Source organism: Blennius ocellaris (genome assembly GCF_963422515.1).
Source record: "Blennius ocellaris genome assembly, chromosome: 19".
Lineage (NCBI taxonomy): Eukaryota > Metazoa > Chordata > Actinopteri > Blenniiformes > Blenniidae > Blennius > Blennius ocellaris.
The window spans coordinates 20,047,201-20,119,289 of record NC_137668.1 but is presented as its reverse complement, the minus strand read 5'-3'; the positions used below and the strand labels follow the sequence as shown (position 1 = coordinate 20,119,289).

The following is a 72,089-nucleotide window of genomic DNA, read 5'->3' as shown; positions in this document are numbered from 1 at the left end:
CAACTACTCGCTATCAAGAATGGCTAAACAGCCAATCACGTTGCAGAAATCCAATGTATTTAATGGAGTACACATGGTGAAGATGAGCTGCTGAAGTGCAAAACTGAAAGGTGATTTAATTGACTTTGAATGTGGCCTGGTTGTTTGTACCAGCTGGGAATGTTTTAGAAACTGCTGATCGGTGAGGATTTTCACACATAAACACTTCTAGGATTTACAGAGAGAAAAAGAGAAAATATCCAGTGAGTGGAAGTTTTCTGGAAAGAGTGCTTTGCTGATGGCAAGAGTTGAGAGTGATCAGATTGATAGAAAGACAACAACATAGCTAACAACACTTTCAAACCTTGAAGACGATGGGCTGCAAGCGGGAGAAGACCACACCAGGTTATTGCTGTCAGCGAGGAATATGAAACTGAAGCTTCAGTTCACAGACTTGCAAAAACTGTACAACAAAATATTGGAAAAATGTTGCCTGGTGACAAGACATTCAGATGGCATGGCCTCCACAGTCAGCAGATCTCAAACTAATAGAGTATATTTGTGATATATGTCAATATGGACTAAAAACCTCTGAGGAATGTTTCCAGCACCTTCTTGAATATAAGAATCATTAATTCGCCTCTGAGGGCAAAATCGGGGCTAAATCTCCCACTCACAGTGAGTGTTTGGTTATATAAACAGTGCCTGTGTGTTTGAAACTTATTTCAGTTCTTAACAGACTCAAATATGAATTAGAAAATTATTGAATACACCATACAATTGAATACACTACTCATTTGTATATTTATTAAATGTAAACATTTCAGCAGAAAAGTGTCATTTTAGCTTCTACCATGTCATGCAGTGCCTCTCTGTTTGCTCTGACATGGCGACTGCGGCGTTTCCCGGCCTTCGACAGCCATGGGCTGGGATTGGTTCTGGCCGCCCGCTGGTTGTGGAGCAGCGCTGAAGAGATCAGCCTGTTGAGCAGCACAGAGGCCTGCAATTAACCCGATGACCATCACCTGTGTGCCGACAGCTGCAGAAAACGAGAATCAGTGAGGCGGTGCAGCACACGTGGATCAAATTCCCAAAACGTGTGGATTATTTGTTTAAAGGAGCCCCCCCCCTAAAAAAAACATAGTCAACCTAATTGTATGAGGGAACTTTCTTCCGCTGGGTAATGAATTCTCCACCAGGTAAGACGCTTCTTTATGCCGTCACTTGAGGGACATTTCTTGGGTACTTCTGAACGTACCGGAGCTTTAAAACACAGACACTGTAGCTTCAGTTCCTCCAGTCGGTCTAAACAGCCGCCATCTTCTCTGGCTTCTGGCGCGTTCATGAGTGACTCGAGAGTTCTGGCTTTAATTAGGAAAAATCCATTCGAGTGCTGTCAAACTCAGGAAGTACCAGCGTGAAGTCAGGAGTCTTGGATGTTGCCTTAATAGTTGATTTTCCATAAATTTAACCCGGTCTGCATAAACTTGCTGGATTTTTCTTTTTTTTTTTCTTCTTTATTTTTTTTTTTACAGTTATTTGATGTCTGATTGAAAATAGACATCCTGTCTTTTGCAGCAGGTTTACTGTTTGCATTGTTTACATGTCAACGGTTAGAAATGAGGATTTTCTCTACAGTGTGTGAGGACTGACTTGTTTGTTATTGATGTCTTTTGGCACTTGCCAAGATAAAAAATTGTATTTTTGTTTAAAAAGTTGTTTACTTGATTTTACAGCAAAATCTAGATTAAAATCATGATGAAAATGTACTTGCAGTAAGGACAGATCATTTCTCTAGTTTTAAGTAATTTCCTTCTCAGACTTAAGTGTTTATAACTTATATTTGTGCTGCCCCTTTCTGCAGTGAACCTTGCGACGAGCACAGTGAGTTTCGATTAGTAAATATTCCACTGATTCCAGTATTGTGTACTATTTTGCAGATCTGTTTGCATTTCTTAGTTGACGTTTGTAAATTAAGATTAAAAAAAACACCCCTTTTTAGTTATCTGCAAACTGAACCATGAATCATTAAAAACTTGTGTATTTTGTTTTAAAAGTGTGTTAAAACCCATTCTGCAGTGAATTGTGGCTTTGAAAGTTGTTCATAATGACCAGAAAGGGTTGAGTTTGATCACAGTTGTGACGTTTCTTCACCGACGAGTTTGTCGAATTCCAGTGGGGGGGGGGGGGGGGGGCAGCTCTGAGGTTTTCCTTCCTTCATCAGCTGCAAACCGCCACACTCCTCTTCTCTAATGGAAGCCGTGTCTCTTCCTCCTCGGGGATCAAACCTGCGACCTTTCCATTATAGAAAAGACAGGCCAGCACCCTCACTCACCATACTACGTAACAACCCCCCCTCCTCCTATCTCCCTCACTGTCTCACTCACTCACTCACTCACTCACTGCTTCCTTAAATTGATTGGAGCTGCAGAGCATTGTGGGCTGATTGCTCCTTGTGATCCCTGGACAGCTCCCCGACGCTCGCGCTGCACTCCTCCGCTACAGGAGTAAGCACTCTGTCACCTTCACTGATGATGCATGGGACACACACACACACACACACACACACACACACACACACACACACACACACACACACACACACACACACAAACAAAGCATTTACAAAGTGAGCTTTTGGAGCCGCCTTGCTTGTTTGATCTCATGTTTCATATTCCATTATTTTCCTTTGCTAATTCCATATTCAAGCTCTGTGTAGAAACACGTGAAGATTTTTAGGTTTATTTTTTTGGTGGTGGAAAAACAATCAAAAGTGATGATCATCTTTACCAACATCTTTCACAGATCAGTGATGAAGCTCTGGTGATTGCAGTTCAGTGAATCAGAATTCAGTGGCGAGTGCATGAAGCATCAACGGACACAACATAAAGCCCCACTTACACTTTTTTGTGTGTTTTTATTCACTTAACATCTTTAAGCTCTATCTATTGCATATTTACCGTAAGAAACTGATATTACCCGGATAATAATAATGGACGCTTAAACCTGTTAACACTAAGTTACGCTTTCCCTTAACTCTCGTTGCTGTTTGAGGGTCTGTTAACACGACAACGGTGCACAGAACCTCTGAACAACTTTTTCAGCTCCGCTCCCAAGGAGGAACTTTTAGGAAACACTGACTCCGTCTCCATAGAAATGGGGGTAGCGCTTTTCTGAAATGGTGCGACTGAACAAATGAACTAGCAATGATGAGATTTCACTTGGGTCTGGACTCCTAAAGTTAACCAATTTGACTCCTGTTGAATAGCAAATCCAATAAGAGAAATGGCTGAAAGAAAAGTAAATGCTATATATTCTTGGTGATCTTAAACTGAAGAACAACTGAAATGTCATTTAATGTTCCAAAGTATTAAACTTATTCCAGTCATCAGTATGTCCAGTATAAAAATGGATGAGTCGGCATCTCTATTGCATTAATGCTGCTTTCTCTTATACATTACTTGCATGCTATACCAATTGCCTCTTGCAGATAGGAGAATAAATATAAAATAAACACTTACTGAAAGAGACACTTTGAAATCTCCAGTACATATACATATGCACATTGTTATTTTCCAGCTGATCCGTCGGCAATGAGTTAGTCTGATTCACTCGTTTAGCTCGACAGAAGTCCAATAAATTGTAGATGCTCTATAATCTGGGTGTTACCCACCTACTGCCTGAAAGAAACGGTTTCATAAACTAATTACGATGAAAAGATGGCAGAGATAAACTACAAACGCGAGGCAGCGGGCAGCTCTTACGGAGGTGCACTAACATTTTAATTAACAGCTGATGCGATACTGAGCGGTGCCTGAAGCTCAATGGTGATATCACTGATAGCTGAACGTCTTCCATGCTGGTTTTTTTCCCCCCAGAGTAATGACAGTGTTCCTCCTGCAGGTTAAAAGAATTCATCTAATGCAGATGTTGTTCAGTGGCGACTGCTTGATGCTTTTAACCCTGGTGGGTGTAATTTGCACATGCATGCACTTCATGTCATCAAAGGTCATTATTTTTAGCAACTCACACTTGTAGGGACAAAGGTTGTTAATTTTTGCATCGCTTTTCAAATTGTTACCCGTGCAATCCAGCACTTTAAAAACAATGGAACATTATTACACAAGCTACTCGTCAAAAAAAAATCATGGATTTGTTTGATACAATAACAAATATAAAAGCAACACTTTTGTTTTTGCTCCCAGTTTTCATGAGCCAAACTCAAAGACGCTAAAAAAAGAATACAGTTCGATTAATTTAGAACTTGATTAAATTAAGTTTCAAGAACTTGATTCATGTTGGTGTTTCAGAAAAGTTACGTTTCCCGTCCCATTTCCATGGAGACGGAGTAGGAGCACTTTCGAAAAGTTCCACCTTGGGAGCGTCAGTAGTTTAGTTTCTAATGAGAAATCAGTTACTGCTCGTAGTATTTGTTTCTGTAGTTGTGGCGCCTCTCGATGTGGTTGGCCCCTTAGGATAATGTTCTCTCTCTTCATCTGTATGAAAAGTTCCTTATCAGTAAAGTTTGATTTTTATTTACTTTATCAGAAGAGTTCTTACTTTCTCCTCTGAGCCGATGACTCCTGAGATCTCCTCCTCCCAAACAGGGGGTTTGCGTTTCAGATGGTCTTGATAAAGATCAAACTTGACTGAACATCACTAAACCATGAATGAATTTTTTTTTGACACATCAGCAGTTATAAACGGACCTTTAATTACTTTTGGGGAGCCTGTTGGTGCAGAGACATGTCAACATGACAGATGTCTGTTAAAGTCTTTGGGTTGATGGCGCTCATTGATCCTCGTGAGCCTCTTTAAAACATCCAGTCGACTGCAGTGACCGGCCGGGTCTCACTCGCCTGCCTCTGCTCCACTGGACGGGGTGATCAACCACACGGCAGGTCGATGCGTCAGTCGATAGCGTGGACTAACTAAACCAGGCAATTGACCCACTGATGCTACTTCTCTCCCTGTCCCCTGACGAAAGAGGGGACTTCAGAGACGAGTCTTTACATCCGTGTTCACCAGGGCAGCTTCCTGCCTGGGATTCCTTCTTTCTGTGTGTGATCCCTTCACATGTGATGTAAAAGAACTTTATTTGATTTCGTTTCCTTTTTTATTTCTTTTGGCTTGTACAAGACTTTGTCGTAAAAGAGGTTGGTCCCTATGAAGATAAACCTGAAGTGAAACTTTTTCTTTGAGTCATTCTCAATGTATAGTTATTATAATTACTATTATTAACTAGTTACATTGCAGGTCAGCTGAGCAGTTATTAATTCGTCATTCTTGCTTTAAAGACATGTCTCGCTTGGAAATGTCTATATTTAAGTTGCACAGAATATTCATGACAAAAGGCTTCAGTCACTTTGTGGAAGGCATAATTTGTGAGAAGAGGCATTTTTTATTTCAAAAAACTACTTCAGTTTGTGTGCACCCATGTGAATTATATACATGGTGCTTTAAATATGTGGGCAGGTCTCTATAACCAGCAACTATAAAGCTTTTTGGTGAGGAGACTCTGAGTCGTATTTTTTTTCACATTTTTGAGAATAACAATCAGATGAAATTATTTTAGGATAATACTATTTTACTTTTGACGTCTGCATTGGTTGCATGTGTTGAAGAGACTCGATTTTGGGACAAAACACAATTGTTGATGCATTTCAAATTGGAAGAAACAAACTCTCATGAGAACTGACTTCTCTATTTATTTGCATTCTGTTCCATGGCTTTGTGAAAATTCCAGCATTCAAGTAAATGTTTGCAGTTCATCCTCCCGAATGTTGAAAACTGAGTTCATAGTTTCATTATCCAAGCTTCCAAGCAGAATTTCTTACAGTAGCTTGTTTGTTTAATGAAAATATTTCACCTCAAACAGTCATCCTTATCCATCTTTAGTAAAATTGTATTAAATTTCGGGTAGGGTTTCCAAGCTCTCAACACTTGTCTTGTGAACATGTGTGGATTTTCCGATGAAGCCTTGGATGGCTTCGAGAAATACTAGTTTAAAGCATAAATGTGTTGGTGGTCTGGTTACATTACAGGTTTTTATATTGGGATATGGGCGAGGTTCAGGGAAGGGTTAATGTTTCGAAATATTTAAAAAAAATAGTTGAACCTATAAACCTTTAATCTCTCATTGTGACAGTGAGCCCCATTATGATCCATGTTTGTCTTCTGTGGTGTTCAAGTGAAGTTCAACTAGAACAAAACAAAGCTTGCGCTCCAACTTCAAGACAATCTACACTTTGCTGGACTGTATCTCTCGGTCCTTGTCGTACAATATTTCTACAGATGACCTCAGAATTGTCTTTCTAACTAGCCACAAGGCTGCATCCGGAAACGTTGTGCTTCACTGTTCATGTAGCTGACCCAGCCAGCCATTTAAATGCCGGAGTTGGAGAGGGAATGGAGCTGAAGCCAGCTCTCATTATACTGAATTTACAAGTCCCAGTGACGCAGGCCTGGACCCGAAAACATGTCATCCTTTCTTTTCTTTCTGTGGTTATTTGTTGTTGTTTTTGAACTGTGACTGAGAGGGCAGACAACTTGGGAGACAAACAGCGCTGTCGGACTGTTTGTGCTCCTGCCAAAGCTGACCAAACATAATCTGGCAATCATGCCCGACTGGGGCTCTAATGAGTGTACTTGAGAGGGTCAACATCCTGGAGGGAAAAAAACAACACGTACACACACACACACACACACACACACTCCTCATTTCAATCAGAAACTGAGTAATCGCACATTTTCAGGGAGCACACCACAACACCGGGCACACGTCCCACCTGCTGATACACAAAATCCAAAGAGGAGAGAACTTCGAGAGGTGGTGTTATTTGCTCCCTCAACAGGAACAAACGCAGCTGCTTGGAATTCAGCGGCGGCCATTTTTCACAATTAAACCAGAGCAAATTCTCAAACAACTTTTCCAAATAACTTGCACTCACATTCCCTCTGCTTAATCAGAGGAGTTGATGATCTGCGAGTAAATCAGTGCAACTTCTTTAAAAGGTCCGTGTACTTGGTGAACGGGCATTCTGCTTGAGAATGTCGGTTTGATTTTAAAATATATAAAATTATATTGATTAGGGCCTTTCAGAGTCTATGCTGAGGGCTGTAGATGAGGTGTGACATTCATCCCTCTATAATTTGTGTGAGGAAGAACTAGACAATCACAGATATTGTGAAATGTAAAGGGGAAGTGGTGGACTACAGGTTAGAGAAGTGGACTTGGGATCGAGACTTTGCAGGTTTGAATCCCACAGCTCTCTTTCTGCAAGATCCTTGACTCCCATGGGATCCCCGTAGCGCTGCAATGTGGCCGCACATCCGCATCCTAGAAACAGGATTGATCTATATGTGAAAGGTGGGGGGAAAAAAAGAAGAATTTCCCAAAGGGGATTAATAAAGTGTGATTAGTTTAGTTCGAGGCTGAAAATAGTTCCACACCATGTGTTGTCATAGTCTAATGAGACTCCTTTTTCCTTCATGCCACCTGCTTCACTTCAGTCAATCTTATTAGCAACGTGATGTTAACGGCTTCAACCCTGTCACTTAAATTTGCCTCATGAATATCTCCCCCCCCCCCCCCCCCTTTTTTTTCCCCCTCCCTAACACCACATCCCAACTGACTCTGAGCATGGCAGGAGCACGACTCACCGAGGTCTGATTTAATTTGATCTGATTGGACTGATGGAAGGACAGGAGTAATTGGATAATTATATAAGTGTATACGACAAAAGGGAGAGCGATGAAGAGAGTGAGCGAGGGAAAGAAAGAGGGGGGGGGGGGAAGACTCATCCTTGAACTGGGTGGAAATCGATTGTGTCAAACCGAGAGGAAAATGTGTTCTCCCCGTGGAGAAGTAAAAGCACAGAGAGAAGGCCGGAGGCAGGGAGGTGCAAGAAGAAGGTAAAAGGGTTCTCCCAATAAACCAAGTAAACCAAAAAAAGAAATGGTACGGGTCCTGACGAATGTATGTGTGAGCAGCGGGGGTTTGGGGGACTCGGGAGTAAATCAAAGTTATCCAAACATGCTTGTGTATCTTGGCAGCAAGGTTGCGAAAAGCTGAGACCTCTCGTTTCATATCTGATGGAGCAACAATCCCCGTTTCCGATTCCTTCAACAGCCATTTGTTCCCAGCTTAACATCTTATTTGAAGGCGACCTCGCAAATGTTTTCCTCCCGGGGACTAAAAGGTGCAACACGAGCCGGACTGCCGCTGTTCGGCTCCGACTTTGAAGTCGGGCTCCCGGCTTCTCCCACTGTGAAAATGCTTCAGTGCTGTCTTCCAACCATCTTCTGCACACTTGTGTTCGATTACAGCTATAGAGACTTCGCTTAAGGGAGTCGCAACTTTTCGCCGTTAAATGTTATGGGCAAAGATCAAGGACAAGTTTGAAATTATGAAAAATATTCCCAAAAGCTTTGGGTTGATGTAACAAATGTAAATAAAAGCACCAATCTCATAAATCCATATTTAATCAGAGAATGTCATAAGACTTAATGGATTTTGAAAGTGGATTTTGATGAAACAATGATTAACATTGTGTGACATCCGGTTTATGTTTAACTAACATGTACGAACATCTAACTAGTGAAGATGTGGGAAGGAATCCACTGAATGGCAACAAAACCAGATCAGAGAAGTGATACTGTCTGTTTGTGTTCCACCTTATTGACCTCATGATTGTGACGTTATGAGTTTTGGTATAAGACGAGACGTTCAAGTCATTCATTGCAGGAAGTCCCCGTAAAAGTGTAAAGGACATGGGCTTAAGAGGTTGTTTAATGAAGAAGCCGCAACCCCAATTAAAGACAAGCACAGATATCACTCCATCACTTGCATCCAATGGTTTCCATGGCAACGTTGACTGCCCTCCCACAATGCGTAGTTCATTATATATGTTATTTATAGATTAATAAGCAAACTAATTTGTTTGCATTGTCTTTATCTTCAATCGCAAATGATGATCGTGTGAATTCGCTTTTATTTGCAGTCCACACATCATGCCAGTTCTTCCTGTGATCGAGGACTGCCTGTAACTGCGTGCGAGCCTTGCGGCGACTGCAGGTGCGGTATGATCGCGCAAAGTGCCATTTTGTTGTTCATACTGCATTAGTGCCACTCATGCTGATCACACAGGTGACACTGGGCAGCGTCACAAACCTGGAAGGCTTAAGTGCTGACTTATGTTGGTATGTGAGACATGATGCTTGGGCCACTTTGCAAATCAAAAACTCTGCAGGACCGGAGCTCGGTGTAAAGTTGGAGGCCCGTCGTCGGGGAGAAATTGAAATTTCAGGCTTGGCTTGACCGTTTAGGTTTCCGCCGTGTTTTTATTTTTAACTTTCAAGTTTTACTCGGGTGTCTTCACTTCAATTTATATAAAGAAAGTTTGTTCCATTAGTTTTGCACTCCACGTCAAAAAGATGAACACTTCTAAATGATAGGACACACGAGGGCAGATCGCCATGAAAAGAAGACGCCTGTTGAATCTGTGTGAACTAGATCCCATTCACAGTGGTGGAGAAAAACAACAGTATCTCTCTTATAAATAAAAAGCATTGCCTGAGACACCAAAATGTTTTGCTTCCTATTACTTTTCAAATATTTATATTCATGCTTGGTCTATAGATGATCCATTTTGGTCTGCTTACATCTGATTCTCTCTCACATTCGGTTTTGCCGTCTCTGATCAGCCACTGCTATTTATTACTTTAGTACATAATAAGATTTATGTGTCCATCTTGGAGTTTAAATCTAAAAGTTAATTCTCGAATAACGGCAGGTGGCAAAGACATTTCTCTAAGAATTCAGCTTTCATGCATCAACAGTGCATTTCTTTTTCCATCTGTCACAACAGTTCAAATAGCATATTTCTCAGTACAGTTTTCAACGTCAGCAGCAACATATGTTTAAGACTTTGTTTTAATTATAAGTAGAATCCAATTAACAATCCCTTTGCTTGCACACCATATTTTTCATTATTGGGACGTAACTTCATACATTGTTGGGCTTAAGTTGATGCCTGAACACCTAATGGGTCCATAAATCTTCCGTTTTCTGTTGCAATTCCTTCCCCAACATGCTCTTATCAGCCTCAAGCATCTTCATCATGCCTTCTCTGATCACATCCAGCCAGCTTCAGCTTTGTTCTAAACATGGATGTGATTTAAAACTGCTAAAAACATGGCTCAGTAACTTCAAGTGAAACCACCCAGCTGAGACGCAGGCAGTTAATGGAAATGCACCAGGCTTTTGTTGAGGTCAAACTGATGACCTTTCACTTATGGAGGTTTGTCTCTTAACGCTTCTCTCTGCCTCAGTAACCTCAGAGTGCAGTGACTGAAGTATAAAGAGAGAAAACTCTTTCCCTGCTGGTATTGATTGGCAGCACAAGCATCTGGCTAATGCTCTTTCTGTCTTGGGTCTTTTCCTTCAGGTGGAAGAGGGGAGTGAAATTGTCGACTCCTCCTCCTCTGGGATGTCTCGAGCTTTATTTATCCTCCCTGTTGAGCTTTTATCTAAAGCTTCTCTCTGTTTGCTTATTCCGAATCAATTAGATTTTTTTTTTTTTATAGACCTTCAGTAACAATTGAAATGGTCTCCAGACGCTGCACAGAGCCTTGAATCGCCAATAGCGAATACTGTAAAGGAACATTGGTGAAGAAAGGCTTTCTTTTAACAGGGAGGAACCTTCAACAGATCAGAAGCCTGTTGCTGGTCGGGCTCAGGGATCGGAAATGGGCAGGGAGGGAAGAGGCCTTAATTTCCTGCATGCTTTGTTTTTTTGTTTTTAAATCTATATGCTGGAAACGTCTATACAAGTTTCTGAAAAATTAAGAATTTATATTACTGTTCATTTTCCTGTTGAGCCATAATGATGCATAATGGCACTGTTAAAACCTTTTGTTTTGACAGAGCCTGTTGTTGTCACTTTATTTTACCTGCAACCTGTAATGGATAAATACTGAATTAATACTGGCAGATTTCTTATGATTGACACATTTTGATTAATGATTTAATAAATAAACGCAGTTCTAAATAGCCACGTTGACAAGAATTGCTTATTTTATGCTTCAAGTAGGGAACAACATACCCAATTAGATTGAGAATAAAATGACATCTGCACAAATCATTAGGTGTTCATTTCTTATTTTATATTTATCCTTGATGTTCCAAATTAACTTGTCTTGGCCTTTGTTTAATTTTCCTTACTCCATACATTATTGCTCATTGCAAACGGTCAAATTTCCTGCCTTTTCACTCAAGTGGGTAGTAGGTAGGTAGGAGGCCCTGCTATCAGAAAACCCCGGACCGATGACATTTAAATCCACTGACGCTCTCTTTAAGTGAGCCTGCTGGATGCTGTGTGTTCTTGCAGGCCTTTTACGTGACTGATTACCCCTCAAAGTGCAAACATAATTGCCCTAAACTGTCTAACCTGCATGTTTCTTATTCACTTGGAGTATTTGTACTGAAAGGTTGTGTTGCTGACGCCGGTCAGAAACAAGGTTACAACTTATTTTTTTTCTAAAGGATAAAATGCTACATTTATATGCATATCTTTTCATGAATAGGATATGTTGTATAAAGTTGAGGGACTTGAGAAAGTCCGTGAAATTTTAAAGGTTTGCAGATTCTGTACATTCAGCATCTAGAAGTCCTATTAATATGTAAATGTGTACATCAGCTCGGGCATGTGGCTCTTCAACTGTTGCTGAGAGTGCAGCAACACAGAACCGGGTGGGAATGGGTTGCGGGAATAACATTTTATGTTGTGGACTATAGCGAATGGGGAGAAAATGGAGCGTGTGGCTTTTTGTCATTATATCGCATCAAGCTGCTGATCATTCAAATGCCAGCCTTGAGTTCATGCGTCTTCAGTTCCCACTTATTCCACAAGGACACACTGGTTGAAAGGGTGGAAGACATTGAAATACAGCAAGATTCACATCATTAGCATGTCTTTGGACTGTAAAGATAAGAAATTGGAAATGGAAATGTTGTGGTTTATCACAATGTTTATTTTCTCATATTATTATTTTTTTAACTTTTGCATCTTGGTTTGTGGTGTAATGTCATATTCCTTTCCTTCAGTGAATTGACTTTCCGGTCAAAAAAAAAAAGAAGAAAGTCCTCAAATCGCCTTTTAGAGCCCACTAAGGGGCAGATGCTACCGTCACATATTAATATAAGACAAGGTTTTCAAAGAGCGACACACACTGTGTAGCCAGGAAAGGGCCTAAAGTGTTTCACGAGCTCATTATTGATGTCAGGGCCCCGGGGCAAAACATTGCCCTCAGCACTCATTAATTTCTGACCCCAGTGTTAAACTGCTCCTAAAATTTTATTGAATGTGAGATGAAGAGTTGACATATTACTCGAGAAAGTGAAAGCTTTTCCATATCCACTATCGTAACTTACAGGAAAAAAGGGTGCTTCCGTTGAGCAGGGTGAAACCAAGTAGAGAAATCAGGGACAGGTATTTTTGTGGGATTTGATCCGTCCTGCATGTAAACACACAGAATCTCCTCGGCACCAGTGGGACGCCGACTGTTTGGCCGAGGCTCAGGCACGAACCGCCCGTCACATTTTGCTGTCAATCATCAAATCAATACGGCTGCCTGTTCACAGTGAAATAAAGCATTGTAATCGGCCACAGCTGCTGCCGGGGCGGCTGTTGTCTGTGTGGTCGAGCAGTTCTTCTTCCAAGCTCAAGGTTTGTGGTTAAATTACTCGTCTATTTGTGAAAGTGTCCTTAAGACGCTGGATGCCAACTTGTTCTCAACGGTGTGACCATTGTGTGGGTGAATGTTACTGATCATTTGATGTATGTTGAGTTTACTGAAGCAGGAAAATCTCTATAACATTGCCTGCAGGAGAGTGGAATTGAAAGTTCTCAGAATATTATCTGTAAAGGTGGCATTGATGAGTACAACTAAGCATTGTGTTAAAATGGCAGCTACTGAGCGAGACTATAAATACCCTGCTACTCTCCCGAACAGGAGGTTGTTCAGAGAAATGGTAACCAGAGCTGCTCTTAAATGGAGACGGCCTGGACTAATGCTAATATTTGGACGTGTGTGCAGGACAGAGAGAGAGACAGGGGCTTGGAAAATGTTTACATAGGAAGAAATAATGAGCCGACTGGGACTCAAACGCTTTAATATTTTATTAATAATGAACAATTTCAATTAAATTTTATTTATATAGTGCCAAATACAGCACAGTCATTTTTAGGTGCTTTTAACAGAGTGAAACCCAATAAATCAAATCCACATAAGCGAACAGAGCGACTGTGGAAAGGAAAAACTCCCTCAAACAGGAAGAAACGTTTGCAGAAACCAGACTTGGAGGTGACGGCTTTCGGTCAATAATGTGTTACTACTAAAAAAAAAAAAAAAAAAAACCCAACCTAGTAGTAGTTTTATGTAGTAGGTTTTTAGTTTGCGTTGTATTCTGATCAGACTTCCCTGAAATTTTTGGGCTCTTAAAGCCTTTGTCTTTATCACACCGTGTCAAGGAAGCTCCAGTACGTTCCAGGAACAACATTCCTCCTCTGTTGCCCATCACATGGCGGCTCTTCCCAGAGGTGTGGTCTGGTGGACAGGAGACTGGCGACTGTATTCTGTGTGAGTGTGTGTGTGTGTGTGTGTGTGTGGATGCAGTGGTGCACGTGGTTAATGATGTGGATAAATGGATACTGATGGCTTTCCCAACTCGGCGGCTTGCTGGCAGCCAAACGAGTCTCCCAATGGAGCGCAAAGAAACTGCGAAGGGCGAGGCAAGAAAGAAACATCGAAAGTAAAAAGCAAAGACGAGTCCCTTTCATCTCCTCCCGTCAATTCCCCCCATATTCTTCAATGGAAATTAATTTTAAAAACATTTGATTGAAGGATATGGAGTTCGCCCTTGTGCTCTGCTGCCCCACCCACCTCCCCCACCACCCCCTTCCTCCTCCTCCCTTTGCTCTCCTGTTCAATCGTCAGTTTACTGGACTGACGGCAAGAAAATCATCCAAATGAAACACCAAACGCATTTCTTTTTTGATCTGGATGAAAAATGTCTTTGGTCAGTCACTGTTTGATGCTGCGCTGATTTGATACAGACGGCCGCCTCACCCTGAAGAAGAGGCTCACATATATTTGGTTTGTTTTTCCACTCACAGGGATTCGCTGTCAGTTCTTTGGGCATGTTTGACTGCGTTCTTTCTGGTCCTGTCATGGGTGAAATAAGCTACATATGCCACCTAAAGTACATTTTTTTTTATTTTCCTTTTCCCAATAACAAATCGGTTGCGTGATAGGAATTATTAGTTATATTGCAGCTAAGGTCGCTTACCTCCATAGATGAAAACAATGGCTTCTGACTTGATAAGAATATCGTTCTATTTTTAGCTTTTATTATATAAACATTTTTTTAAAATGTTTTAAACCCAGTAATAGTACACTTAGCCTGGAGATATTTAACTCCAGGCTAAGTGTACTCGATGTTTAATCATTCTAATATATTCAAAGTGTGCTTCAGTTATATGCATGTCAAATTGAGTTTTTAATCCCAAATATTATGTTCAGATTGAAACGAGTAACATGGGTTATTCCACATGCTCAATTATGTCCGAGATAATCCCACTTTTCACAATCGGTGGTATGAAAATAACCTAAAGATTACTGAAGAAAAAACCCAAACATAAATGTATGGAAAATACAGGTGGCAAATGGGGATATTGAAAGGGTTAACACAGTATTACCTCTTATAATCAGAGCCCTGTCCTCTTATTAACCTCTGTCCTCACATTCACCTCAGGTACTTTCGGTTTGAAGAACCGGCTCAAACCAGCTCTTGTTTTCCCCAAAAACTTTACCTTTGCCATGACGTATGCATTGACTCATGTAGAGACCACTATCTGACTGTGACCAATCACAAGCATGAAATACCTTCTGAGACCAAATAAGGGGTCCGCCGAGGTCAAGAGGTCAGGTTCAACTGTATAAATCTTATGCTCCGTCAAAGTACGAGGCTTCTATTCTGTACTCTTGTAGTGCATGTATGGTTGCCCTGAATGCATTCAGTACAATAAAGACTCCTGCAATTCATCCAGACAACGGTTTGACTCTTCTTCATAACCAAACGGACGCGCGGAATTGATGATAATTCCAACAATTTGGTGACCCCGACGTGATGAAGAGGTAAATACTTCGGATGAAAATCTTCTTCACACTGATAGACGATCTTGGGCCGGCCACCTGAATAAAAGGTAAGAAGGTATTATCCTTCAAAAATTCAAGGTCCTCTTCCAGTGTGTTGAGATAAGTAATCTGTAATTTTGATAAAATACTGTTGTCTGTTTGAATGGGAAATTGGGAAATAATTTGTATTATGGGTCGCCCAGCAGTGGGCAGGAAATAATTACTGTAGATCTTGACCAGATTATTGTGTGAAATAATTTGTATTATGGGTCGCCCAGCAGTGGGCGGAATAATAACTGCAGATCTTGACCAGATTATTGTATGACCGGCCCGTACGCGGAGGGCAGGAAAAGATATCCGTGTTGCGAGTCACGGTCAGATTCAAAATAATTGTATTCGTGTAGAAATTTGGGCTTGAAGTTACGTGACGGCTGGGTCTCGTGAAGTAAAAAAAAAAAAAAAAAAGAGAGATAAGATGGAAGGTGAATTTGACAGGGAAGAGGACTGGTTCGACATATATGATGTTGCAGAAAACGAAAATGGACAGAATCTTGAAACACAATTCAAGAATGCGGTGAATATATATGTGGGTAATTATACCAAGAGAGAACGAGATAAGGTTAGAAAAAATGCAGAAGATTGGTTTGAGGAGATGGGTAAAGGAGGTTAGATATCTCGGAAGAGTTCAAGTAAATGTTTGATGGGAATATGCGGTAAAGCTGAACAATGTTACTTTAAAAAGCTGAAATCTTTGGAAGAAAAGGGACTGGTCGGATTCTCTCGGGGTGCGAGAAAAAGGAGAGTATCGCATAGTAAGATCAATGAGTGGAAGGGCATTGTGAGGAATTTATACATGACTGCACTGGTGTGTGAAAAAAATTATAAGAGAAAGTCAGATGCAGAAGTGAAAAAATTGAAGACTCAGGGGGAGAGGAAAAGAGACGGAGTGAGAAAGGAGGGGGGGGCCCCTCAGCGCGCCGGCTGTCTGTCTCAGTGAGATTCCTGCTTTTAATGTTGATGCAATGCCTTCCTCCTCTGGACTGTACCCCACATTACCTGCACCACACGTCAACATAGATCCTCCACCTCAGTATGAACTACCACAGTCAGACATTCCACCCAATCCGTTCAATCCATTCCGAACCACCTGCATGCCCACATTTGAAATTACGAGTGGAGTGTTAAAAGGAGAACTTCATGACAAAGGGGCTCCCACGGGTAGATACGTGATTGAAAAGCCACCAGTTCAGCCAAGATCAAAGCTTTCAGCCGATCCAATTTACCCATACCTACTGGCACCGACCCCAGATGCCAAACCCAAAACACGAGACAGAAAACCATCAACCCTGACTTCTCCCCAGACCTCCTATCCTCTTGACCACTTTTTGGCCCCGACAGCGTCTTTTGACAGCATTCCTGACCTCCCCCCGTGCCCCCTCCCTGCGCATTCCTCCCGTCCCCTGACTCCCTCTGACAACCCCCGCCGACTACAACCACCTCTGACCCCAGCGCTCACACCATCACAATCCCAGACTGAGACTCCACGTAATCGACCAGACTCACAGGGACTCCTTGCTTCATTACAGCAGTCATTGCGGCAACGACGGGTTAGGATGAAGCAGCCGGAGACTGACGCAGATAGCGACAATGACGAACAAAGCACAGAATGGGGAGACGATTCCCAATCTACATCACGCACACCACGGCGACATGACATGAGTCTCAGAAAAAAACAACCTGCAGGCGACAAAGGTAGTCAATTTCCGCTGTTCACAAAAATGGGACCCAATGGTCAGGTGAGCACGTACAAGGCCTGGACTTTCTTAGAAGTACAGGGCATAGTGGATGCCCTGCCTCCCATCGCGGAGGGGGGCCTCCGCTGGTTGAATGGGGTACTGAAACATTGCACCGGCATGACACTTGCATGGGGGGACATGAAAGGAGCCATAGGCAGAGCTTGCACTCAGACACAGTTTGAAGCAGTGGTTAGCCGCTCAGGCTTAGGAAGTCTGTCTCTCGATACTCAGTTGACCACAACATTCTTCACTTCCCTTACAGCAGCCCTCGAGGACGTCTTCCCTGTTCCTCCCTGTTCAGTGGAGGATCTCACTTTTGAACTAAAAAACAATGAGTCCGCTGATGAGTTTATACAACGAACGGAGAGTGAATTTATTAGTAAAACAGGTTCACACCCCTCAAAGGATGCAACCACCGGACTAATGTATAAACTAGGAGTAGAGAAGGGACTCCCGTTACAGGTTCTTACTAAGCTACAAGACGACCCCGAACACAACGCCCGTCCGTTGAAAACATGGAAGTTGCACGTCACACATCACTTAAAAAGATATGTAGATCAAAACCGCAAGGAAGGCAAGGAAACTGAAATCCTTCAGAAAAAATTGCTTCACATGCAGCTAAAAATGGAACAGAAAGTACAGGCTCCAGTTAGGCCTAAAGAATCCCCTCCGACCCAAATTGACGATTCAAGTGCTTCAATAATACCTGTGATGTCTAGTGTGATGTTTCAGGGTCGCGGAGGTTTTGGTGGACGGGGAGGAGGTCGTTATCCGGCGCCACAACGACAGATGACACCTGGAGGTGTTGATTACAGCACCGCCGTCTGCTGGGTATGTGGTCAGGTTGGCCACATCTCCCGGAACTGCCCGCAAAACAACCAGCAAAGGGGGAGAGGCCGTGCATCTGGCTGGAGAGGTCCTCCACGGATGCCGCCACCTGCTGGTCAGAATCAGGTGATGCAACCTCATTTCATGCCACCACAACCGTCATGGCCGACAGGCACATGGGAGGCTCCTGCCCAACAACACATGCCCCCGCAGCAACAGCAACCGCCGCGAGGAGGCAGTTATCCACAATGACGGGGCCCGGAACCAGTTTTGGAACCTGGGTTGCAGGAACCCAGAGTTCTTATGACAGTCGGTGAACAACAATTTTCTTTTATGGTGGACACAGGTGCTGGAACATCCACTCTGAACGAACTGCCACGCCAGGCTGCTCTCTCCAAAAGATCTATTGAACTCACTGGTTTTGAGGGTCAATCAACTTCCTGCAAATTCACAAAACCCCTCCTCACAAAGTTGGGTGCACAGACACACTCCTGTTCTTTTGTATATGCTCCTCAGTGTCCAGTAAACCTCCTGGGAAGAGACCTGCTGGCCGTGTTCACACCTTTGCTGAAATGCCATTCTGCTGGCATTCAAATGACATTGCCTGATGGAACTGTATTGAACTGCTCAGATGATGTGGCTGCCCTTATGCTCCCGTTGTGGGAAACCAGCAACTCGACTCAAGTTGCTGACATCTACTGGGCTGCTGTGCAGATCACCGCACCAAACTGGAGGTCTGTCATTGATTTTGTCAACAGCTGGACGCCATGGATGATGACTCTCTCTCCCCTGAGACCTCCTCCTGACCCTCTGCATTGCACTATGTACTATGACAGATGTGATGACACTTGTTATTTGGATGCATTTGACAAATCTCTTGCAGACTCGATGGACTCCATGACCCCAACCTACCTGGTAGTAGGTCCGCCGGGTGCATGTTTATCCATCTCGCTCACAACAGAACAACGGGAGTGGTATATGATGCGGACACCACCCCCACCCATGGTACCCTGTGCACCACACGTCACACTGCTAATTAGCCCCAAACACACCGCCAAAGATCTAGGGCCTTTTGCAGCAGACTGTGAAAAGGCCACAGACTGGTGTACAACCACCAGATTGGACCTTATGTATTCTAAATCCTTGCAGGCTTATCGCATCCCCGTTCCCCCACATCTCACAACATTCTCTGTAATTTATGAACATCATCTTCTCCCACGATCACATGGCCGTGAAACCACTGACTCCGAACACACTGCAACGTTGTTGTCTTCCGTGCCCGAATCTGTTTGGTCCACAGGAAAAGACGATGTCGGACATGTCCAGACTACTCCGGTGACCTGGAAACACGACCCCACCCCGGTGTGGGAACGTCAGTATCCGATCCCAAATGAAGCCAGGTTAGCAATTCAAGGTACCATCGATAACCTTTTGATGGCTGGCGTACTCCAACCAACGACGGAGCCTTCTCCATGGAACACGCCATTGCTTCCAGTAAAGAAAGGCCCAGGAAAGTACAGGATGGTCCATGACCTTCGAGCTGTGAATGCGCACGTAACCACGCCTGTTCTCCCAACCCCTAACCCATTTACTGCCCTGTCTCAACTGACCCCTGAACACAGATTTTTCACTGTCATTGACCTTGCTAATGCTTTCTTTTCGATCCCTATCTCCTCGCAGGTTCAGCCCATGGTGGCATTCACGTGGGAGGGAGTTCAGTACACCTACACGCGTCTGCCCCAAGGGTTTGTTCTGTCTCCTGGCATTTTCAATGCGGTTCTCCGTAAGGTTCTGTCTCCTTTGTCACTCTCGGAGGGTGTCCTCCTCATCCAGTATGTGGACGACATCCTCCTGGCTGCACCAACTGAAGAATCTGCTCTCACTGCAACTCACAATCTCCTACTTCATCTTAACGCTTCAGGTCTGAAATGTTCCCGTGACAAACTGCAATGTGCTCGCACACGCGTGACTTTTCTTGGACGAGAAGTCTCCTGTAACGGCTCTGGCATGCTGTCATCTCACCGCTGTGCTGTTCTTTCCCATCCTAAACCTGAAAATGTCAAACAAATGCTTTCTTTCTTGGGTTTGTGCAACTTCTCCAGATTCCATGTCCCAGACTATGCGGAACGCACACATATCTTGCGGCGCCTGGTAAACGAAAAAGGCATGAGAAACCTCACTGCTAAGCTGGACTGGGACATACATACTGAACGAGCGTTTGTCTCGCTTAAACAACTTCTTTCTTCTGCTGCTGATGCTGCTCTCCCTGACTATACACTTCCTTTTCACCTTGATGTTTCAGCAAAAACAAACAGTGCTTCTGGTGTGTTGCACCAGAAGCAAGGGGGAGAGAGAAAGGTCCTAATGTACATCTCCACACCATATGAACAATATGAGGCACGACACGCCCTGTGTGAAGCTCTGGCATCAGCAACAACTCGATTACTACAAAAAACAGCTCATGTTGTTATGCAACATCCACTGACTATACACTGCTCACATGAGCTAGTTCAGTTAGTGGACAGCAAAGCTTTCACAATGACATCAAAACGACAAACAGACATTGACAAAGCGCTGACACAACCACACATCACATGGACACATGAAGGAATCAATATGGCCGACGCTGTGTTGGAAGGAAAACCACATAACTGTACAGAACTGACTCTACGAGAAAACAAACTCAGAGACGGACTGCACACGACACCCATCCCAAACCCTGACCTCACACTCTACACCGACGGGTGCTGTCACAGAGATCTTACAGTAAACGAACTAGTTTCAGCATGTGCAGTGGTAGAACAGGAACAAGACACTGGCTATTTGTACATAAAAGTAAGCAAAAAGATTGAAGGGAAACAATCGGCTCAAAGAGCAGAAGTAGTTGCAATGTGCGAAGCATTGGAGCTAGCTGAAGGTTGCACTGTAAATATTTTCACAGACTCAGCTTACGTTTGTACAATAATACATGTAACCCTGACAGAATGGATCAGAAATGATTTTGTTACAGCTGGAGGTGAACAGGTGAGACATCTCCCAGACATACACCGACTTCTACGAGCGATAAACCTACCAAAAGAAGTGGCTGTTGTTAAATGTAAAGCACACACAAATGGGATAGATCCCATTACCCGAGGAAACCGTGCAGCTGATGAGGCAGCCAAAATGGCTGCCGGGTACCAACCAGCTGACACCCAGATGGTTCTAAGAACCTCAGAAACACTTTCTGAATTAGAACCTGAACAGGAACAGCACCAGGTTTCCCCGGAGGAACTATCCGGCTGGATATCAAAAGGTGCAAAGAAGGATGAGAAGGGCATATGGAGAAAAGACGGAAAGATTGCAGTCCCACAATCCACATTGATAACACTGATACATGAAGCACACAGTCCATCACATTCAAACCTGAAGGAAGTTTGGAGGAGGTTGGAAAAATGTTGGTGGCATCCCTACATGTTGCAAGTATGTCAAAATGTGTTGTCTGAATGTGTGACGTGTGCACTGTACAATTCCAAACCAACGACTAAACCAGAGCCCGGTAAAGGAGCTCAGACCCAGGTAACAGAACCAGGACAACTTGTTGTAATGGATTACACCGACATGCTCATTCCAGTTAATGGACAAAGGTACCTTCTGGTACTAACAGATGCCTGGTCAGGGTGGCCAGAGGCATATCCGGCTCGGCGTGAAGACGCCAACACAGTGGTTAAGTGTTTGGTGAACCATTACATCCCGCAACACGGGTTCCCCAGAGTGATACAATCAGACAATGGAACTCATTTCAAAAACAAACATCTTCAATTAGTGGAGAAAATGTTGGGACTCAAACATAGGTTCGGATCGGTTTATCATCCCCAGTCTCAGGGACTGGTGGAACGGATGAACCGCACTCTGAAGGACAAACTGGGAAAGATTGTTCACTCCACCTCTATGAACTGGCTGCAGGCTTTACCACTGGCACTTATGTCAGTCAGAATGTCCCTAAGTGGGACAAGGACACAGACGCCTTTTGAGGCATGCACGGGTAGACCTTTTCCAGGTCCCCAGACTCGACTGGTAACGTACACAAATGAAAAAATCAATGCACAAGCGAGAGAAGTTGCTAATCAATTCTGCAGACTCTCTGATCTTCCAGGTGACCCGAAACCAGACGAGGCTGCAGTCGCTGACGTCACAGGACAACCAGCCCTGCCCAAAGGACAGGTGTACCTGAAATCCCTGAAACGAAAGTGGTCTGAACCTCGCTGGACCGGACCATTCGCTGTCACCGAAAGAACCTCCCATGCAGTCCGACTCCAAGGAAAGGGGGACACCTGGTACCATCTATCCCACACGACAACGGTGCTTCCCTCTTCGGCTGAAGAGACCGGACGCCGTGAAACACCTGCTGACCAGCAGGACCGGACCTCCTCGGCTGAGGAACCAAAGACCACCTCAACAAAAGAGGCAGAATAATCCTCTGGTGGCTCATCAAGGATCAGGTAGTCCACCCTGATCCTCGGCGGGACGAGAGATCGGAAGACGCCCCAGAAAGGAAAAGGTGCAAGACCTCCCTTCACCAAGAGAGCGAGAAGGAGTGCTCCTCTCCAACAAGTGGTGTGCCAAACCACCTCCATAGTTCTCTCTCTCTCTCTCGTTTCTGATTAATAATAAGAAATTCTGATTGCAATTCAAAAAAAAAAAAAAAAAAAAAAAATAATAATAATAATAATTTTCGCTTGTGAGATTAGCTTCTGTCCGTAGTAAAATGGACCATTATACTCGACAGTTTATGCGGGGTTTCCGCCCGCTTCGTGATACCCCGCCGCTTCACAGTTTTATGCGTACGGTGGTTTTTACCGTTGGATTTCTTGTTGTCCTGATCACCTTCCCCATCATCCTCACCCGATTCCCCATTCAATACCTCAGTAGATTTTTTCCCAATACGACCACCTCTCTCACCAGTAATCACTCACAAACTTCCGCCCCCACGGCTATGACCTCACCACACGGCTCCAGTACCGAGCCCTTAAGTAGACGCCGAAGGTCATTAAAGGCCCCACCTATGCCCGAGCGCACACGCCTGGGCATTGTCCATTACTGCACTCAGGCTTGCTCAACTGAACCAGAGGAACCTGAGTGTTTTACCAGTTGTTATAATTCCACGTATCAACACCATGCTGACCCCACTGCCAGGCGTAAAGGCCGCAGTCCCCATGCTGCCACTTATGACAATGGAGATGGCTGTCCAACACGTCAACCTAACCCTTTGACTGCAGCCGTCTGCCTTTTGGCTAAATACGAATCTACAACTCTGGTCATTAAACCATCCCAATATTTCAACTCCTCGGCCCCAGATTATTATGTTAATGCCATATATAGTACGGGATGGAAGGGCACGGTGGCCATCACTACCAGTTGGAGGCCATCGGGACCAAGTTCCTCCAGTAGATTTCACTCAGCCTGGCAGGAACTGACAAGGGCCATCTCGATCACCAAAAACCAGCAGGGAAGCCTCCTGCTTACTATAAACTGGTCCTTCCAGGAGATTCACCTAAGGAAGCTGTGGCTGGAAACATACGATAGTGATTGGAAGTCATTTTTTCAGAAAATAGGCATTAAAATAAAATCAGGTTACGACTTTGCGTGGGCAAAACGCTGCCTATTGCTTCGACTGACACAATATGTCTCACCATACCACTCTCAGCTACTCCTGATCTGTAGACAGAGGGCCCACACTAGTGCCTCCTCCGACCGAACCTCGGAAATAATTCTTGACACCCGCCATTTGACAGTAGACCAGACTACTTTTGCTCAGACCGGATTTGCCGCCACCACCAACAATTGGCTGTTAACGGCCCAACAGGCAGCGGCTCCTGTGCATTCCGGGTGCCTGGTATGTTCCGGTGCCCGACCAGTGTTGCGCATGATACCCGTAAATGTGACAGAAGTGTTAGGGAATGAGAACCAACCGAGCTCCACCAATCCTGGCACCTCTCCTCTGGACTGTTTAATCGACATGATGTCTAAAACAGTCCCCATGGCTGCATGTGCTCCTTTGGATAAAGTCTTTCCTGTGGCACCGCAAAATGCGACCCCCCCATTCTTCAATCCGCTATTGGGCATGAACGTGACCTGCTACACGCGATATGTTCCCGATAACTCTCGATTCGTTGTAGGACATCTCCCCAGCCATTGTTGCAGTAAAGTAATAAATGTTACGGGAAGCTCCCACGCGCATTCCCTCACTGTGGCAAGAGCAGACATCTGGTGGTTCTGTGGAGGGAATCGTCTGTTGGGATGGCTCCCTCCCTCATGGTCTGGCTCGTGTGCCCTGATGTCCCTTCTAGCCCCTTCACGTGTATTCCCGGTAGAGAGCCCACCCGACAGCAATCTCTTACAGCTCATGAGGCCTTTCAAGAACGATCGTTCTAAACGAGAACTGTTGGGTTTCACTGGCAAGTCACAGGTGTACTTCGATAGCATAGGACAGCCAAGAAATATCCCGCCCGAGTATAAATTGGCTGATGAGGTTGCCGATGGATTTTCAGGGATATGGGTGGTGCCATTTAAGAACACTGAACGAATTAACTACGTTCATTATAACGTCCAGCGTTTGGCAAACTATACACGAGATCTAGGGATAGCTGTGCATGAACAACTAGCAGCCACCTCGTTGATGGCTTTCCAGAACCGTGTAGCTGTATATGCTCCTAGCTGAAAAGGGCGGGGTGTGTGCCATGTTTGGAGATCAATGCTGTACCTTTATCCCGAACAACACCGCCCCTGACGGTAGCCTTACACGAGCGTTAGAAGGATTGCGTACTTTGTCAGAGGAACTAAAGGAGCATTCAGGGGTTGACCCCTGGTTCAGCGACCTAATGGACCGATGGTTTGGTAAGTGGAAAACATTGGCCCTATCCATTCTCACCTCAATAGCAGTATTCCTGGCCATTACCGTAGTTTGTGGTTGTTGTATTGTTCCTTGTGTTCGCTCCCTTTGTACCAGACTAATAACCCGCACCGTAGAACATCATGGCGACAATAGGTATATGATGTTACAACGGTGCCGCTACTCTGCTGTCCCTACTGCTCCCCCGGTTGATACGGATTTGGAAGATGGTGTGATGGACACAGGACTGTAATATATTTTAATATACTCTGTATGTTTACACATTTGCGCTGTTTATTCCGCTATTGAAGTATCATAATCATGTTTGAAGTAATTACTTGAATATAAGGTCTCAAAATGATGTTTTGACAGTTGTGATTGTTACATTTTTGGACAAAGCCCAAAAAAGGGATAAATATATATATTTTTTTAGTATCTTTATTTTTTAGGCACATTTCCTTGTGTTGAGCTTTGATAAGCTCAAAAGGGGGATTGAAAGGGTTAACACAGTATTACCTCTTATAATCAGAGCCCTGTCCTCTTATTAACCTCTGTCCTCACATTCACCTCAGGTACTTTCGGTTTGAAGAACCGGCTCAAACCAGCTCTTGTTTTCCCCAAAAACTTTACCTTTGCCATGACGTATGCATTGACTCATGTAGAGACCACTATCTGACTGTGACCAATCACAAGCATGAAATACCTTCTGAGACCAAATAAGGGGTCCGCCGAGGTCAAGAGGTCAGGTTCAACTGTATAAATCTTATGCTCCGTCAAAGTACGAGGCTTCTATTCTGTACTCTTGTAGTGCATGTATGGTTGCCCTGAATGCATTCAGTACAATAAAGACTCCTGCAATTCATCCAGACAACGGTTTGACTCTTCTTCATAACCAAACGGACGCGCGGAATTGATGATAATTCCAACAATATATATATATATATATATATATATATATATTTTTTTTTTTTTTTTTATCTTCAATGCCTCTGTGAATAAACAGTTGTGCTTTGACATTTTGAAGGCACATGACAAGTAGCTGCTCACGAGGAATCCTCTGGGGGATTTCGTCACAGGCAACAGTGCTACCTTGAAATGCAACATCAACACACACGTCCATGAATTCGTAAATCTCTCCTGGATACCGCAGACGGGTAGTGAAAAATTTGATATGTCTCGTTTGGTCACCCTCTGTAATGGCTGCACGTTGCAGTGTTCGACAAACATTCTGTGCAAGATCTTATCTTGTCTTATCTTATCAATCTTGCTCCAGATCTGCAGCTTTGTTTCAACCTCGACCAATCGCATTACCCTGCACACTAACCCATGTCAACTCTTTTGTCTTTCTAAAGAAGTATAAAGCACCCCCCCCCCCCCCCTAAATGATTTCCAGAATAGTTTATGGACACCATTAATGCCATATGGTTTATTGAATCAAAGGGCAGAGCTTCAGGGAGGTTTGGAGGGAAGTCGTTCCATGGCCTGCGGATGCTGTGGAAGGCGACTGCCCCCTTCGGACCCCCTGCAGCTCTGCCTCCGGCCTGGCCCTCGCTTCCTCTGCCAGCGATTCAAACACCTGCATTTTATTCTGGAATAAAGAAGAAAGAGCTTGAAGAAACCAGCTCACCTGTCTGAAGTGGTGGGGTTTTTTTTGTTTTTTTTATGCTGCTGGGCATTGTTGATTCTCAAATCAGAATTTCTTTGATGGGGGCTGGAGCCACATGGTGGTGTAATGCTCCGCACGCTTGCTGTGTAGAATATCAAGACTTTCTGTATGAAAAGTGTGGGCTTCCTGAGAGCTCACTCATTGTGACTCTGTCTTCAGCAGAGAGACCGAACAGGTCACCAAATCACCTTTCTGCTCGGTTAGCCAACTTGTGTTGCTCTAAAATCTGGTTTAATCTACTCCTACTTCAGCTCTGGTTTTAAGACATGGTTGAATGTGATCACAGTAAAACATATTCATAGTTTATGCTGGTTTGTACTGGTCTGATTCTGGTTTTTGGTGATCAGTGGCTGATGTTATGCTAGTTTAATCTTAACCTGTGCTGGTCTGATGCTGATATATGCTGCTTTCTACTTCCTGACGATTGTTCCGCTTGTGCAACATACTTGTTCCAAGACCCAACACATGCTGGTCGGACTGGAAGACGTTATATTTTGGTGCTGGTTCCCTGGTGGTGACCAATACTGGCAATCTGCTATTCATTAATTAATCCAGCAACAGAATAAGATAGACCAGCAAAAGAAATTATGCCTGTATATGATAACTGGTGTTAAAAAATTATGATGCATAAAAATCTTTATTTGGGTTGAAAAAGGATCTCTTGTACTTGTGTTGTGGCGATCGACTGGAAGCAACCTTTAGTTCATAAACAAAGGGAGACTGAACAGCAGCTTTATTTTCCATCCTTGTCCTCTTAATTGATCAAAAACAATCTTTTCGCCGGGAGCCAGGAAATACCGTTAATCCCTCCTCCACGCTCCAACACCTGTCACTCATGTTGATGCGCTTAAGATGACATGTTGCCCGAGGCGGGGCTGATCAGCCGCTGCAAAGGCTGGAGGACGAGGAGCAGCTGGCAAGAGTAACGTTTGCAGTACAGTGTGGAATCCCGATGTTAACTGGGTCTCGTCTCGCGGGGCTGTTAAAATATCCCCCATGCATATTGTGAACGTCTATTAATGCAGGAAACATCAAAGAAACATTAAATCTGAATGAAGTTGGCCCTATGGATGTAGAGTCTTCAAAATAAGTTCTACTCATATATTAATGGAAAAGGGAAAAGTTGCATAAAACTACATTGATGTGAGAGTTAAGATGTTCAGTGCCTTGTGCACACACATCAGCTTTATCCATGTGATATCTGAGCAAACACCTCCGGTATGACGACACCTTTTCCCATCACTTCGTCGGATCAAAAGTCTCTTGGGTAGCTGGAGGAACCGACGGGCCTCGGCCACCTTGAAACGGCCACGGCACTCCCCCGTTATGTCGCATGACTGTTTTTACTTCTCTGCTCAATTATCACATGTGGAGGTGACAAGCTCCTGCAATAGAGGCTAATTAACACATGCTGACCCTCCCCCCCCCCCCCCCCCCCCCCCAACACACGTTTCCATGTTCACCTCTATTCACGCCACAATCCTGCAATCAGCGCTCAGTGGCCTCCAGCGCGCCACCTGTGCCCCTCTCAGTCCCTCTCGCTGGCTCGAATCAATGCACCTTAATGAGACTGTTAATGAGCACTAATGATCAAATGCTTTGGAAATTTACTGTCACATTAAAAGACTGCAGGAATAAATATTTTCAAGTAAATATGGTGCACTCACTCAAAACCTGAGACCAAACAAATTGATGCCCGGTGGGCTGGACAAGGGAAAAGAGACAAATATAACCTATAATATCTGTTGATATAATCAAATTGTTTCCCTTTTTCATTGGGAAAAGTACTTATGCATTAAGAATGTTTCAATTTGAATGCACCCACAGTTTAATCTGAAGTCCTCTTTGCTGTTCTTGGACTAAGGGTTTATTTACATGACGATGTTTTCAGGTGAAAACACATTGCTTTTGCAAAGTTTTCATTTCACTGCAATATTTTGAAATCTATTTTCGTTGATATATACATATAGCACCTTGGGATTTACTAATGTAAAGTGCAGTACAAATAAAATACATCATCATTATTATTATTATTATTGAACATTAACAATAGGAGTATGCTTAGACGACCAAGCTGGATTGATATACTCTTGACTACAATATAAAACTATCAAATCCCAGGAGAATATGAATGCCCAAAACAAAAGCTTTTTTTCTGTTTTCACTTTAAATTTGCAATAATTTGATACACAAGCCTGTCATTTCCCAGACTTTTAGTTTTCTAAAGCACCAACTCACCCTTCTGGTGTGGATTTGATTTCAAAGCTCTATTTCTCTTTTTTCTGGTAGATTATGAAGTTTTTTTTTTTTTTTTTTTTTTTACATATAAAAGTTCTTAAAGTTATGGTTGAGAGAAATATACTTCGTAAATCCTGTCAGTGGTGACAGGAATAATGCAACCGACTGTTTAGTTCAAGCTCATTGTTGTTACATCTGCTAATCTTATTAAAACAGCAGCAGACAAATTAGAAACAATAGTCACTTCATTCAAAAGCCTTGTCTTCTTTCAACATTTTCTTTCTACACGTGTTTGACAAGCCTGCCTTAAATATTCTAACAGATCCTCACTGATCTCAATCCCAGTAAATCTGAACTTGTCAGAAAGCGCAGAGTTTCAGCCGTCGCCAGTATTTGAACATGTTGCACTGCATGAGAGTATCGGATTTAATGAATTCATGTCACATTATGTCCCCTCCTGCTTCATTTGCTTTTGGTGCACTTTGGTAACAGCACAGCGTGAACCTGCTGAGCACATTTCTGATTTGAGCAAAATCAACAAAATGGACCCAATAATTTGTTCTGTCTAGGAGACATTAAACTCTGCATCAACAGCAGCAACTGTAAAAGCAATATTATAGGAAATATTTCACTGTATTTATATTGATGCAGGGCAAAGTCACTTTAATAACATGTAAAAACTTAAAATCCTTCATTTGTATGCCACATTATCAAAATATTACTGTGTTTATATAAATAAAGGTATATTGTGTGCAATTTTCTGTCAATGAAGCAAAGTTTTATTTAGGTAGATAATAAATGATTGGATTGATGTGGTTTTCAGACGCTACCCGCTTATTTAAGCACATTTTGCAGAACAATGCACGGTTCAGACGGTGCAGACTGCAGCCCATATGTTTATTTTCTAAAACGTTTTGTTTCGAGACATTTTTGCACATTATAATCCAAGGCCGCCTCTTCCTCCTCCTTCTCCTCCTCTTCAGCTCAACAAAACATTTTGCAGTAAGCCAGCAGTGATTTTTGTCTTTTTGTCGCCAAATAATTCAAAACCCACATTGTTTGTGTTGGGCTTACCTCAGAATTCTCTGCAGCTGCAAATGGGAGACTTTTGCATACAATGAACAAATGAAGCAAAGTTTCATAAACGCGAAAAATTTATTGACTTTGTTGGACATTAAGAAACACAAAATTACAAGGGTACTTGTGAAACGGCACAATCTAAACCTTTTAGAAAGATTTTAAAACTTTCATGTTGATAGTTTGATGAAAAGTTTTCATTTAAAAAAATCAGAATGTATTTGGATGGAAGTGAGGATTTGTCCTATTGGTTCGGTCACACAGAAAAGCAACGTGCCCGGGGTCAGACAGATGGCTGAAGGTCACTTTTCTTCATTGAATTAGGAGCTACACATCGGTATCAGCGTCATAGCTTGAGGTTTGTTGATGTTGGGGGGGGGGGAACGTGTCAACCTTGAAAGGGAAGCGGGACACTTTCAAATCCAGGGATTCGTCTATAACCTGAAGTTACGTCACAGGGCAACTATTATGAATGGAAAAGAAGGGCTTTATTGATAAAGATAAAAAGCCACTATTCTGACACCAGCACATCATGGGACTGGATGGATGGATGGATGGATGGATGGATGGACGGACGGACAGATGCCCTGGCAGGCTTTCTTCCTATTGTTTAGGTAGATTCTAAGGATTAATGATGATTTTGATATAATGGAATAAGTGGACTATATAATTATATGATCAAGGGAAATATATTTTAGTACTGAATGAAATGTAAAAAAATAAAATTAAGTGTGACGAAGAGCAATATGATAATCAATGGCTTTTAAGGTTTTTATAAGCCAGCGTGAAACTGTTAGGATGTGGATTAGTGCGTTTCAAAAACATTTTGCATTTACACAATGTTTTAGAAACACTGTGCATTAATAGGTAAACAGCAGACACTCTGTAAAAGATCTAGTTTAACATGCCAGGCCAAGAATTTGGGCTGTTTGTTTATTGTTTTTATAAAGAAACCACACACACACACACACACGTAGGGAATAATTAGCTGTAAACATTAACAAGTTGGATTGTTATCTCAAAACGGTATGACAAACAAACAATAAAACATATTTTCTGACCTTTCATGAGATAGGGTTTAGAACTGGTATGATTAGCCTTTATTCGTAAAAAGCCAAAGGATTCTGCAGATTTTACCGAGCTTCTTCATTTCATAAATTTGATTTAATAATATTCCTGAGAAAAAAATCAATTTGTTATAATGTTCCAGTTAAAATGTTGACTCCTCTAAAGAAAGTGATTTTGGCCTATTCTGCCTGAAATTGTCATAACTCCTTTTTTTTTTTTTTTTTTTTTTTAACCAAAGCACTTCCAATTCAGTTTTTAAAAACAAGAAATTTATTAAGATTCATTTTGTTTTAATTTCATGATGGGAAAAGGTATCCCCCTGAACTACAGTGAGACTTTTCTTTCTTCTCTCTGCTGCCCCCAGAGGAAGTCTGCCCCACACGTTTATAACCCGCTGACAATGATAAATGTCACTTTAATGGCTGAAAATGTCCAAATAAAATGAAAATCTGACCTACAATTGGGTTCCCCAGCACTTTCTAACAAACCTTTTCGCATAAACATTTTGATAAACGCGTCTAATTTCAAGAAATGTTCTAGATTTCCTAAAATGGAGAAATTATTGAAACGTTTTTCTGCAAGTCGTATTTATATATTTATTCATTCATTCATTCATTTGTAGGTATTTAAAGCAGAAGCCGAAGACACTGAATTACTTGTGACATTTATGCTGAGTTTTATTTGATGCTTAATGAATGTGCCAAACTTTAAAAAGTGTGAAATATTGATGTCAAGCTCAACTTCATATTTATTTTTTTTCAAACTCTATTTGATGGAAGGAAGTAGGAAAACCTATGATCACGACTACATTAATAATGACGTTATTATTATTAATGCAGCATTGTAAAGAATTCCCTGATTGCCTGGCTCAATATATAATATTAAGATTAAAAAAAATGTCAGAACAAGGGTACCTGTCTCCTGGGAAAAAACAGTGCTTGCAAATGTGTCCTATATTTAAGCTTTTATGAACACTGCTACATTTTTAATGAGGCAAATTTCATTAAATTAACTCATTTTGTTTAATTAATAATTCATATCCCGCTGGAGCACACCTGTTGGCAAGGTTACATTTGAAATCAAAGGGAGAGTAAAAGAGACGGAGACATGAGAGAGCAGGGGAGTGAAAAACGTGTTTCCTGCATAATGAGTTGTAGTTTCGTTCAAATGACACGAATGGCTCTTCTGTTTGAATGCATAACGGAGTGGCTTTTCAATGCTTTGCTTATGTGAGGTGTGTTTGGGCAAATAATCCTTCCGGTGACTGACGTCACGCGTCGGTTTTATGAAATGAATCCGAGCATGACGCTAAAGTTCATGTCCCGTCACAGCTGCTGCGTGAAAATGTTAAAGAGTAATGTTTTCAAGAACTGTTGACACTTTATATTTTTGCAAGAAATAAATAAGTTTGCTATTTTTCCCCCCCTGAATCCTCCTCTCTTCTCAATCTGAAGAATGATGACAGCCTCTCAAACAGCCCACAGCCAATCATCTGTCAGTATTAATGTACAAATGTAATTTAGTTAATTTATTAAACTGTTAAACACAATTTCCCCCCCCCCAATCATAATTCAGTAAATATTTGGTTTCGGAGTCTTATGTAAGGTTTCACCATTTAAAAACATGGACGTCGGTGTGTGCGGACTGGTGACCTGACTTCAAGCTTTATCACAAGTGTTCCTGAAAGAGAAGGATGCGTCCAACACTGGCATTCCCCTGGGTCAGTGGCTTTTAAAGTGCAATTCGGGGCAGCCACTGGGGGCAATAAAGAGCTTCAGGAAGGGGTCAGATGCAGGTCATAGTGGGTGGGGTGGGGCTCATTTCCCAGCCAGGAACTTTGTTTTTTGTTATAGTATTTTTCAACGTTTTAAAAGATTATTAAAAGTTTAAAATATATATATATATATTGGAGTGAAAGGTAAATCTATTATTTTAATAAAACACAAGCTTTGGAATGATTTTAACCTCCATGTATATCTATTTGCTTGTTGATCTCTGTCCTCCACTTTTCTCTCCTTCTGTGCCTTAACACACAACCGGAACAATAAAAATCCACCACTTGTGTGCCTGGTTCAGCTGGTTTATGCCTGTTTAAAGGAAGTTTTTTTTTCTTTTCCGCCGTCTCCTCTGCTTGCTTGTGTGGAATTGTTGGGTTTTTCTCAATAGACGTGCCTTGAAATAACAACTTGTGTTGTTGTTGGTACCATTTTTGTCAGTTTTATTTTTCATATAAAATTCCAAAATAAGTTAGTTATTACAGTTGCAGATCATTCGAGCATTTAACTAACAAAAACATGGTGTATATTGTATACGTCTTTGTCTATGGATCCTAACAGCCATGAGCAATAATATCTTATGATGAGCAGAGAGTTTGAGAGGACCTATGGCGGCCATGACGCTGACTCGCATGTCTCTGTGGAGCACGTGTTTAGTGTTTTGTCTGTTTCTGTGGAGACCATTTACATACTCAGCATCATGTTTTCAGGGAAGAAGATGGAGAGAAACAAACCTGCAGACTCTCAAGTGTTTTATCAAAAACCTGCTTGTTAATGTAATTGTCCAATCAGCCCGTCCAGTCGCAGTAAGAGGTTTTGTTGATATTCACACCAAACGGCATCAGAATGATTGTATCAGATTGACTGGACGGCCTCAGGCTCTCTGAACCGGTTGATCTCTTGGGAATTTCACCATAAAAGCCTCTGCTTTGCTCCGGATGGTGTGAAAACATAAATACAGTGAGACAGAAACACCTTGTTAGTGGGAGAGGTCAGAAGAGAGGGCCATGCTGACTGACAGCTGACAGAAAGACTGTGGTACCTTCCATTACCACACTTTCATAAATAGCTTCCATAACCATATTTGAGATCTGTGGTGGTCAGGAGCACCACGCAGAATTAATGATATAGACCCGCCTTGAGGCAGATCGGCTACGAGAGCGGACTGTGCCAGATTTGACTCATCATTCAGGAAAATAAACAAGACAGTGATGATAGTAACCAACACTGGAAAAGTGCAACCCGTTTGAAGTATCTAGATTTTTATCTTTGGCTGTAGAGCTGCGAAATGAGAATTTGCTGTTAACAGTTTAAATGAGTTTAACACAGCCGTGAGTTTAATTAACCGGGAGCGCTTGGGAAGTCATGGTAAAAACATATAACAGAAGCAATTCTTTAGTATCACCGCAGTGCTAAACATTTAGCAGTATGGATGCCCGAGCTAACGAGAGGGTTATTCCTGGAGTTATTAAAAAAAAAAAAAAAAAAAAGTATTCATAGAAGTATAAAAACTTGTTTTGTTGCGTAGACATACTATATGCATGTTTAATTGAAGATTTGTGCCACCAGTGCTGTATTTTAATAAAATGTGATTGATTGCAATTGTTGACAAAACCTCTAATTAGTTACATTAATTTCTTTGATCAAGTCCACCACTAATTTCCATCCATCCATCTTCTTGGTCACGGTTCATTACGGGGCAAACACAGAAACACACACAATCACACACTCACATTAATGCCTACAGGCAGTTTAGGGTTGATCAATTAATTTCACATGCATGTGCTTCAGCTGCTTTTTTTGTTGGGGTTCTGCAGAGTCTCCATCTCTTTCCAGAGGGGAAAACAGAAATCAAATGAGGGTGGGCGTGAGAGGTGAGCTCAAACGCATTTCTTAAGTCTTTATCCAATAAAGATGCACATGCTGCTTTGCATGTAAATCCTATGCTTAACATTGGCTTGAACTTGAGTGGACCCGTAACCATGTATTCCGTTTTACTGGATGGAGGAGGTATTTCAGGTGCCCTCTAACCGAACACGTTGCCTTGGTTGTGAGATGTGACCCAGCTCTGTGTGAGTAAAATATATCAAAGTCTCATTTTTTGGGGGGGAGCTGAGGAGGTTGAATATCATTTCAGGTTGCTGAAAAATGTCACACTGCAAAGAATCACGGGTCTCAATCTCCATTTGAGATTGTGGACCTTATCCAGTAGATCCTCCGGAAGCATCGTTACTTCAAACCCACGCAGCTCACTGGCCCGAAACCAACATTTGGGTCATTGAAAACAGACGGCATTTTTCATGCGCAGTCTGCCACACGTCAACAGCCAAAGACCGATGCTATTTGTTGTGCAGTGGCATGAAGGATGTTTTCCTGGCACACTTTGGGCCGCTCAATCAATCACCATTGATTTGCCACAGCCTTCAGTGCACCAGTCAAAAGATCTGAATCCAGTTGAGATGTGCGGCTGACAAATCTGCAGGAATTACGTGACGCAATCATGCCAACATGTAAGAGAATCCCAAAGGGAAGTGTCCTAACGGCTTGTGGCAAACATGGAGAAGAGATGCTGTTTGACAGCCCAGAGAGCTGCTGCGATCGGTATCACATCTCCTCCTCATTATTTTAAACACCAACTCTATGAACTTGATTAGAACTGGTCGATTCCTTGATCATTTATTTTTAACCTGGAAAGCAATATTGGAACATCAAGCATGAGAAACCACACCAATAGATTAGGTCATTTAGGATAATTGTTCGGATCATTGTGCAGGTAATGCCTTGCATGATGCTGTAAAGAATGACAATTTCACAGGAGAAAAAAAACTCAGAATTCTTTAATCTTTACATTGTATGCTATTGGTAAATATGCAAGCTGCAGATACGTGTGCACGAGTATAAAAAAACAACAACAAAAAAACAGGTGCAGTCTGTTCAAAAAAATGGGACAATTCAAATCTGCTGTGAAAAAGAAACAATTGGACACTTACAATTGGAAGTGAATGGTTTGAAATATATGAAAACACAGCTACAAAAAGTGGTATGTGATTATGTTTGTCCCCTTGTTCTGAGTGCAAGTTGCAGGAATGACCCTTTCCTTGAAGTCCTTCTCCGTGAGCATAAACAACTCCGTCTGAATTGATGAAACGTGCCTTTGTGTTCTCGTACAGGGAAAACGAAGTGCTCCAAGAAGGAACATCGGAGCCTTGAAGGACAGGAGCTTAAGGCAATATTATTGATAAAACAGATTACTTGTGCTCGACCCTTGATTGTGAGTTGTGACCCCATTAGTGAATGGATTACTCTGAAAAGCAAAAAATGAATTCAAGGCAGGCATCAAAGCCTTAAGGGTAACTTGTAATGTTGCTTTGAGAAAGTCTTGATCCGTCTCTCTGTCGCCACGGTATTTCATTTCACTGTAAACAAATGGGCCCCTTTCTCCTTAGGCCACAACGTCTTGAACTCTTCTACTCCTGAAAAGAAAACACAGACTTGCCTTCATGACACATCAACTCCTCACAAAACGTTTGAGATATTCGGCTTTCGGGTGAAATGTCAGGATGAACCTAAAATGAACAGTATACCTATACAGCTGAACCTGATGTGCACAGTGTTTCGGTACGTTTTGCACAACTTGATGTCCACTAACAAAGAGTGGACATCCTGCTTCAGCTGGAATTGTTACTCAAACAGTCCTGCTCATGATGCTGATCACATTTTGACATCAGGAGACCAAGATGATGCCTGACAATTAATCAACAGTACCTCGACATCGGAGGCATCCGACAGGATGTTCCCGGTATCACCCGGACGACCTGCAATAGTACCTGACAACATTGTAGGCACAAGGACCAGTTGGTCTCAGTGCTGTTCTCTGATGAAAGTCCATTCATGGTGAACACAAATAATGGCTGCCAACGATGTCGGAGATGTCGAGGAGAGCGCTGTATATCCGCCACTGTTGTCACATACAAATCCTCTCGGATCAGCTGAGTCTGCATGTTGAGGCTCGTAACTCTGTACCCAAGAACCTTGATGACCTTCAAGAAGAGTTTGATGCCTCAGCAGATGATAAGTGGACCTGTGAACAGCAGGAGACATGATTGTCAAGCTGTGATTGATGCTCAAGGCCACATGACAAGTTAAGACATTGGCATTTTCAATTGTGGTATACTGAACTGCTGTTGGCTTTTCTTTAAATAGAATGTTTGAGATTCGAAAATCATCATGCTTCTCCATAAACGTTCTACTTTTATGCATAACGTTGTTTTTTTTTTTTTTACATTTTTCATAAATAAGACATAACGTGAGAAGTACAATCATGCTCAGATTGTTGGTCTGAGCATACAGACCTGTCCATGAGATTTAAAGTGACTCCTTCTTATTGTTGAGTATTGTTATGTAATTCCTTCGCTGGTGTTGTTGGTCTGAAGGTGGTTTGAGACTGAGACTGACACACACACACACACACACACACACACACACACACACACACACACACACACACACACACACACACACACACACACACACACACACACACACACACACACACACACACACACACACACACACACACACACACACCCTCTTCTTGTGTAGTTGGTCCCTCGGCGCGTCAAAAGGCGCTGCGGGTGATAAAAGCTCAGGCGCACTTAGCGCTTGAACGGTGGCCGCGCGAGCGAAAGGAGCGCACCTCTCCAGAGCGCACGGTACAGCGCGCCGCGGCACAGGGGGGCGGATCCAGCAGGACACCGGCGTCCGCTCTCTGGGACCTCATTCAGACGCCGAGGCGAGCTCCCTTTGGTCTGGAGAGACGATCATTTTTAGGACAGTTGACCTCCTCCTCCTCCTCCACCGTGCGCCTTCGCTCCTCCAGATGAGTTGACCGAGTGAAAAAGCACCGAGATCGGACGTGTCCGTCCCGCGGTGCAAACTTCCCACTGGACCAAACTTTTGCTGCTCGAGGCTCGGCTCGGTATGATCATTTCCAACGCGAGCCTGAGCTGCGCGCACTGTCCCGGGGGAGAAGCAGCCCGCGGCGCGGCAGCGGTGACGGACGCGTACGAGGAGGTGTCCGGCTCTCTCGCTCCTCCGTCCCTCAGCCCGACAGGGCACCTGGTGGTGGCGGTGTGCCTCGGCTTCATCGGCGCCTTCGGGTTCCTCAGTAACTTCCTGGTGCTGACGCTGTTCTGCCGGTACCGGGCGCTGCGCACGCCCATGAACCTCCTGCTCGTGAGCATCTCGGCGAGCGACCTGCTGGTCAGCGTGCTGGGCACCCCGTTCAGCTTCGCAGCCAGCACCCAGGGGCGCTGGTTGATCGGACGCGCCGGGTGCGTTTGGTACGGCTTCGTCAACGCCTGTCTGGGTAAGAAGCTGTTTCCATCATTCTCCTGCATGCGCTGGCAGGGACGAGAGAACACCGAAAACACCCGTATCGCTCGTCCGGATCCATCTTTGCTTCTCACGTCTTTCAAGTGAAAGTATAGGATGAAATGTCGATTTTCATTTCAGTGTAGCAGCCAGACTGATTGGCACTGCTCGGTTTCCTCAACAAGTGCAGTATCATGTGGCGTGAAAGTGAGACAACCGTTGTCATTTTACGCAGTTTCATTTTCTCGCATTCAGTTGAGAATGAAATGGAAGAAAAAAAAAATCTGCCTTTCTGTCTCTTTCTTACGATGTCTTTGGTTGCATCTTTCAACAACTTGATGCAAATATGCACTTCACGTCTGCAGCATTGGGCAATGCAAAAGTCCTCATTGGTGCCTGAGTAATTTCATTAAGATCACGAAGTTCTTATAAGTTGTGAAGGAAATGTGTTGCTATAAAGTAGACTCGGTTTACAAACTCATAAATAATGCCATCTTTAAGTAACTCACACGTGGTCCCAAATGAATCGGGATGAGATGAAGGCTATATAAAAGGCATAAAACATGTAAAAGTACATGTCTGATGTATTGCAAGATAAACGAGTTCCCACTGGGCTCTTTTCTGAATCTGTACATGCTTCGAATGTCCCACACTGTTTACAGAGCTCCTCACCAGTACTGGGATCAAACCTGTGACCTTTACTCTTCAGGACAGTCATTCTAATTACTGTCAGGGATTGATTGGTGTCACCCCAGTGCTCACACCTAGGGATCCCAATTGTCTGGCCACTGGAGCGTTGAAACTAGAGAGAGGGAGACGGAGCGGGAGACAGTGTAAATTGGGGGGGATTCTGTTGTGCAAGTCAGCGCTTTCGTTCTTTTTACGAATTTAGTTGATCTCTTTATGTGCTAAAGAGACTTTAGACTTCACCCCAACAATCGACCTACAAGCATGACTCTTGACTCTGAAAGTCATGAAGTAGATTTCTGACAGGAAACACCAATGAATAGGATTTTATTTTGTTTAATTCTGGAAGTTTTGAGCATTTTCAGTCTTTATTCTAGTGTCTTTGAGATACAGAAAATCAAAACAATTTACCAAATAAATGCTGAATAAAGTTAAATCTTTTTTATTTATTATGTATACATTTGTGCAAATCAACCTGAGTTATTAAACATTGTGCTTTTCACCGAAACACAATTGAAAATAGTTACTTGGTTGAAAAATATATCTAACTCAAAACTGCTAAATGTCACTGAGCTCCAAGAAGCCAATAACTGGAAACAAGGAAAAGAATAAGAATGAAAGTGGCGCCTCAGCAGTTTTCTGTTCAGTCTGTATTTGGAGGAAAGTAAAATTGGAGAGGGATGTTGCTCTTAAATCAGTTGTTTTCTCTCCAGAGTTTGAAATGACAGCGACGTGCAGCACAGCGTGGCATTGCTGCTTTCGTAGGGGTATTGCTGCCCCTAAATCTGCCAGGTTTTCTTTACAGTTTTGATTTCGAGCCCCGTAAAGTGTGATGGAGTGAAGTATTGATCTTAAATCTCTTGTTTTCTTATAAGAGTCTGGAATTGCCTGAAGGTATTGTTATCACTCATAAATCCGGTGTTTTCTCGCTGGTGTGTTCAGTGAAGTGATGAGAGGCACCGCAGACTCTAAAACAGATTCTTTAATTTCTTGTTTTGCCATTTGAAGTTTATGTTTTGACTTTGTGCTTTCATCTTGACTCTCGGCAACGTGTTGCTGTTCTTAAGTCTGTTGTTTCTCCACTGAACACTTGAACCTGTCGGCTCCAGTAAGTTGTTGCTATTAACTCTCTTTTTGGTAGAGTCTGTAGTCGCTTCATCACTTGTGAGACCATTGCTCCTGAATTCCGTTCGGTCTGCAACATCCCATGCTCTCATTTGTATTAAACTGGAGGATGGTGGCTAAATGTCTCGGCTGCATTTGACAGCTGTTGAGCTCATCTTCACACAAACTGATCGTACCCCTGTGATGAGACCCACACCTCGTCCTCACGTCGCAGCCCAGAGAGAATGCGCATGATTAATTCTGCGTGGCGTCTCGCAAGCAGCTCAAACGTTTGTGATAGTGAGCAGCTGATGGCTGGTAAGAATTGATCGCTGTGGAGGAACAAAAAGACATGAAATTAACTGGAAGGAGGAAGAAATTACTTTACCACCCTGTTGGCTGAAGTTGAGGTAGAAGTGTTTATGTATAACATGCTGGAGGATTTGATCTTTATAAGGGAGAGAGGGAGAGAACCAGAAAGTGGGGTAAGTGGAATACATTTCAGCCCAAGGAGGAGAGTTCGCTTGAATCACTTGGCTTTAAAGGAAAAAAAAACGACAGCAAAAAACACACACACTTTTAACCACAACATTGTCTTGTTCAGTGCACAGCTTTAAAACTGAGAGCAATTTATCTGCAAGCAAATGGCCTCAATGCTTTTGTTGTTGTGAAGGGCACAGAGTGAAGCCAGATTCAGCTCGTTTTCTCCAATTGATGCTTTGGGAAAGTCAAAGTCTCTTCAAAGTAGTCTAAACTGTGAAAAGAAACAGAAAAAAGTGAATAAAAAAAAAGAAGAAGCTATCCTCAAAGTACAAATGCAAGCAATGTGGCTCAGTCAAGGCTTGTAATTCCCGACTTTTATCAAAAATTGACCATGGTTGTAAAGAAAATTGGGAGCTGGCTCAATTTCAGGCTGAATAAATGGGAATGAATCTGCTCATTTTGAAGAGGCAACAGAGCTAAGATTTCTTGTTTTTCCTCCCTTTTTAATGGAAAACTCAGTAGTTGATAAAGCAGCTTTGATCGGGTTGGTTCGTCATATATGAATGCTTGATGCGTTTATTTTCAGAAGCTGTTGCGTCCTCTCCTCATGTTCTTGTCAATCATCCTTGGTTTTACCTTTGGTCACCTGAATTGGCAATTTGGTCATCTGTCCATACAAATGTCCGCCTTCTCCCATTGTTAATGTTTAGAGCATATTGTTCTATGTACGCATCACACATCCTGGACTTTTTGTGTCTTTTTTGAGACTTGGCTGAAACCTTCCATCTCGTATTCCAGGTTACAACACATACAAACGTGATCGTGGGCACGGCAAAGGGGGGGGGGGGGGGGGGGGTCATGATCTAGGTTAAGGATAGTTTTCAGTGCTCACAGAGTAGAAGCAGTGGGGGATGCTTTAGAATGCCTTGGGATAAAACTTTGACCATCTCCTGAAATGTAATTTGCTGTCATTGTATTGTGTCGGCCTCCCTCATCTACTGATGCATTTTTTAATCACCTTCGTGATATTCTTCAAAAGATGTGGCACAAAAGAGATGCATCTCATGGGGGACTTTAGAAGAAATTGGCTCGACAAACGTGGTGAAAGAAAACTAAAAGAAATTACTTGAAAATTCAATCTAACGCAAATAATTGAAAAGGCCACTCGGATTACTAAAACATCTCAAACACTCATAGACCTAGTTTTCACAAACAAAGCAGACCGGATCAGTAAATTTAATGATTTAATAACGGCTCTGTCCGGACATAATTTAACATCATTTGCCATGAAACTATCAAAAGCGCACTATAGAAATGTACAAATGGTTGACTCAAATGAGTCTGTAGTCTATATCCCAAGGAAAGATGTCTAGCTGCTTGATAATGAAATAAGATGGGTAAATTGGTTTAGGGTCATGGCAGACAACGACAGCAGTGCAGCTTCCAGTGACTCAGTACAAATGTTTAAACAGCTTGTTTCTAAAGTTCAAAAGTGAACAAGACAAGGCATGAATGGGGAAAATCCCCGTGCCTTCACTAAATGATGATTTATAGAAATTGATGAGATGTTGAGATTCAGCTTTTAAAAAAGTACCATAAGGCAGGACTGATTAATCTATAATGAACTTCTAAATAAAGTTATTCAACAGCAAAGGCAAGCTAAAGCGACACTATTTCTTGATATAATCAAGAAAAAAAATATCGCTGTTCGTTCCTTTGATCGCCAATACACCATTGAATCTTCAACCAGATGATGTACTGATGTTTTCCACTGATTGATGAGGAATTAAGATTCTTTTCCGGTCAACATTTCAATCAACTCAAGTATAACCAGTTATAAAAAAAAAACCCAACACATATTTAAAGATCCATTTGCTTTACCTCTGATATGCTCACATGCTGGATTTCTGGATTGTTGATCTTTTTTTTTTTTTTTTGCCAAAATGTACAAATCACTAATCTCTTAACCTGATTACAGAAACCAGATTTGTCATTTACATGATACTGTTGGAGTCGGGTTTACTGTAACCCAGTTGCTTCCAGTGAATACATGTACGCAGATGGAGGGGCTGGTGGCATTGAGGAATGGCCTGATTTGGTGCAAGAAAGCGCCTTTTCATCGCCATCAGCACCAGGATCTGAAGGAGGAACAGAAGAAGAGAGACTCAGAGGGACACAGCAGGAGGTGAAACACAGAAGAAGAATGACATGGAGGCTGAAATTGAAAGGACCATTAAAGCGGGAGACAATGGGAGATGATTAGGCCCCGTGCTGACTCAGGGCCCCGGATGTCGGGTCATCCATTTCAATCCTGAATCTATCAGAAGACGAATCAGGCCTCCGGTGGAAAACCCATTAAAAAGGCATGCTAGAGGATGAAAGTGGGGCCTGTTTGGATCAAAACGGAGGTGTTGGCGACCGAGATTCCCCACCTGACTGCAGTCATCACAAGAAAGACATGAATGAAAAATGCTTGCTGTTAAGAGGAGTTGCCCTTTTACTGACATAGCAGTTGGTTTATACTCAAATCCTCAACATCTGGATGGGGCAAGAAGCTGCTACTTCCAATGTTTATTCCGGAATATTCATATTTCTGTGCTCCATGCGTCTTGTAATCCTGAAAGCAACTCGTTTATGATCAAATATGACGATAATTTTAAAGAAAATCCGCCAGATATGACAAAATACTACTTCTTGACTTTGTTGATTTATTAAAAAAAATTATTTTTAAAGTGGAATTGTGGCTTGTTTAGCAGTTTTTACTCTTGCGAAACAAACCCATTCTCTCGTGCCGCACAGGTGGATTGTAGGACAGTGCGTCCCCGGGCAAACAAGAACACAAACTGAAAGAGACACGTTTCCATTGATTTATTGCACCGAGTTTACAAAATGTTCTGATTATTTGACATTTCTGGGTGTCACCTTTATTCATTTAACACCCCTTAGTGAGCGTTCTGTTATCAGATGTTGCTTTTTGAGAGCCTTCTGTTCTGCTTTGTGCCTCGTCATCAAAGGGCCACTGTATTGAATGACCTGAGGCATTTTTGATAAGATGTGAAGTGACGCTTCCTGTTCATTTGACCGCACTGGTATAATAATCTCTGTATTTTGTTGATATTTGCTTGCTTTATAGAGCTCCTTGTTCCTTCTCCCATTGGCCATTTTACATAGATCAACTTAAAAACAACCATATTTTGAACAAATGGGCACAATATCCATATAATACTACAAAATCCTTTTACTTTTTTCTCCATGCTGGGATTGAGCTTTTTTCTTTTTTTTTGTAAAGCTTGTTTACTTTTGTAAAGCTTGCTTATTTTTGCTTAATTTGTGTGTCCCGTTAAGTCATTTGAGACATCTTTGTGGTCGCTTCCGTATCAAATGTTGGTTGCATTATAGATGTCACTTTTTTTCTTTATTTAACCCTTTTTAAAATTTTGTCTTTGATTTTGTCTCCTTCTCGTCAGATCGCACTTTCTAACATCCATTTTGGGCCATTTACTCTTTTTTGTGATCTGACACTTAACACATGTATTGTCCAATATAAGATTCTATTGTCACAACAAGGAGGCAAAACATTTGACAGTGGAATTGTTACCTTTGCCCTATACATATCAGTGGCCTACTAACAGATGACATAACACAGATTTCAAACTGAGTCGCTTCATTCAGTATTCTGAAAATCTTTTGGTCCCGTTTCTCTTTTGGGTTATATTTCTGTTTTTGGATCATGTTACTACTTTTTTGGCTTTTGCATTTGGTTTATCATCAAGATTTATCGGAATCATTTTGTGATTTTTATCTGTGACAAGTGTTGCATTAATAACATGTACTTACTGGGTTAATTTTTGTTATATGTATCTGACTAATGATAATTTCAACAGCATTTAAGTTTATCTCCGTCGGAGCACAAATATCTCTATTTTATCCGTTGAAAGGAATGAAGCAGCTGATAGCAGTTATCAATAATGCAGATGTTGAACTGAACAAATTCATCAGTGAGGAAGTTACACCAATAATGATTGAATGCCATGGTTTAAAATGCCCTTAAAAAAATTAAATCCCTCACAGAATGAATGTAGAATTCATATTTTTTTAATGTGAATTTCAACCGGGTTAACATCATTTTTGTTTAATCTCAACACAAAGTTTCTGACTCAAAGCTATGAAAGAAGTGTAATCATGATATCTGTGGATTAAGCTGATTTATCCACACATGCATGGAACCACTACATCCAATAAAAAAAAGTATATAATTATTATATGTATACATTGGATGTGTAGTTGTCGTGTACCATCACTGGTCAAGAGGGTAAAAGGGTTTCTTTGTCCTCGGCCTCGTCTGTCAGGCACATCATGGCATTTTGGAGGAAATTGAGAGGAAAGAGTGTGATTGATCACCGCTGTGACAGACTGCAGCCTTCAGACAACACAGCTGCCGCTGTGACACACAAACATAGATGCACAGCTCTCGCCCTCATATCCAGCTTGCACACACATCAACGTGAAATCATCTCCACCAGTCTCAAGACTGCCGGCGGCCCTCAGCAGAGCTTCTCGCGGCTGCAACCTTCTGTCCACGCCAAACATGCTTCAGCCAATCAGCAGCCTTGATTATGCACCCAGATGTCGTGATTTTCTGTAATCAGAGTCTCTCTGTCCCCGTCGCAGACGGCGTAATGGATGTAAAGTGGCTCTGGACCGGCACTTTAGCCTGCATGTGTTGATTAGCTCTGATTTAAGACTGAAGTCACTTCAGCTATTTACTCCAGTGGCGCACGTTCACCAATTAGCAATTAACGCAGAGAATGAGGCTGCTCTTGAATGCAAATCAGCGTCTCTGTGAACGTTTGTTCAGCTCAGATCCACGTGTGATGATGATGTACACGAGCGCGGCGGATGCAGCGGCTCATGCTTTGATCCTCCAGCGATACTTCAAAGTTTGACTGAAAATAAACCGGAGGAAACAAAAGCGCATTAAACTCAGAGAAAAAGCTTCTCGCTCGCAGACCTCATCAGACGTGTTGCGTCCTAACCTTGACATCCTTCCCCAGTCTGAACGATGACCAGGACACAAACGCTGCAGCCCAAAAACACCTCAGTTATTTGAGTTAGACAAAATAAAGTTGATCTCTGACTAGAAGAGGTATATAAGATACCTACTAAAACAAACTTTTAATCCTTTTCACTTACAAAATCACAAGTAACACTGTGGCTGCGCTGCGAACGAGAAAGTCGAGCACGATGATTTTGGATGAGAACATGAAAACTTAGGTTCACAGAATATATACAGTAAATATAGTTTGTTTTCATTCTTCATTCACCAACTCTTAATGCATGTAAGCAATATGGAAAAATGCAGCTTTGGATCGCTTGCTGCACATTAGATCTTTGAAATTTCTCTATAGATGCTCACAATATCAAGAAAAACATGAGTCTATAGGTTTTGTTTACATTGACTGAATCTGAGCCCAGATGAGTTGCTGCTGTTGACAGAATTCGATGAACGAGACTATCTTGATGACCACCTTTTCGTCCCACAGGCATCGTGTCCCTGATTTCCCTGGCCGTCCTGTCGTACGAGCGCTACTGCACCATGATGGCGCCCAATATCGCCGACGGTAGAGACTTCCGCCCGGCGCTGGGAGGGATCTTCTTCTCGTGGTTCTACTCCGTGGCCTGGACTGTACCCCCGCTGCTGGGCTGGAGCCGGTACGGGCCCGAGGGCCCCGGGACCACATGCTCGGTGGACTGGAAGACGCAGACTCCCAACAACATCTCCTACATCATCTGCCTGTTCGCCTTCTGCCTGCTCCTGCCGTTCGGCGTCATCCTGTACTCCTACGGCATGCTGCTGCGCGCCATCAGACAGGTGACATTATGCAGATGTGGATTTATAATACTTTCCCAAAAGTGAGAATATTAGCCTTTGGGCAGGGGGGAAACGTTGCGCTGACACTGTGATGAGTTGTGAATTTAAAGCTTGTTTCTTTTGTACTCCAGGCGTCTGGGTATGAGCCAGCGAAATGCCTTCAAGGTAAATTTTAGATAAGACACCAGAAAAAAAGTTCATTAATATGCGATTCGAATGCGGTGCACTCGCTTATCTGCGACCTTAACTGATCCGTGACCGCATCAAAAGCCTCCATCCGGCCTCGGTGCTCCGCCCCGGGGCTGCGGATTTGACAAGAGAGCGCAAGAATGAGAGTTCAAAACATTTCAAAGAATTTCACTTGAAAGAGGAGAAGTTTCAATTTGTGATCAGGTTTGACGTGTGAACATGCACTCTATTAAAGCTGCCGGTGTTAATTTCTACTCGTGTCTGCAGCTTTCCAGCATCTCACCTCTGCTTGCCCCCCCCCCACCCGGAAAAAACCCCCTGTCACATTTATTTATCTATTTTTTAAGCCGTGTTGTGCATCGTTTACACCTCTGTGCAGGAAGAGCAGATGTAAGAAGTGTTAAAAGTGTGATGTGAATTCTGGATGTCTGTCATCATTTGTGTCCTGATGCTGCTGCGGAATCAGTGAAGTGCCTTTTCCGATGGAGACGAGATGATTTGATGGTTGCATTTACAATAACACACAGGATGATGGTTAGAGGTGAGACTCGATTCATTTTGCTTTAAGATATTGTTTGGGTTTAGATATCATGTTTTTCTTTCAACCTGGCTTATAAATAAGGCACTTGTGTGTGTGTGTGTGTGTTTAATGATTTAAAGTGGAAGATGGGTGCAAAACCCAGAGAGAAAACTTCCAATTATCATGGCGGTGTCATTTGATGCCAAAAAAGCACAGCACAGATTGAAGTGTTTCAGTTTTCTGAAACATTAAGGGGAACAAAAAATGAGATAAACTAGTTTGACCGTAGCGAACTTGAGAGGTTTCCGTGGCTCCGGCAGAGATTTTGAGAAGCAAGAGAGCAGCACGTAAGTTCAGTCTGCAGGCTGGTGTTAATGACCGGATTACAGACAACTGTCTTCATTACACACTGCCGAGGCGCTTCATTAAACCGGCGAGCTGCAGACCTTCACACCCACTGTCTGCTAATCATTGCAAACAAAGTTCTGCATCTTGCTGTGGGGCTTTCAATGACCTAAAGAGGAGGTCATACCCGACACATTCACATGAATTGTACACGGTTGGTGTTGAATGTCGGTTAATATTTGCTGGGACTCGTACTGCAGTCTGTTGTACAAACGGGTCATTTGACAGTTTTGTTTAAAAAAATGTCAACTGGGGGAGAATGCAGAGGCTGTTTTCTTGAAGTAGTCCCCAATAATGTCGCTGTGTTGTTCGAAAATGGATCAAAAATTACTTTAATTCTCAGATGTGGAGCCGAAACTGCTTTTATAGTGATTGTTGTCATTTTGGGTTGCAGGTACTGTAACTGCGCACTGTGGATGCGTGGCTGCTTCTACAACAAACAACTACACTTGCATTGCCTGAATTGTACTAAATTACAAGTACATTTATTGTGTCAAAAACTATACACAATTATCGTAAATTGTCTACAACATTACGGTTAAATGACTGGATCGTCTTTCTTTCAGATTTTATGGCAGTGGAATTATTAAAATTATGCAATAATTGCATGTTTTGGCCTCTTTTCAAAGACAACTTTTCATAGTCAGCAGTTCCTTTAATATCATTTTATGATCTTAAAATAAATGTGTGAATTTTTTACAATGGTGATAACGTCATGTCCTCGATGTTTGGCACACTGTTGAATCTGGTCTATGATTGGACGATTTCACTGTGGACGTCCCGAAATGATTTGTCTGTAGCCACAAAGCTTGATTGCTCTGCTTTTGTAATGATCATAAGCAGTCTGGAAGTACATGATTATGAGAAATCAGTTGTGAGGAATAGGAAGTAAAATGTTTAATCGTGTTCGATTCATTTCACTTGTTTAGAATATTTATATTGAAGCACGTTTCTAGGGCAAACAGAAAAGTGTACACAAATTACCCGGGGGCACCTTGTTTTGTTTTGCAAATGTTATGAAGCATGAATATTCTACGTTTAAAAGAAGAAACCTTTTGGCTACGAACATGCAAAACAAAGCCTGAGATATTAACTCAAACTGTGGGCGTATTCAGAAGTGACTGTAATTTTCAAAATAGCCAAAAAGATGAAATGGTGTTAATTGTACTCATATGCGAGTCGTACCAAATACTTTGGGGGGGATTTTAAGCACAGTAATGTGAGCATTTGTAACTCTTTAGAACATCAGCAGATATGTGGACAAACATTGAGTGAATTGTTTTGTAGTTTAGTGCGATTATAACAAGGACATCAAACGGTGCGTCGATTCTTCTCCTGTTTCTAAATCTTTGCTGAATGTGTGGGAGGGTAAGTCATTCAGCATCCTTATGTTTCACACGTTGTAGAGATTATTTGCATGAAATTATGGGGGGGGGGGAAGAATTCTTTCAAGAACGATGCACGTTTAAAATGACCAAAGATAATCCTCCGCCGGTCACTGACAAGATATCTTTAAGCAGAAACATGTATTTGAGGTCAATTGCATGTGAGGCATCAGTTTGTCTCCTCCCTTTGCTTTAAGTCAGTTTATAAATGATTGATAGATAGATAGATAGATTACTGTTATCTCTGCTGGAAATTAGAAAAAGAATGTAGTATAGTTAATGTTTCTAACTTGATTTTCCAAACCACAGCAGGCCTTAAAACCACCAACAACTTTGTACTGGAAAAAAAAGTAAAAACAAAAATCATCCATTTATATTGCAGTTATCCTGAACCTTCATTTGTATTATTTTCCAAGGTGTGAAATATATATATATATATATATATATATATATATATATATATATATATATATATATATATAAAAAACACTCCTGTGATAATCTGTGCCCATCAAATGGATGGAATGTCGTCGCTGATCACTGCTTTGACAAAAAGAAAAATACTCCTAATGAATGTTTTGAGAGACTTGGACATCTCCGTTCGTTTGCGAGAAGATGAGTAATTAATACATGAGATTATCTCCCATTGCTTTGTAATTAGTACACATGTCTCCAGCCAACTGCTTTGAGTGCGTCGGTTCAGTAATTTTCACTTTTCAATCATATATGTCATAAACTTGTGGATGGTAAGTTTAGTAATAAAAGCTTTTGTTTTTTTTAAATGGGACAATAGGCAATATATGATAGATGAATTTGCTAGCTTGTGCGACTAAATGCAATGCTGTATGCATTTAGTTTTCTTTTTTTCTTTTGTATTAAATAGAAGAAATGGAAACGAGATGCACTGAGCCAAGTAGGCAGCATAGAATGAATTTTCCAGTCAAATCATTTAGAAGAATATTTACAAGAATGACCTTAACACCTACTGACGGTGTTAAAGCAAACATGTTGTTAGCGGTTTTCAAAATTACTCTTGAATCAACCTAGGTGTCAAATGTAAGGCTTGAAGGGCAAAAACCCATTGATATGACTTATTTTGTTGTTTTATGTGGATAAGAAATCGTAGGAATCGGAAGTGATGCAGTCATGAAGACGGAACATAATGACTATGATGAAAGCTGACCTAGGGCTGATTGGGAAAGGGACGGTTGGCGTCACCATGTAGAACAAAACAAGACTGGATTCATGGAAAATAACAGTGTGAAGCTTGTGTCACTACATGGGGAGATACAGCAAAATGAGCCTGTTGATGATCTTAAACGTAGCAAATTATCACGTTTTGATGTCCGCGTTCACGTGTCAAACACAATTATTACAATTATCTAATTTCTCCCAATTATCGGTCCATTATGGCTCATTGGTGGCCATTTTTGAGTAACTGTCATTTCTGCCAATTTTTCCACTGGAGGTTTGGAAATGACGCTGATTGTTGGAAACCGACCAGTAGTTGGCAGTAACGTTCGTACTGACGGAGAAGTAAACGCAAGCGACATACCTCCATATTGACAAAATCTGTATGAAAGCCCTGCTCGTGTGAAGTGTTGTATACAGAGAGTGGGAAACTACCAAACGATTTCACATGTGAACGATCTCATCATGTAGTTATAGTTGTATAGAGGTGCTTTGGTGCTCTGGAAGCCGGTAAGTCAAACTGGTACGCAACTAAAAATGAGTTTGACATCATCATGCTGGATGATAACAGTGCTAAAAAGCACATTTATCCATCATGAATGTGAAGGGTGACAATTGTTTAACGGTATTTATTGTGATTGATTGTTGAAGTAATCCAGGCATCAAAGTCTTTCTTGGCTGTGATGCTGCTTGTTTGCACATCTTTTTCCCCCCGATGACACATTATTCCTTTGTATGCTAATGTTTTTTTTGGCACACACACACACACACACACACACACACACACACACACACACACACACACACACACACACACACACACACACACACACACACACACACACACACACACACACACACACACACACACACACACACACTTCTCCATGTCCAACGTAATCATTCAGTGCAGAAACTACATAAAAGCCAGATAAAAATGGAGACAACTTCTCATTTTCTTTTCCTCCAATTTCCACATTTACATCCTGTGTTGGAAACGTACTGTGAAATTTGTTATTCATGAGCCAAAGATTAAAAAAAATAATAATAATAATATTTTTTTTTTAAATCACCTCAAGCGAAACATCTGCACAAAAACCGAGATGCCGAGCTCTGAAAACACTCATATGACCGATGAGTAATAATAACAGTGGAGCAACCGCTCGGCAGCATATTTAACCTGTGGTATGGACGACAGCAGTGGTTTCCTGCGGGGAAGGAAATGACTTCCTTCTTCACCTCTGCACTTGATAATTTCCCATAAGTGATCGTGTCAGGCCACCTGAAATTAACTTGCAATTTTCACTCGGCGGGGATGAGACACTTTTGTCCATCACAGTCTGATTTCGACCTTTCAGAGTGACGCAAGGCTATATATCCTCGTTTGGATGGGCAGCAGATGAAGTCCATCACCATTATATGCCTTTAGAATTGGTGAAACGGAGCCTGCTGGAGTCAGGACTAATAGAGATGGCATCGCTGCCGTCTCCGATTTTTCACCAGTGACTCCGTGTGAAATAATTAAACTGAGGAATAGAGAGCCAGATGTAGTGAGAAGCTTGTCACTGATGGATCGTAGTAGGTCTACAAAAAAGGAGGGAAAATAATAAACAGGAGATGGGATAAAAGATGACCGCACAAGAGTGACGGCGGACACCTTTCTACTTTGTCACTCTTCCGTCCCTCTGTTTTTAACCACACATTGCTATTTGATGTGTTTGACACCAGTCACTTTGTCTTCTTGTCAAAACACAGCCTTCCATTCCCCCCCCCCCCCCCCCCGATCTTCATCGATATGTGTCATGATGATGAATGCACATTAGTTACATCAATGTTGGTGCACAGCCTGCGCGTCATTTCTTCCCAAGATAACAATTCCAAGATGTCTGTCATTTGGTTTCTCTTGTAAGCATTTCAAGAGGCGGAGGCATCAGCGCTTCGTTCAATGCAACAGGTTTTCATCGGGCTCAAGAGCAACGATGCCAAATCGTCTGCGTACAGCACAGGTTTGAGCTGCCAAGGCTCGCCGGTGAGTAATGCAGATGACTGTGCTGTGGAAAGCGGTGCAATTTCACAAAGGAATAGTGATGTTCGGCGAATGCCTCATGGAGAGGGGGGGGCTTTAATCACTCAGGGTAAACAATGTCAAAATACAACATTATCACAAAGGGAAAGCTTTGAAAGCTTTTACCTCTGCTGACACGTCCTAACTGGAGGTGAACAGCGACGTCTGTGACAACATGCAAGATCAATCCTGATCTTATTTGACGTTTGCCTTATGTTGCTTCCGAATGATACGACAGAGCATGTGCAAGAGTCATCTCTCAAGATATTACAGGTTCATGTCATTTTGTTTACCATTAAACCACTTTGCATGTAAATATATTTAAAAAAATCTATTTACTTTCAATAAATGAAAAAGTGTCCATTTGCTTTTAGCATTAATTACCTCACTGAATACCTCAGAAAGGAATTATCACTTTATTATTCTTAATTGGCATGCTTAGATAATAGTGTCTATTTCTAAATTCATTCTTATGATTATTATCACTATCAAATGCCTTTTCTCTTTAAGACAAGGTGGCTGTGTATTAAATTTTTTTTCTTGAAAGAAAGTTTCCATGCAAATGAACATTGTTGAATAATTAGTGTAAGAGGAGCAAATAAGTCATTGTTTTGCCTTTAAGCCAAAAACAGAGCCTGAATAGAGTCTCTATGAGATCGTGAACAATACTTGTGCCGATTTCTCAGTATTGTGTCTGTTACCCTGATGAAATTTCTGGGGAAAGAAAACCAATGTTTTCTTTGGAATTTTGAGAAATTGTGAGCTGATTTTGCCAGATTGGCGCCTCCTGTTTTGGCCCACAGGCCTTATGTTTGACATAAGCAACACTTTTCATGAAGTTCCTCAGGCTTCCAAGTTGTCATCTACATGGTGTTGAGACTTTTTTATAACATATTTCTGTTTTGTATGAGAGGTACAGGTTGAATATCAGGATTTGGGTGCATTGTTTTGTGAAGGAGTGCAAGACGAGGACGTGGTGTTGTTTGAGGTGGCATGCTTTATTTAAAAAAACAAAAAACAAAAGTTGATGGCACATTATTCCATGTTATATAAAATGCAAAATTGCAGTTCAATAGAGGCTTGGTCATTTGGCATCACATTTAAAATGTTCAGATTTTGCATACAGGTTTTAGCTTTGTTAGTTATCATGACGTGTTCAAAGTATTAAATTGTCCCATCGATGCAAACAAGGTTCATTTTGTAAATGTTTTCAATTGCATTTGAGCGGCATGAGCAGATTAAACCTCTACTTTTTTGCGGTTTCTTTTCAGTTCATCATATAATCTGCTGAGTAAACCAAACTAATTAAAATCCTCAGCCTCATAATGACATTGAAAGAAGCTTTTGTTATTTTTGTTTGTCGTTGCTTTAATAAAGCCCCATTATTGCGGAGTTGTGGGCGAACCCTGAGGGATGGCAATAATCTACAAGATACTGAGATATCATCCACATTACAAATGTGATAAATGAGTCATTAAAACAAACATGTTGCCAGAATCTGAAAATAGGAATAGTGAAGAAAACTTCTTTGGTTAATGAGCTGATAACCAGCCTGATAATTCTCGGTTTTGTTGTGAAGCGTTAGTTTTACAACTTCGACAGCGAAGTTGGCGGTCAACCACAACAACAAAAAATGCTCATGGCACTAAAACTCAATATTAGATGTGGTTTGATTAATTTTGCTGCTCGTCTGTGCGTCCTGTCACAACAGAATAGGTGCAAGGTTGCCTGAGGGGAAGATAATCCCTTGCTTACACAGCATGCGTTTTCTCACTCGCTGGTCAAATGCACGCGTCAAATCATTCTGAGAGTTTTGCAGGGTGCGATTAAATCTCTCGAGTTTTCCCTGAAACCTGAGAGACGGCGCCAGAGCGAAAACTGAGGGAGACGACATCACCTTGCACTCTCCTTTCTGTGGGTGGGAACACTGCAATATATATCCATTCGGTTTCCCACAGAACCACTTGATTTACGCATTTTAATATCGGCGCACATGATGATGCAGCTGTGCGGCCACCTGTGAACTTTTTGTGTGATTTATTCTAGTTTTCTGATAGGTGATATCAGGAAATCCATTATTTGCGTAATGAGCATTCATTAGCAGGGAATGCCACATCAATCAACATATTATACACAAATTAATAAATCAATTTAAAATACAAGATATGCTTGTGGCCATGAATGAGTATTCAGCCTAATGGCAGTTTGAACTTTATTCGTCATTTTTGTGTATATTCCATCGCTGTTATTTGTTTCCTCTGAACATATTATAATAAAATGTTTATTAAAATACCCCAAACAAAACATAAACAGTTTCAGCAGAATCAGAATTGTAGAGAAAGTCAGGCGATATGAAGAAATCATCTAATTTAGACAGTTTTTGGACCACAGGAACTTTTCTGTTGTTTTTTGCAGCAATTCCACCAGGGGGACGGAAAAATGACATCAGATCAAAATTGGTGCTTTTGCCTTCCCGTCCTCCTGTATGCTGGTTTCAGCTCTTCAAGATATGATGAAGCTTGGGCAATAAGAGCACTAGAGTCTTCAGTGAAAAAGAAACCCTTGACCCCACTGCAGTAAATACTCGACTCGCTGTCAGACTCTTGGCTCTGCGCTTTGACTCGCTCTCGCATTCGAAAAACAAACAGTCTCATCCCATCTGTGGAATGTCTCTCAAATTTGCCCAGTGATGAACTTTACAGGCATCATGTTGTAATTTTTCTCTCGTTTGGCACGCAGGCTTCAACATGCGCGAAATCCAACAGAAACAAAACAAGGATTTTAGTTGCATTTGAATTTATTCACTGTGTCTTATTGAAGGACTGCTGTTCGGGGTCTTGTCATTACTTTGGAAACGCTGCATGGCCGGGCTCCAGGATACAGATCAGAGCTGCTGTCCGCCTACCAACTTGTAGCTCGTCAGGGTGAAACCTGCCCACTTGTATCTCTGCAAATCTACAGGGGGAGTTTCAGTCATTAGTTGAATGCGGCAGTGGAACAAATAAGCTTGAGTAGTTTAAATTTGCCTCATCTTCAATAAATGAGCTTTCAAATGTAATGTTTTATCAAGATATCTTCTTTTGGCTGCAAATGTAGAAGAAAATCTGGTGTTTCATGTTTGTTGACTTCATAAAAACTGCACTTGTCTATCAATATATTTTGGTTTCACATAATGGGAGAAAGTAAAAAAAAAAAAGAAGTTATCTTTTTTAATTAAGTTAGAAAACAGATGCTCATTTAATTTCACTTTTGTGCAGTGTTGTGGCGTTCAGGATGGAGCAGTGAGTTCAGCCAAGCCGGGAGCAGTCAAAGCGGAACACGGCACAACACTTGGGGTTTTCAACACTGCAAAACTGTGAAGTTTCCCTTTTTTTTTTTTTTTTGAAGTCTGACTGACACCTCATCTCGGGGACACTCTCACTTCTCCCTGCATCTCCCTGAGGATTACACCAGTCACAAATTGCTGGCTGCGACTCTTTCCCTGTACATTGTCACGTCTCAGGTGAAAGGTTGTAAATAAAAAGTTATGCATTAGGGAAAAGAAACTTCCGTCAAATAACTCCTGGAAAAGTCACAATAATAAAGATATTTCATGGCTGAGGACATAAAAAACAGGTTGGGTCAGCATTTTGACAACAAGCTGTCATTACATCACATAAGCATTGCATTTAGTTAATTTTTATTCCAGTTAGTGCGTTCATGCACCTGCACTGCAATCTGATAAAATATCAGAGCAATTCTTGTGCAATAAATGACATGCACAATTGTTTCCACATCAAGAACCATTTAATGGTACACTTTCTCATATTTTATAAACATTTTAAGAAGAAAAATCATCTTTTGATAGTAAAGGGCACTCGTATGTTGCTTGTTGAATTTAGATTACCAGCGCTGTTTCCCTTCGTCCTTGTTTGGTTGCCCATATGTGCGTTTTTCGGAGATGTTCCACTACAATAACATGATGGAGCGCGTCCTCGGTCATGTGATGTCTCTCGCTTCATTATCGAACCGCCGCTGTCACACGTTGTAGTTTTTCTGCCATGTGGCAGCTGACGCAGCAGCTGTCAGCTGGATGGAGAGGCTTCGGTTTCCTCACGGTAACGTAGAAGAAGTGAATCAATTCGGGGAAAGTATCGTTCAGGCGGTGACGGTTCGGAGATTGACACGTTATGGAAAACGCTGACTCTCCTGATGGGATTGTCAGGAAAGATTCAGGCTCAAGTGCAACCAGAAAAAAAAAAAACCAAAAACTATTTGTGCCCGTCGTGGATCCGATTAACTTACAAGTTTTAATTTATTTCATATTGGTACAAAAATGGACTCGGGGTGACTTCAAACTTTCTGGTTTAAAGGCCGGTTCGGGTGATAGATGTACAAATACTTCCATGCGTAATAGAGGTGAGATGAACCATGTGCAAAAAACTGAAAATGTTTAACGACACAACAGAAAAAGACACATCTAAGTCGGGGAATGCTGAAAGGAACTCACGTTGGCGAGTGTCTCATTCATTAACTTTTAACCCAGAAAATGTGATGATCTCAGCAGGATTCAAACTTGTGGCCTATTGGCGTCACATCAGTTCTTCTCTCTGTGTACTTTATCAGTGAAGACACACAAAACTCGGAGGACAGTGAGAGAAGATGCAAACTCTCATAAAACACAGAAAGACGTATTTACACATTTTTATCATATTTTATTATTTTGAACAAGAAAACAAAATACAGACACATTCTCCAAAATGAGTAGGATGAATTTTAAAGTTAAAACGAATAGTCTTATACTAAGATGTATATGATAATAAATACTCACATTGTCCTATCATATAGTCTTAATTTGTCTAATAATAGTACATTTACAATTTTGATGAGTGATTTGATATTATTAGATGTAGTTTCTAGAAAGTTATTTGTACATTTACCATGATGTAAATATAGCATAATATGAATATATATATAAGCTGAACATGTACCCATACATACATACATATGCACACACGCACTTGTACATAAATCATGAACTCTGTGTAATGTCGGTGTGCGGACCCACACACACAGCAGGCGGGAGGCGGTGTGTCTCGCTGGCCTGACGCCATCACCTTTTGTCTGCAGTTGCTCAGCACCGACTTCAGTACCTTCAGTTTTAATGAACGCATGGAAACGGAAGCTAAACCTGAACAGTCGACACACTCCATCCTGCAGCTTCCAGGCTGTCAAAAAAAAATTCAAACACAGCTTGTGTGACGATTCTGCATATTCACGGTCTGCTACACTGGAAGTGCCATTGTTTCTTTTCTTCAGGTTTTGTGGATTTTGCAGTTGATATTCCTCCAATGAATGTCACCGACTATATAAATCTCAGTTACCTGCTGATTTACAGATTGAATTGTGCGGCGCCAGACTGTCAGTTTCTCTTTATCGCCTTGTTCACGTCCTTGCCTGAAAAGTTAGTCTGGCAACCAGTCAAAATGGCAGCCATCTACCTTCGACTGTGACATCAGATGAGAAAAATCAGATTTTAAACTGTAGTCTGTCAACTTAAGAAAAGAGAGCATCCAACTCATCTCACCCTCTCTGTGACTCAGAGCTTGAAAAAGGTTATTTTCTCAACAAAAAAAAAGCGTCAGTTGGGATTTAAAGTGTGCAACACTAGTTGTATGAACATTTTACATTTGCACATGTCACTTCAAGGCTCCTCTCGATATGCTACTTAATATGTAGCATATTATCGGGGAAGAAACCTTAAAAAATTGAAGCATCATTATAAAAGATCTCTTGACCTTTTTAGCTTGAACCTGTGTGATACGTAAAATGTGGCTGCAGATGTTTGAATGGCTTGACACAAAGAACATTTTTCCCGGCAAAGTATGAATTTAAAGTGAAAGTGGACACTGGTGTGATCATCTTTTAGCTCCAACATGAAATTTGACCATTTTCACTTCCAGGTTACTGTGACCTATATAGCGATTGATCCAAAACTTCATTTTGCAGTTTGCATGAGAATCAAGAATCTCGACTCCGTATAAGATGTTGGGAGTGAGACATTTTTTCCTAGACTTGACTGATGGCTCATTTTGAAGGGGCTCCATGGTTTTTCAGCTTGAATTTGAGGCCAGTCACACATCCGTGTAAAGTTTAGAAAGTGGCAAGTGAAAAAATGAATGCTTCACATGCAGCTGGATTGTCATTGTGCAAATAAACTGTAGATAAGACGCACCCATAAGCATTTTTGAGTAATGTTTCCGAAGTTAGGATGTGCAGTTTTGATTGCAAATTTTGATGTGCGGGTATCAAGGATCAAGGATTTTAAAAGCGGGGAGCTAATGTTTGGTAAATTGAATTAATTTATACCTCTACTTCCACCATTTGAGCTGTCCCCAAAGCACTTTACACTGTTGACCACATTCAGCCATTCACACATGCAGCAACCGAGCCTCAGCCGCCCCCTATGTGCGGTTTTACATTTGCAGTTCTCTCTATTTCCAGCTCATTCACTCCAGAATGTATTAAAAAGAAACTGTGTCCTCACAGTCACTACTATCATATGGCGCTTTTCCACTAGTGCCTACTCAGTCCCGCTCGACTCGACGACTTTGACGGTTTTCCACTATGTGTTCGTACATTTGTCTATTTTTTTCTATACCTATATGACTATTTTCGAGGTTCTTCATGCACTACTTATGGTAGCAGAGTGGGATTGTACCTGTACAGATGTTTCAAAGCCTCTCCAGCTCCTGGCAATTAAAACAAAAACAAAAAACCCTGCTCAGCCGTTATCACATGCGACCCGCTTGCACTTTAATTGATCCATCAAATGCCTCGTGGCTGTCAGTCAGAGGCTCGCTTGTGCTCTAGTGCCTTAAACAAGGATCTGCTGCTGCTGCCCGGGTTGTTTCATAATCCGGGTTTCGCTGCGGAGCAGAGAACAAGATAACAAGAGGAAGCTGTGGGGATTCTGAGAGGTGACGGTTCTGTTGCTCCGAGGCACTGTTCAGGGGGCAGCTCTTCGTGGTTATTGTTGTATCGAGACTTATAGCCCGAAGACTGAAGTAATGAAATGAAAGAACCTTGACATTTGGCTGAACCAGTACTGTATTGTTCTCATGCTCTTGGAAAACCTTCACCTTTTGACTGAGATGTTCACCTGGAGGTTGAGTTACGGGTTTTTACAGCGATCGTAATACACAAATATTACTGTTTGTCTGGATGGGTTTTTATATCAAATACAGGAAGTCAGGGGGGGTTAAACAAACCTGTCTTTGTTCAAGCATATTTTAAAATACTTGGAATTCATTTGCTGGTAGCCATCTTTCTATCTCACGTTTGTGCTCAGGTCGCATTCCAATAAAGATACAGATTAAAACTGTTTACCAATGTTTTCAAGTGAAAACCAAAAGCTTTCATTGTGCTGAAATGAAATGTGTGACAACGTCTTGCAAAGTGGGACTTTTCAAAAATGCTCCTGCTCTGTGAAAACTGTGCAAAAAAAATCAATTGGAATGTGGGAAGGGCTCTTTTAAAACCCCACATTGTTGGTTTTTGGTTTTTTTTGTACAGCAAAGCAATTTTTAGAACAAATCTTGGAAGCACGTTTAAAGCAAAGTTTTAAATTTAAATCTTACAATGCAAAAATGGTAGGACCTGAATATTTTCACTGCTGGTGTGTTTCTTTTCAATATTGCTTGAGCATTCCAGCAGAATTTGAATGTAAAAGGTAGTTAAAGTTAGTTAGGTCCTTCAATTGTTGGTATTATGAACAGAAGAAAAACCACAGAATTATTAATTAAGGGGGCAAAGTTTGTCTGGCCGGGCCTCAAGAAGGACGTCAGGAGCTGGGCAGCCTCCTGTGTGGCGTGTCAGCGGTCCAAGGTACAGCGTCACACCAAAGCCCCCCTAGAGCCGTTCCTGGTCCCGGAACGGAGGTTTGACCATGTGCATCTGGACTTGGTGGGTCCACTGCCTCCCTCCCAAGGCTTTACGCACCTCCTCACCATGGTGGACAGGACCACCAGGTGGCCAGAGGTGGTCCCGCTGGCTTCAACGACGTCGGCAGAGGTGGCTCGTGCTTTCATAGCCACCTGGGTGGCACGGTTCGGCACGCCATTGGACGTCACTTCGGACAGAGGCTCCCAGTTCACCTCCGAGCTGTGGACAGAGGTGGCTAAAGGCCTGGGAGTGCAGCTGCATCGGACAACGGCATTCAACCCACAGGCCAATGGACTGTGTGAGCGTTTCCATCGCACAATGAAGGCCGCGCTCCGAGCCACTCTCACAGACAGCAACTGGGCTGACCGACTGCCATGGGTCATGTTGGGCCTGCGTTCGGCTCCGAAGGAAGATCTCCAGTCATCATCTGCGGAGCTGGTGTTGGGGCAGCCACTACGGGTCCCCGGGGAGTTCCTGCCACAGCCATCGGAACCCTGGGGGGTCACAGCGGGACGACCAAGGTTCAACGGGGCAGTCCACACCTTCGACCCGGTCCCAGTTCATCACTGCCTTCCCCGGTCATACATCCCAAAAAACCTGATGACAGCCAAATATGTCTTTATCAGGCATGACGCTCACCGTTCCCCACTTCAGCCGCCATACGACGGCCCCTTTCATGTCCTGGAGGCAGGGACAAAGAACTTTGTGGTGGACATGGGGGGTAAACGGGTCCGGGTTTCACTGGACCGCCTGAAGCCGGCCCACACCATGCCGGAGCAGCCGGTGGAGGTGGCACAACCCCCAAGACGTGGACGACCCCCCAAGTCGTCAGCTGCCACAGCGCCTGCACCTGCCACAGCGCCTGCACCTGCAGTGACCCCGGTGCCGGTACCTGCACCTCCTCCTGTGGTGGTGCAACGCAGCCGATATGGTCGGCTGTGCAGACCACCCAAGTGGGACTAAAAAAAAAAAAAAAAAAAATTTTTTTGTAAAACTTGTAGTATCATTCTGATTGTTCGGGGGGGGCCTGTGTGGTGTGCACCTGAGGGGGAGGTTCTCCCAACCAGAATGGAGTGGGTGTGTCGGTCACGTGGTGTGGTGTTGATAGTGGGAGGTGTTTATAAGGGGAAGTGCGGTGACACTGGGGGTTGGTTATCTGACAGGTGAACTGTCAGACGGTTGGAGAAAATAAAGGAAAAAGCAACTCGACTCCTTCGTCCGTCTCCTCATTCTCCGCCTCCACATCATATTTTATAAAGTAAGTGAAGCAGGACTTTCCCCCTCTTGGGCACAATAACAAGCGTTGGTCCTGATGAAATGTATGAAAGTTGTTGATTGTTTTTGGGAGTTAAAGGCAATAATAAGTAATGTCACTGGAGTTGGCTTTCACAGTCCTCATATATTGACTGCAACTGCTGCACTGTAGTTTATTAAAATGTTTCTAGAATACATATCAATTTTAATCTTCACCAATTTCCCGATTATGATTCCTTGTCAAAAACAATACATGAAACTAAAGAGTCACATCCTGATCGTGCCACAATCAAACCAAGCAAACTAATTTGAAGTCCAAATTCCTGCTTCAGGGTTTTTTGTATTTTTTTAAAAATTATTAATTATTCGGTCCCCACAGATCCATATAAAATCTACATGGGTTGATAGAACTCGAGCCTCCATGTCAGTACACACATTAGTTCCCAAACACTTCACACCAGCTCTTCCTGCTTGTCAAGGAACATATTATAAATGCATTTTTTTTTTTTAATCACCGTGTTATTTAAATAAATAACAATTTAAGCTGCGCAAATGAATTAATTCAATTTTTTGCTGTTGGGACATTATTATTATAATCACTATATTAAAAACTCTTTTCCCGCAGTGGCTGCCACTTAATTTGGTGAATTGACAGCTCATCACACTGCTGCTGATGCTTGTCCCTTCGCTCCATCGGGGTCCACTGAGGACGGCCTCACTTTAGATTCGGTCTAATTATTCTTGGAGCTTATCGGGTTGGAGTCCGGCTTCGCTCATATTCAGGGGAAATAAACAACCGCACATCGGGTTTGTGAAGGTCATCTTGGGTGAAGCTGTGGTTGTTTCTGCCGCGGACAAATAAAACACTCGAAACACTTGATCCAGTATCAGAAATTCAAGCCCCTGTGGGCAGAAATACAAGAGTTTTCAGTGAAAATTGTAAACGGAGAGAGAGATAGAAACAAAGTTGTGATGCTGTAGACGAGTTTGAATTGTTTGCAAAAACATAACCTTCTTTTATACGCTTTAATTTTTTACTATAACAACCAATATTCAATAATTTATTAAAATGGTGAAAAAAAACACATACATATGACTACGACTACATTTGTTTGATAAGCAAACTGCAGAAAAAGTTATTTTCAAGAAATGCAGTTTTAGTTGTGCATTGCATTATTTTCTGCATCATTGCATTTCATTTTGAAAGGTATTTTGTTCATGTTGTTTCAAACATGTAATTTGTTATTATCAACAATAATGGATCAAATATCTGATGACACTATTGGCAAATGATTACATTTTCGAGCTTTATTCCCCCCCAAAAAAGACAATCATTACATTATTGCCTGATTGGCCATGATTACATTATGGGTTGTTATACAGGCTAGTTTTCTCCTGTTGGTGGTCTTTTGTGGTCGCCACCAGTTTGCATGTTTTTAAGCAAGTTTTTTTTGTAAGTGTGTAGCTGCACGTGGATGTACTCTGCCGATGTCAAAGTCGGCTCCGGTGCCATCGGTTGGATAAAGCGGTTAAATGGATGACGTGTTGTTGTTACTCCAATCCTGGATGGGAGAGACTCTGTATCGATGCAGGTCCCTGCGGTCCGGTGAGGCCGAGACTTGATGTGTTGATCTCATTTTGAGAAGTTGTTTTTCCCCCCCCGGCAGGTCCGCAGTGTGAGCTCGGTGGTGACCCGTCGCAGGGAGCAGCGTGTGCTGGCGATGGTGGTCACCATGGTGGTCTGCTACCTGGTCTGCTGGCTCCCTTACGGCGTGGCGGCTCTGCTCGCCACCTTCGGCCCCCGCGACTTCCTGACGCCGGAGGCCAGCATCACTCCGTCGCTGCTCGCAAAGTTCTCCACCGTCATTAATCCTTTTATCTACATATTCATGAACAAACAGGTGAGTGTTTGTATGAGCGCCCCGTCTTCTTGGAAGCCCAGGGCTCTGCAGCCCCCCTGTGGTGGCTCTGCATTGATTAAAAAAAAAAAAAAAAAAAAAAGAACAAACAAACAGACATTTGTTGTTTTGCAATCAGAGGTGTTACCCAAATTAAGTCACATTTTAATATTTCATCAGCGAAGATAAATGAGGTCACCTTCCTGGAGTGTTATTCAGTGTGGACAGACGTCGCTCTTTTTAGTGCTTCAGCAATACTACAGTCTTATTCTCACACAGCAAAACTACATAAAGCTCATGAGTGAGGTTTATCTTCAATTTGAAATTTGATAGATCGACGGGCGAAAACGGTGGTCTTGGGGCCTGTCCACACAAGAACGCCGTTTTAATGTAAATGCATCCTTTTCGGCCGATCGTCGACATGTAGCGGTTTTAGGAGCCCAAAGATGTTTTTTTTGAGAACGTGTTCCAGAGTGGGTCAATTTCGCCTCTGCTTTGTGGCATGGATGGACAAAAACGCACAATTGTGGAAAACAATGACACCATACCCACATCTTGACCCGATAACCCCGCAATGTCACTTAACAACAACAACAATGGCGGACTACACACTCCAGACCGTGATGCAGAAGCTCCTGATGTTTAATAAGGCGATATATCTCGGATTCCTCAAAGACGAGGAGGAGCAGGAGAATTTTGTGTCGTCTTCTACGTTTTTGGTGTATTTCTGTGGCAGGTACAGTGCCACCTAAAGGCCGGGCATATGTACTACATTGTTTTGAGCCGGACGAATTAACAGAGAAAATAGATAATTTTGGCTCATGTTGACAGGAGTTTTTGTCTCATTGACGCTTTGTTTTGAAGTCGTGCTTCTCCATGTGCGAGGAACTTGTCAAAAAACAAGAAACACCTTGTGGAAAATGTTTTTTTTTCTATTGCCAACTGAGAATATGAATATGGGAATATCAAAGTTGAATGGAGTGAAACTAACCACAATTAAGTGGGTATATAAACAGTTTGAAAGAACAGAAGAAAAACGTGAAATGTTGAACGAAGTCAACGTGAGCCGTACATACTCAAGCAACCAACAAAAAGCGCAAACAAAGTCTTGAATCTGAGCCATCTTTCCTGTGTCTGACAACAGCTCAACTCTGTTCAGTGAAAACACCCGACGAAGGCGGTCAATAATTGCAGTCATAAGTGACTCACATCCAGGCTTGCGCACACCTCCAGCCTCCGCTCACCGCCTCGTCATTGACACCTTCAGCCGAGCACACGTGCAAACACATCGGCACAGATAAGAGATCCGGCTGTGACATTATTATAATGCCGTCACACTCATGAAAAGCCAGTCCGCCCTCTGTACTGATGTGATACACTTTACTGACATTCAAGGGCACGAACACACAAACGCACAGAGAAAGGGAGAGAGAGAGGGGGAAAAAAAGATGGAAAATTAAAACGAATGAGGACGTAATCTGGTTGCTGCCACAGTCGGTATACAAATTGACAGCCAAGCAAACTTCAAGGTGGGTTTGTCCAGCGTTTTCGCTGTCGATAAATCATTAAAGCGGTCATTAGTAGATTAGTGTGGTAAGAGTAAACAGATATGAGACAACAGACATGCACTGTTTCCACAGTGTTGCACACACACAAATCCCTCTGAGCTGGTTTTGCTCCAACATTACTCGCGTTACTTGCATTACGTTTGCTATGATGCAACCAAACACTAAACATGCTGGTTTAAAATTCAGTCGCGTGTTCGGCTGAAGAGATAAAATATTGTTCTTGGGTTTGTTTTTTTCTCTCCCTTGGTGATTGTACCAGATTTTGGAGCAAATGTGCTGTTAGTGCAACACATCTTGTGTTTATGACTGATCAGAATTCGTGTAATTCAATATTGCATCATACCTGATGAATGAAGCGATGAAGCCCGATTCATTAAAAAAAAAAAAAAAAACTCCCACAAATATCAAGAAGCAAATGAGCCTATGGGACAGAACCAACAACTCCTCTGCTGATGGGGAAACAACCACTCTGGGGTATTTTACTTGTAATTACCACCAGAGGGAGGGCAGCAGACTTTCCCCAGCTTGAATTATTCACCAGGCTCACGTCTCCTTCTAAATCTGCAGGAAAGTGACAACTTGGTCAGAGCTCAACTAGTGCAAACCAAGAAGCTCATATAGAGACAATTGTAAAACAACACTGTTTATGTTGAAGGTAATGCAACAAGAAGTTTGCATGTTAACAGTGACATCTGTGGCCTGGAGGGGGAGTACTGTTACTTTGTGAAATTTAGAATACAACGATTACAAATTAGGTTTCAGGTAATTCCTCATTGAAAACTCACACATTTTTTTGATAGGAAATATCTGCATTTTTGTGGCTATTGCGTTTGTTTCTTTTGCTTCTTTTCTAAGGGAAAGGTGTTGTTTCCCTAACCTTTTCGTTTATATTCAAGGAAGTTATCTGGAACAAAGTTAGAGGAATGGGAAAAGAAAAGTATCTGTGAATTGTTTTCATGAAAAGCTTTAGTCCATTTTATTGTTAAATGTGGTCTGTGTGATTACTCCGTTTGCTCTGGTTTTGTTTACCTGAACTAGAAAATTAGCAATCAAACCACAAAACATGTTTGTTTTAGTGATTCCTATACTGTGAAAAGTTGTGAGCATTATAAAAAGGGTTTTAGCTTGTCGAGAATTCTGTATCCAAGGGGACATGTGAACATGTCTGGCCTAATGATAATGTTGTGACTGAAAAAGAAAGATGTTATCCTGTTATCCTCTCTGCTAAAAGACAGAATTAACAACCCTACCAAATAAATACACAAACTGCATTAAAATAACTTTATATACACTCTGTGCCCCCAAGTTGTGCTCCTTCTCCTAGACTGTTTAGTATAGTTCTTATTGTACCTTACATTTATTGGTTGTGAACTGAAATTTAATGTAAACACTTCAGATAATTGGGGGGAGAAAGCTTAATTTCAGTTGAGATTCAGATAAATTAACAAGTACAACAAGTAAAGGGTTTTGGATGCAGCCAAAGCTGTACTTGTTTGGTAGTTTGAATTGTGCTATCTTCCGACAGAAGCAGCAACAAGAGGATAAAAATGCTCAGAAAGCAAAGGAAATGTAGGCTTGTAAAGGAGGAACACCAGCAAATCCTGGCAGGAATGAAAAATGAAAAATAGGAGAAGCAGGAAAAAAAAGAAAGCAAAGTAAACCCTATTTGTGAGGGGAAAAGAAACGTCAGGACATCAAATATGAAAAGGTGAAGGTTAGTTAGGAACGGATGACAGACAGGACCTTAAGCAACAGATGAAAGAAGGAAAAGACTGAATTTTTCAAGGCAGGAAGTGTTGGAAGTGAACGCAGGATGAAAGACAGGTGGGAGAGAGAAAGGTGAGGGGCCGGTGGAGTGAAGGATGAAAGTTTTATTTATTTATTTTTTTAATCTCCAAAAGGTAAATGCAGCTTTGATTTTGATTAGCACATGATGTTACTATCAGGCAGCGACACACTGCGGCGGTGACCTTTCCTCCACAAGTCGCTCGTCCACACGCGCGCTTTAATCTGCCTCCGCCTCGTTTTATCTGCTCTCCCCTCCAGTCTGTCGCTCAGGTTTGCAGGTTTTCATTTTGGAATTGTAAGACATTTAACTTTTTTTTTTTTTCCCCTTCTTCTTCTTCTTTATATGGCTGATCTGTTACAGCAGCAGAAATGACATGAAATGACATTTAAGCCACTAACCCAACTTTCAGGTGGGCTGCCGCGCCTGCAGGAGGCCTCGCTGTGTGGCGCTTTCAGTCTTCAGTTCCTCCCAGCCCATAACTATGGCAGCAGTGTGTTGAGGCGAGTTGAAGACTTCAAGCGCTGTGCAGATTCACGCCCCGGGCTTCAGCTGTCATCCGACAAATTACACCTGTGCACCTGTCACGGCCACATTTCCTGCCGAGGGTCTCATTACTGGCGACTCTGTTCATTCGCCTTATTATAGACTTGAAGGTGGACTATTTCACATCGCTGAGTTCACAGGTGGAGAAATTGGAGAGTAGTTCGGGGGGGGGGGGGGGGAGTAATTGCAATATTACTATGATTTGTCATTTCAAACCAAGAAGTACCAACTGGAAGAGGGGTTCATATTGGTGATCTTCATGTCAGGAAATACAAATTTTTGTCCATTCTAACTGTTTTCTACAAAGTAAATGTTGTGTTTTCTTTCTTTTCTTAATGAACTTTCTTGATTTGAAACAATTAAGTAGAAAAAATGGTACTGTTGATGCTATTTTTCTAGTTTCTCTTTAAATCTCTTCTAGAGCAAAGTAATATTAAAAAAAAATAAATAAAAAGGGGTTGCTCAGGTAGAGATGTCAAAGGTTCAATATGATTTATTGAAGGTCTCCATGTCTCATCAAATTAGTCCAGGGAAACACTGAGGGAGAAATATCAGAGCATCATCTGTTTTCAACAGGTGATATCTTTTGAAATCTTGGAGATGTCTTTCACTCACAGACACACGTCTCACATTCGATCTGGGGTTGTGAAACATAAGGCCTGTTGGCCAAAACTGGCCCGAAATACTAAAAAGTTCGATATCCTCTGCGAGGGAACTCCGTTCAGCTTCGAAGAACCAAAAACGGAATTTTCAAGATGACTGATTGCAGTTTAACGTCATCATATAAACATGGTTTTTATAACGTTTTCACCAGCATGGAGACTTTTTTTTTTTTTTTTACCATTTTAATGACCCGTGCTTAAACATCACCCATAGATGAAGTGTGGCACAAAAACTGTAGCTTATTTAACTTCTTCCTGGGAAAAAAAAAAATATTGCAGTTAGTTACAAGAAATGAACTGAGTCACATGACTCGAGACAATGAAGCCATATGTGCCAAACCTGAAGTGAGCTTGATTTATTCTGGTTAATTTATCTGTTGCTGTGTTTTGGGCTGAATGCAGTCCAGAGCATGCTGTAGTAAATGCTCACCACTTTGTTGATCATCAAAATCCACAAAAAAAAGCTAATTTACTTACGAAAATGTATTTCTTACACTCTCACCTGTGCAGACCATGGTCAAACTACAAAACAAATGTACTAAAAATGCAAATGCCACCCATGTTTCTTTTATTTCTTTTCTTTTTGTTTTTCATCAAACCAGTCAATGCAGCAAAATGGCTCGCTCCAGCATAATCAGGTGTTCTGGTCAGAAAAAGGTCAGAATATTAAAGCACATGGGAGAAGATATTGGTTTTTTTCTTTTAGCTTTTTTAATAATCCTACTATCTGTAGCCTAGTATTTTGAAATGTAAAGTAGGTCCATGATCACAATCAGCATTTCATTGCTTCTCTGCACATTAAATGTCATCTGTGTTTTCGCTTGAATTAATTTGTTCGCTGTGCCCCCTCAGGCTATTTTGAGATGATTAAACCGTCATTTTAAGGATCCCAGCCTTCGAGTAATTTACTTACCATGTCTGCTTTGAAGACATTTTTTAAAAATTAAAACTGATCAAATGATCATCCATCCATCTTCTATATCAGGTTTTTGTTGCAGTCATGAGGTTCTATCTAACCGAACATAGAAAATCTAACAAACGACATGATGAAATCTCAGTCATAGGTCAGTGCTGTTTTTTATCCCGTGTTGCCTGAAGACCGATTCCAGTTCTCTGACGTTCTGAATAAAGCCGATCCTGAAGGCGGATGGAGTTCGGCAAAGAAAACCAAATGGTACATTACACGCCTCATATTCTTTTTTTATTTGTCATATTCGGAACTTTTCAGTCTCGGAAGAGAAGCTAAATGCTGGTGGACATGCCCACTCACAACACCCGAAGAGTTTCACAGGGCCGCTCTATATTATGGAAAGTGTATTATTGTAGCTTTCTTTGACATGTTCAAATATTTATTTTGACATGCTGGGAGCAGGCAAAGCCTCGGGACCTTTGTTTGATCCCTGGTAACCCCCCACAGATGTTCCTGGACTCCAGGCTGGGAACCGTTGTTTTAGACTACATAACACAATAGTTTGTAACCCTGACAGCACAAAGAGCCTGTTTTGCCCTCCTCTCACCAAGTAAAACTTTACCAAAGCAATAATTTTGAATAAAAAAAAACAACATACTGACTGTTTTAACTGTCAAACAAATGAAAATAATAGACTCTATTACGGGGCTTTCAAAATAAAAGAAATGGCCAGTTTCTCAGGCTGCTTTAGTCAGGAGGTGAAGACTTTCTGTTTTGTGGGATTTTGGGATAAAAAGACAGAAAAGGACGGAACAGAGACAGAAAGCAACAAGCGGCAAACGTGTTGTCACAAACCTACTTGCTGCAGATGCGATGGGTACACGTGTATTATTTGACGTTGACATACGTGCAGGTCTCTATATTGACACTTGTGGTGCCACTCTGAAAAAGATTTTCTGTTACAAGTTGTATAAAGTATACTTTTTTTTTTTTTTACATTTCTGAAACTACAGAGCTACTAAAAAGCTGCATACAGCTGGTTTTGGCGGGTTTTCCTTCACGCTGTCGTCCTAATCATCTCAGACTGTCTCCACAGAGTTTGGGGTCAAGGTCGAAAAACTGGGCTGAGATTGTTTTGGAATAAAACAGATCTCCCCCTCCTATCCACTCCCCCCCCCCCCCCCCCCCACGCCTCTTCAGTTGTGTAAATGCACAGAAGCCATCACGGTAGGACACCATCACGTGTTCATTGGCGCTAATCACAGGAGGTTCTGCTGAGGATTTGGTCACTCCTCAGACTTAAGATCTCAATCTATGCCTGATCTCGGCTGTAATCCCTCCTGACGTCAGCGCGTCGTCCTGTTTCTCATGATTCCTCTCCATTTTCCCCTTCTCACTTCTTGCTCGACCCGCACTTCACACGTCTTTTCCCCCTCTTTCCCCCGTGGGTTTTTTTGGGGGGGGGGTTTTTTGCTTTCAAACTCCCATCTCTTTCCTCCCCTCCACTCAAACATAGCTCTCCAGCAGATTAATACACAGGGATCCAAAGCTCGAGAAGCTTCAAGACGGAAAGCTAATTTTGAAAGCTGCATAATTTCCTCGGGGCGGCATAAATTAATTGGCTCATATAGGATAAATTGCCAGCCAACTGTTTAAGTAGCTCAGTTAAAAAGCGCCACAAACGGGTCTCATTTGTCATATCAATCAGTGGATGTCATATTTTTTGTCTTTTTTGGGGGGTTTAAAGAGTGGAAACCTGCTGAGGAGAAACCGTGCACCGTGATGATGTAATAAGACGTGCGGTGGTGTAATGTTTCCTGTAGCGCGCCGGTTTGATCTGCGGCGCCCTGGGGAAATGTAGTAGACTTTAAGTATACGTGTGCAACCAGAGAGTATACTAAGTACACTACGTTTATCCAGGGGATGCCTGCTGGACATTCGGAACAGAGAAGACGGAGAAATCTGATGCTGGATCTGTTTAAAAATAGTCTGTCCTCTTTTCTTCTTTTCAGTAATGTAACCACCACTGTTCTCGTGGCAGTGGGTGTCTGTAACCGTTTTTCTCCACTAAAATTGTCTGATAATGTAACACAATAACTTTTGCTGTAGTGCAGCTTGTGCTGCTATTTCTGGTATGGCTCCTCATTCTTCAGAATATAACTGTATTTACTTTAATTAGAATAAACTACTACCATAACAATTTCTACCATTTCAGTGATTTGACTGAAATGACTACTGTAGCACATTAAGTCGGTAGCTATGACCACAGTCTATTTTTGTCTTATGACATTGCTGCCGACAAAGCTACAAACTCGACCATCAACCATCATTAACCGGAAATTAAATAGTTACAAACCAACTATATTAAATATATTTAACTTTTTCATTAGCTATATTTATTTACCAGGGTTGATGGTGCATGATAAATGGTCTTAAAGCAGATTTTAACTGACTTTTTCCAACGAAGTAAATAAAAAATAATAATGTTTTAATGGTTAGTATCTTTGACTTCAAATACTGCTACAGTTTCTTATTTAAATGTGTGCATCTGTTTGAGTCATTTGGTTCATGGGAAAGCATCCTGTCCTTTCTAAAACCAAAAAGCTCTTTATAAACGTGGTATGTGCTGCTCGTATCAGTGATGCTCCTCTGTGTTTGTGTAGTTTTACAGGTGTTTCAGGGCATTCCTCAACTGCTCCACCCCCGAGCGAGGCTCCACCTTAAAGACCTTCTCTCGGGCGACCAAGACGCTCCGGACCGTGCGTCAGGAGAAGGACGTCCACGTGTCGGCCGCCGCCCCGTCCACAGCCATGCCCACCCCGGACTCCCGCCGCGAGTCCACGCAGGGAGCCAATCACAGGGCCCCAGCGCCGTTCAGCCCGGACTGTGGCGTTCCTCAGGTTCCCGCCGCTGCCGAGCCCAAACCCACACTGATTCTGGTGGCATACTACAGGGAGTGACAATAAGAGCAGCGGGGGGGCTGAACGCTGACAGGAAAAAAGGAAGAGAGGGGGGGGCAAGCGAATCGAGGCGCAGGTCTCCAATTACCAAGCAAATCCTCTTAATAATGGAAAAGAGCGAGTGCAAAATGAGCTCAGTGGGAGTCTCGAATGCAAGCTGGGAACGTTTTAATCCCTGAACAGGTTATCGTTTCCCGGCGAGGTCAGCAAACAGGGCTGCTCGTCTCATCCGGAGGCCCTTCTGTGTACAAAGCGGGGGGAAGATGGGACGATGAGGGCTACACTTAGTGCTTTGTGTCGAGATGACACACTTCAGCCATTAGGACATGTCTGCCACGAGCTCAACCGCAAGAGCCACGAACGTTGCTCCTCATTACCCTCCTGAACAGAAAAGAAAAAGACCCCAGAGGGATTCGCATTCGGCTAACTTGTAAGGGGGTTCTCACACTTTGTTTTGTCGGAGGGGGGGGGTTAGAAATGTCACGGTTGTGGGGTCAAACCACAGCCAATGCAGATCCAATGAGGAAAGGCCATTTACTAAACAATGTGCTGGCTGTTTGGAAAAATTGTCCATACTTTTACAATGTGATATACTCATGCTTTGAAACATAAAAAAAAAACATGTATTTAGGGGAAACAAATGCAGTTTTCAACAGGGATACATGAGGGTAGTACACTTAATTTCAATTGCCTCTTTATTCTGTATTTTTTTGCAGTTTATAAACATTTGCTGGCCTGTTTATGACACAGCGCAGATAAAAAGGACATTCGCGAGTAAATTCAGACCGGGATATATGTGAAGATTTTTAATA

The 72,089-nt window shown here is 42.1% G+C and overlaps 1 protein-coding gene across 1 annotated transcript; it reads left to right on the top strand.

Annotated features, from left to right (window-relative positions):
* Positions 1 to 37,476: 37,476 nt before the first annotated feature.
* Positions 37,477 to 71,277, top strand: tmtopsb (teleost multiple tissue opsin b; the record flags this gene model as incomplete). Its single annotated transcript, XM_080515228.1, has 4 exons — positions 37,477 to 37,864; positions 45,687 to 46,015; positions 62,615 to 62,848; positions 70,981 to 71,277. The coding sequence occupies 4 exons, from the start codon at positions 37,477 to 37,479 to the stop codon at positions 71,275 to 71,277; spliced, it is 1,248 nt and encodes a 415-aa protein (XP_080371354.1).
* Between the last annotated feature and the right edge of the window lie 812 nt (positions 71,278 to 72,089).